At 42.8% G+C, this 72,089-nt stretch overlaps 1 protein-coding gene across 1 annotated transcript; it reads right to left on the bottom strand.

The window, feature by feature from the left end:
* Positions 1-11,700: 11,700 nt before the first annotated feature.
* LOC145403386 (transmembrane protein 135-like) lies at positions 11,701-61,471 on the bottom strand. The gene is made up of 11 exons (XM_080275169.1): positions 61,401-61,471; positions 54,363-54,537; positions 44,554-44,684; positions 32,088-32,214; positions 31,531-31,685; positions 25,152-25,290; positions 22,825-22,905; positions 22,329-22,496; positions 17,485-17,625; positions 14,084-14,250; positions 11,701-11,848 (listed from the first exon to the last, which is right to left on the bottom strand). The coding sequence occupies exons 2-11, from the start codon at positions 54,501-54,503 to the stop codon at positions 11,701-11,703; spliced, it is 1,398 nt and encodes a 465-aa protein (XP_080131295.1). The 5' UTR covers positions 54,504-54,537; positions 61,401-61,471.
* Between the last annotated feature and the right edge of the window lie 10,618 nt (positions 61,472-72,089).

Here is a 72,089-nt window from a genome sequence, read left to right as displayed (position 1 = left end):
CACACTGCTTGATATCTGGCAGCCTCCCTACTCAGTCCCTTATCCTTGAGGTCACACTCTGTGACCTCATCCCAGGTCTTTTTTAGTCTGCCTCGCGCACCCCTATCCTCGACATTCACACCTGTCACCTTCCACACCCAACTGTCATCCTCCATCCTCCCAGCATGCCTAAACCATCTCAATCTACCCCTCCTCATCACAACGACCAATACTGCACCTTCAAGTCACATCTTTCCTCTTAACTCTTCAACTACAATCCTAACCTCCCAGGCCTCGCATTCAGGGGCACACTACATTTCCATCTAAACATTGTCATCTCTGTACATCTGAGCTACAAATACCCTCTCCCTTTAATACCCATGTTTCACTACCATACAGCATTACACTCCTAAAGCATGCTGCATACAAGGATCCTTTAGTATGAAGGAGGAGCCCTCTCTATATTGGGAGAGACTACAGCTTCCCAAACTTCCTCCAACCACTCCTTACCATAGCCACAGAGCTATTTCCAGCCCCACCTCCAGCACACATGTCCCCCAAATAACAAAACTCCCCCACATACTTAAGAGACTCTTCAGCAAAATTAATCCTTTCTCACCTGTCAATCTCTACATGCTCTCCTTGACACACTGCACACATGAAATCAGCATTATTTCACAGCCTGCCTCTAATACCACTACATCTCTTATTCACCCACTTATCACAAACACTGCATAGGATAGAGTTACTTCCCACGCCTTTGTGACAAGCTGCACATGGTCACGCTCCCTCTGCTTTGATAGTACTGCCACCTGTCCTAATCATCACTTGTTTTATCTGCAGTTACTCTCAAACCTTCGTGCCCCATTCCGTCTCCCCACTTCCTAAACCTTTCCTTGGCCTCCTTTTCATTTTCGGCAATCAACGCCAACTCACCAGTATACATCTCCCACGGAAGTCTATTTCTGAAGTCATGTGAGAGACTGATGAAGAGAGTGTATGTGAGTGAGGTGGAGGGGGGAAGAGGGAGGGGGAGACCGAGGATGAGATGGAGGGATGGGGTGGAGAGATATATGAGAGAGGGGGGTGTGAGTTGGGAGCAGGGCAGTGAAATGGCGGGGGACAGGGCGACTTGGAGGTGATTTGTTTGTGGCCACCCCAAACGGGATTGAGGCGTCTGGCAATAGATAGATAGATAGATGTGAGAGAGAGCTTCGGGCACCATGACAAACAATTAGGGGCTCAAGACTGACCTCTGATGCATGCCAAAATTCACTGAAAACACATCATTAAAATATCCATTCACTCTCACTCAGGTGCGAACACATGCATACATGGCCATAACCACTTTAACCAGCCACTCCTCAATCCCAAGCTTTCTCATTGCCCACTTCACCACCTCCCTAGGGACACTGTCAAAGGCCTTCACTAAATTTACAAAAAAGTACAGCTCCCTTTTCTTTGTTATACATTTTTCTTGTAGCTGTCAGACAATCAGTATGGCATCAGTGGTGCCTCTGCCTGGCAGAAGTCCAAACTGCATCTCATCATTATTCACTCTTTTCCCTATCATAACTTCTATGACTCTCTCCATTACCTCCATTATCTGGTCCAAAAGTTTTATGCCTCTATAATTTCCTCTTTCTAGGACATCACCCTTCCCCTTAACACATTTGCAATCACACTCTTCAGACAATCATCTGGGACACTGCACTCATATATCATCCAATTTATCAAATCAATAAAGAAACCTACTCCTGTACCTATAAGACCTTCAGCATTTCAGCAGTTAGCCCAGATACACCTATCATCTTTCCCAACTGCATTCTGCCTATTGCTCTGCTAACAGTAGCAGCATCAAACAAAGGCCAAGGGCCAAAAAGTGGATCTACTCACCCCAAACCTTTCCTGTTCCAGTCAAACTCCTCATTCAGCAGCCAGTTATAATTTTCTCTTCCAGGCATCTTTAACTCGCCGCGTGCCAGTGCCGTTTTGAAATGGTCTGACATAATGCCACAGCCAGTGCCAGTGCCGTTTTAAAATGGTCTAAAATAAAAAACTTCACTGTGACCGCATTTTTCAAGATTCGCGGGTAAAAATTGGCAGGCACGTAAGGTAATTGTTCCTCTACCATCCCTCAGGCTGTCAAGGCCATACACCCACTCGCTCCTCCCCTCACGCTCGCTCTGCCTCACTCTGCCTGTATGCCTCACCCAGTGCTGTACATAGTGATGGCATTTTGTAAATATTTTCACATAAGTTGTAAATATTTTCTTGTAAGGACTATATAGTGAATTCAAGTTATAAATACCTTCTTGTAAGTGCCAGGACTGTACATAATGAAGTCAGGTTGTACCTATCTTCAAGTAAGTGTAAGATAATGCATTCACGGTGAAAAGGACATGCAAATTGTGATAGATGCTGAGGTAATAAGTATTCAGAAAAGTGTACTGAACATTGCTATACCTTCCCAGCATAAATACCTGAGTATACCTTACATAGAAAATGGCTTTCTCTCACGTACGTGGTGAGCATGAGAGAGTGGCTATACCTGTTCACGAGTATGCAGGACTCAATAAAACTCATTTCTGAGCCTCGGTGAGCATTTTAATGGTGAAATTCATTGTTTCCACATCAAAATCCATCATTTTAGCCAAAAAAAATTAAGGTTGAAAAATGGCCAGCACTGGGGTGACCTATAGGCCTAAAAATACCCGGCACGCGGCAGGTTAATATCCTCACTGTCCATCATTACCTTTCCTTCATCATACTTCACACAGTGCTCACCTATGACATCCTTGTTTTTCCTCCTCACCTGATTTGCCACCTTAAATACCACATTCATCTTTTTGGCACTATTTAGGTTATATCGTAAGAGTCTCTCAGACTCAGATTTTGGCCACTATACTTGGCAGCCAAGTATTCCTCTCTGTTACAACATCTTTTCCATTCCTGGAAAAGACTTCTTTTCTCCTTAATTGCAGCTTCTACACCCTCATCCCACCACCAGGTTACCTTATGTCTTGGAGGGTTCCTTGTCCATCCACAAACTGAATCAATAACTCTCAGAGATTGTTCATGAGAGCTCTGTACTACTTACTAACACTTTCGTCTACAGCTTCCTGTTCAACCACAATTCTACTCAGCTCTGCTTGGTTTTTCAACTTCCATATTTTTCTTTTAGGTGCAAAGGTCCTCTTCTTCACTACCCATTCCTTAAGCATCACATAATTATTATTAAAGGCCTTGTAAGTGTGCATAACCAATAAGGAAGGCACTTGACAAACATTCCCTCAGCCTATGATACACAACCATCACTTTACAAATCCTGGCCCCAATTTCAGTACTAGGTGCAAACAGATTGGGGTAAGGAGATCCTGCCCATATGTCTCATTATCAGCCCAGCTATCAAACCCGAGACTTCTTGGTTGCTGGCTGAATGTGCTTTCAATAACATGACAGTGCCATTAGCTCTCAGGCCTAGTGAGTTTAAGTACAGCATATAGAGTAGTTCATATCTGGATGAAAACTGTCAGCTTTCAAGAACTACTACTAAGGAAGTACCTGTGGCACTCAAATGGCTAAGCATGACCCTGTTTTTTACCTCTTCATCTGTGGGGAAGACTTGAGTTTATTCTTGTTATCTTTAAATTATTTTACTCACAACCGGACAGATCTCAAGCACTGGAAGTGTAAATGATGGTTGTATCTCGTCTTTTCAGTTTGAATACTCTACCCTCAGCTGAATAAATTTATCTGGAGATTGCAAGAACAATATAAAAGATATATTTCAGATAGAGGCTGAGTGGTTAGCATTACTATTTCTATTCCTTTGCTTATGACATCAACTTTAACTGCAATGCATTAACTGATTCTGTTGTAACCTTTTGTTTGCAATGCTGGAAGTTCATTCATTCCCAACAGACCAAAGGAGTAAGGCACATTAACAAATAACTCTGAATGGACACCTTGACTGAGATACAGTAAACTTCATTATGTCAGGGACACTTTTCAAAACATCACAACTCTTTCCATACTATTGGTATTGTAAATTTAGGGAATGGCAAATCAGCTTTAGAGGAAAAATGGCCCTTCAACAAGCAAGTTTGTTGTGGACTTAAACTGCAAAGAAGGCCATTAAGGAGGGCAACATTTAACAAGGACTAACTGTATTCGTATATAACATCTTATAATAAATCCCTGAAAGTATTATTGCACATCACTGAAGACTTTAACAACCCAGGCCATGCTCAACAAGGTTAAAGAGCAGATACAAATATCCCAGTACTGCAGTGGTTTCCAACCTTTTCTAATTCTCGTACCCTCTCACTGAATGACATGGTCCCTGTGCCCCCTTCCTCAAATACTGTATTTTACTGGCATAGTTGGCACATGTCAATAAATATCATAGATTCTTAATCTTTGAAATTGTTTATATATTCAGATAACTAGATTTCTTATTCATATCTGAAATATTTTCTCCATATTTAGAATTACTGAATTCCATCATAATTCATAGTTTTCAAATATAATTACCCTCTTTATCAAGCCTTCGCGCACCCCCAGGTAGCCCTTCGTGCCCCCCTAGGGGGACGCGCCCCACAGGTTGGAAACCACTGCAGTACTGTACTGTGATCCTCATAGCCCAACAAATTTCTCAAAATATTTTGCAAGTTCATCACTGTTAAATTAAAAAATGGATTGATATTGCTGTCTGCAATCATACAAGCTGATATTATCAGCTTCACACTAAGTCACATATTCTTGGTGATTAAGAAGTTTCCCTGGCACTGTTCCCTTGCAAGTTAATTTCTATAACATATGAGAAGTGTGTGGTAATCATAGGGGCATTTGTTTTCTTAGTATAATAGGAAAAGTGTATGGTAGGATACTTATTGACAGAGTTAGAGAGAGAACAGAGAAATTAGTTGGAGAAGAACAGGGAGGCTTTAGGAAGGGAAGAGGTTGTGTAGATCAGATATTCATTCTTAGATCTTTAGTGGAAAAGTTTCTAGAGAAGGGAAAGAAGTTGTATGCGGCTTTCATGGATTTGGAGAAAGCATATGACAGGGTGGATAGACAAGGATTGTGGAAAGTGTTAAGAATATATGGAGTAGATGGGAAGTTGATGAATGCTGTGAAGAGTATGTACGATGGTGTGAAGGCTGCAGTGCGTGTGGATGGTGAACTAAGTGAATTTTTCTCTTTGAAAGTTGGGTTGAAACAGAGATGTGTCATGTCTCCATGGCTGTTCAACCTGTACATGAATGGGGTAATAAAAGAGGTACAAGGTAAGGTAGTGGATGTTGGAGTGGCCCTGGTGAGAGAGGATAGTGTTTGGAAACTCCCTGCACTGTTGTTTGCAGATGATACTGTGTTGTTGAGTGAAGACAAAGGGGAGCTGCAAGGCTTGGTGGATGAGTTTGGGTGAGTGTGTAAGAAACGAAGTCTAAAGGTGAATGTAGGGAAGAGTAAAGTGATGGTCTTTGAGAGAGGTGAAGTCAGTGAATGTACGCGAGGTTGGATGGTGAGGAATTGGAAAATGAGAGTATGTTTAAGTACTTGGGTAGTATGATGAGTAAGGATGAAGGTTTGGATGGTGAAGTGCTTGAAAGGGTACAGCAGGGAAGAAAGGTTGCTGGTTCTTTGAAAGCACAGATAAGAAACAGGGCAGTGAGCATGGAAGTGAAAAAGTTACTACATGACAGTATTGTGATACCAACTCTAACGTATGGAAGAGAAGCTTGGACATTGTTGGAATGACACAAGTCAAGAGTGAGAGCAGTGAAAATGAGTTATTTAAGAGGAGCCTGTGGAGTCACATGGAGAGACAGGCTGACGAATGAGGATATAAAGGAGCGTTGTGGTGTGGATGTGGATGTGATAGGAAGCGTTATGAGGAACACACTGAGGTGGTTTGGCCATGTGGAGAGGATAGAGAGTGAAAGACTGACGAAGAGAGTGTATGTGAGTGCGGTGGAGGGAAGAAGAGGGAGGGGGAGGCCGAGGATGAGATGGAGGGATGGGGTGGAGAGGTATATGAGAGAGGGGGGTGTGAGTTGGGAGCAGGGCAGTCAAATGGCGGGGGACAGGGCAACTTGGAGGCGATTTGTTTGTGGTCACCCCAAACAGGATTGAGGCGTCTGGCAATAGACAGATAGATAGATTTTCCCTAAATATCAGAAAGTATCCTCCCTTCTCACATTTCTGTCGCATACTTCATATTCCTGTGTGTCTAACATAAATAAATTTTCATGCAACGCCTTACTTTACCCAAGCTGGCAAGGATGTGTCAGCAAATTTAAAAAAATCACGATGGTGTAACGTTGGGTCTGGTTAGTACTTGGATGGGTGACTGCCTGGGAACACCAGATGCTGTTGGCATCCCTTCGTGTCAAGTGGGGTTGGTGGAGGATTAGTGCCCCTCCCTGTAAAACAATTAACTCTAAGCCCTTGGCCACCCTGTCTGGGATACATGGCATCTGGCAATGAATGAATGATGGTGTAGTTTATGACGACAATAAATACCATATAGTACAAACAAGTGCTCATGGGCCCTTCAGGCCCCTCGCACTTGCTCCTGCAGTGGGCTCTTGTGCTGCTATGACATATTTTAGTTATAGCTGTGGGCAAAAAATTCTATGGAGATCCTATGCCGGGCGCCTGGAGCAGCATTTTTTGGTCAAAATATGATCGCTCATTAAATATAGTAAAAGTTTTTCAACTGAGATGGGACCAATTTTTTTTTACATCAGTGAATTTTTGTGATTTTTGTGCCAATTTTGGCGCGATTTGAATGTGTAGTTTCAGCTGCCCAAAACACACACACACACACACACACTCACACAGCTAGTGCTATAGTATATTAGATGCGGAAATTGTGGAAGACTAAACAAGAATAATGACATGAATACATCACTGAGTTTTTAAGTGCTATTATCACAGTTTCCCAATGTAATTCCATCTGTATAGTCTGTCTGCAATGGAACTACTGGCATAACCGTAATCAGATATTAAAGCACCTAGTTAATGTATTATTGTACTAATTAACAATGAAAACAGATTGAGCTACACAGTAGTCATGCTAGTCAATGAAGTTATAGTATTGTATCATTGTAATAATTAACAAATGAGTCATGATTAACAATGAAAACAGACTGAGCTACACAGCAGTCACACTGGGTCATATCTATTTTTTTAATATTAGGTGTGCTGGAAACCACAGTATTTAAAAAGTAATAAAATACATGTATGGCAGATTAACTAGCACATTTCAAAAACTCCCATACCTTGTGTTATATTTTTGTCTCAATATTTTCAGAAATACTTGTACTTAGTAAAGACATATTATGCCAGCACAGTACTGGAAACATTAAGATGGCAACCAGTCCTGTATCAGTAACTTGGTAAAAGTTATGGAAATATTACTTTAGTAATGCTTTCAAGAAAGACATACAAACTATACCTGCTAAGCAATTTACAGTAAATAAATGCTCCAGACAATCTTGATACTATCTACTATATTGTGTACTGAACACATCTTTACAGCTTTATACATCAATGAGCTGAGACTGCATTAATACAATCATACATAACAAAACAGTTTCAGAAAAACTCTCAAGAATATTCAGCATTGTTTTTACAACCCTCTTTATAAAACATAAAACTACAGTAGCTATACTAATAATCTTTCAGTTCATCTATATTTTACATTCCTCTATATACTGTACATGGAAATGGTAGCACCCTTCATCATCATCATCTCATCCTGAGCTCTTTTTCCTTCCTGAAGACTGGGTGAGGTGGATCCAGAAAGAATGAAAAAAATGACAGGGGGAGAATTAATTAGCAGCATGCCCAGTGAAACATGCCACACACTCATTCCCTCACCATTATGTCCCAGGAATTCTAACTTATGAACTATATTACACCTTTGATCCTGATATGAGAGGAAGATATATTGATGACTGAGTGAAAAAAAATATACATAGGCATGTTACAAATCTACAAGGGTCACATGCAACTCTTAGCATAAATACTGATACCGTACACTTCATACTGGAAATAATAAGTAAGAAGATAGCAAGCAAAGACTTTCAAAACCCATGGTCCAATCTCTGGACTCTAACTTTTCAGAATATTATGTAATTTTCAAAATTGTTCAACAAAAAATTGAAGTGATATTCCTAATCACAAAAGTACACATCTCAACACATTTTCACATACAGTACCTGTACAGTACTGAACTAGGAGACTAATATACAGTATGAAGAATACAGCTCGTCTGTCTTAAACTAAAAATCCTTTCAATGTGACCGCTGCTTCCAATTTCAGTGTACAGGCTGTCCTCAACTTACAAAAATAATTGGTTCTTAAAGGTCTTTCGTAAGTCGTTTTTTTCGTAAGTCCATCTCTTATTCTCATACTCTCTCCTCTCCAACCCAACCCTAATCCCATAATTACTGAGGACACAAAGTTCTTTCCCTCCACCCCATCTCCTTTCTATTCCATACCTAGTTCTGTGCTATCCTCTCTCTCTCTCTCTCTCCAACCCAACCCTAATCCCATAATTACTGAGGTCACAAAGTTCTTTCCCTCTACCCCATTACCTTTCTACTCCATACCTGCTTCTGTGCTATTCCCTCTCTCCCTCCCTCTCTCTCTCTCTCTCTCCAACCCAACCCTAATCCCATAATTACTGAGGCCACAAAGTTCTTTCCTTCTACCCCATCCTCTTTCTACTCCATACCTGCTTCTGTGCTATTCCCTCTCTCTCTCTCTCCCTCACTCAGATTAAAGTCCATTATTGTCTCCACTCCTCCACTTATCCCCTGCCCTTCCCTGAACTGCAATTATCACCTGACCTCCTTGTCAGTGTTTTCTCTTAACCCCATCCTTCCTTGCTATGACTGACCCTCCATAAACACACACACACACAATTTTTTTCATATCTACAGATTTTTTGTAAGTCGATGCTTTGTAGGTAGGGGTCTGACTGTAGTGCAATGGGCAGAATATACAGTATTACTAGATTGAAGGGGTAAAAAATCATCCACCATCCAATCCTATGTCACCCCATAAAAAGCAAAGGAGCCTGGGGCTCGGCAACTTGGTCCTGATGTTTAAGATGAAAGTGACCAGCCTCAGTCATTCCTGAGAGGCAAATAATAAACCTATGTTCCTCATCTCCTATGTTCCTCATGGGGCAACACTGCATTAGAATGGTGAATGAATGAATAATAATAATAATAATAATAATAATAATAATAATAATAATGATGATCATAACAATAATCTATCTATCTATCTATTGTCAGATGCCTCAATCCTGTACAAAGTGGCCACAAACAAATTGCCTCCACGTCGCCCTGTCCCCCGCCATTTCACTGCCCTGCTCCCGACTCACGATAATAATAATACAGTAATAATAATAATAATAATAATCCATCCATCCATCATCCAATCCTAAGTTGCCCCCTGAGGAGCGTAGGGGCCTGGGGCTAGGAAAGTTGGTCCTGGCATTTAAGATGAAAGTGACCAGCCTCACTCATCCTTGAGTGGCATTACGTGAGCAATAAACCCCAACTACCCCTTGGATATAAACCTTCACCGGCTCAATCCGATTGGAGCACCTTTATTACCCACTAAACCACCAGGAGCCAAAATTTGGTTATATGGTTACCACCCAGCGTAGTAAATGGTTTCCTGATGTACAGGAAACTATTTGGCTTGTCACTTGGTGTAGAGTCACCCACAGGCAGAAGGAAGAGGAAAGAATGAAGGAAAGAAAGACACAAGAGGGAGTGCAAAATCACCCGCAGGCAGAAGAAAGAGGAAAAAATGGAGGAAAGAAAGACTGAAGAGGATGGATGGAAAGAAGGATGGAGGAGAGGAAAGAGCAGACACCCGAGAGCAGCACTACATCAAGTGAGTGGATGGTGAGTGCCCCCACCTACCACAAATAATAATAATAATAATAATAATAATAATAATAATGATGATGATGATAATAATAATAATATCTGTGGTAGGTGGGTGCATTCACCATCTACTCACTCAATGTACTGCTGCTCTTGGGTGACTGCCCTTTCCCTCTTCCTTCCTTCCTCTTCTGTCTTTCTTTCCTTCATTCTTTCCTCTTCCTTCTATCTATGGGTGACTCTACACTGAGTGACATGCCAAATGGTTTCCTGTACACCAGGAAACCATTTACTATGCTGGGTGGTAACCATGTAACCAAATTATCGTGCCTGGTGCTTTTGTGGATAATTACGATGCTCTAACCAGATTGAGTCGGTGAAGGTTTATATCCAAGGGATGATTGGGGTTTACTGCTCACATAAGGCCACTCAGGGATGAGTGAGGCTAGTCATTCACATCCTAAATGTCAGGACCAACTTGCCTAGCCCTGGGCTTCTATGCTCCTCATGGGGCAACACATGATTAGATGATGACTGAATGAATAATAATAATAACAAGAATAATAAAAATTATAATAATAATCATAATAATATTATTGTCCTTCAATATGTCCATACCACTGAAGAGGATAAAATGACCTGATGTAACCAAGCCCAGTATTATAGCTCAGGTGCTCAAACATTTTTCAAATTGCAGGAGTGTGATTTAGCTTTCATTAACCCTTTGAGATGTGTTCTAAATTGACAAAAATCATTTGGTGGTGCCTAGGATAAAATATAAAATTATGCCTAGACTGAAGGGTTAAACTGGTTTTATGTGACCCTGGGCTGTATTCACACTGACTCATGGGGCTTGTAGCACCTCTTCCTTTGTGATTTATCCACTCACTCGATGTAGTGCTGCTCTCGGGTGTCTGCCCTTTCCTCTCCTCCCTCCATTCCTTCCTTCCTCTTGTCTTTCTTTATTTCATTCTTTCCACATCCTTCTCCCTACAGGTGACTCTACACTCCCTCTTCTGTTTATTCTGTCCTTCACTCTTTCCTCTTCCTTCTGCTTGTGGGTGACTTAACACTGAGTGACAAGCCAAATGGTTTTCTGTACACCAGGAAACCATTTACTATGCTGGGTGGTAACCATATAATCAAATTAAGGCGCCTGGTGGTTTAGTGGATACTTATGGCACTTCAATCAGACTGAGCCGGTGAAGGTTTATATCCAAGGGGTGGTTGTGGTGACTGCTCACGTAATGCCACTCAGGGATGAGTGAGGCTGGTCACTTTCATCTTAAATGTCAGGACCAACTTGCCTAGCCCCGGGCTCCTACGCTTCTCATGGGGCAACGAAGGACTGGATGATGGATGGATGGATGACATATTAATATCTATTTGTACAATATTTATATCATTTTAGTACTAACACAGCTTGCCTAACTAACACAGACGAGCTTACCTCGCTATGTGCAGAAACAATCTGGTCAGGATGAAGTGCCAGAAAGCCTCCTAAGCTGATATGAATACCACTCCCTGCTTCGGGCTACAGCCTCTCCTTGGTAAATCATTGCAGGGCACATAATAATATGTTTAAACTGAAAGGATTATTCTGTTCTCACATAACTGAACCTTGTGCTATTGCCCATGTTGTACAGTACAGAAAATATGTCTGGATTGATGGGGTATATCTCTCTTCGCATAACCAAGCCTTGTGCTAGAGCCCAGCCTGAGCCTGACTGAAGACATATGGTATTGAAAAATATGTCCAGACTGAAAGGGCTGACCTGTCCTCACATAACCAAACCTTGTGCTAGAGCTGCTCCTTGGCCCAATGTTGAAGGGTCAAGTGTCGCACCTCCTCACTAATGTAGTTCAGGTCGTAGGGTGGCCACCAGCCTTGGAAGTCCTGTGCACTGCCCAATCCATAGGGCAGCAAGTGGCGGTTGTATTCATGAAGTCTGCAGATGCAAATTACAGCAAGTCCTCATTATATCTCACTAACCATAACTTTTTCTTTTATGCTACTAAGTTCACCAAAAAATAGGAAAACTACACTGTTTATTTAGGTAATTTGCATGAACTCAGTGGACTGCAGAAAATCAGTTACCAGGTACTTCAATCAGATGTTTCCAGAAACCTTTTGTTGAAGTTACGCTGAGAGATTGTACGTGTTGTGATAGTGAGATTAATGAGGTGAGTAAGCATACTGTGATGGGGACTGCACTACAAAGAGGGCATAATTTATTGTTTCTGCATTAGTTTGTGCTATGAGAATGAGGTGCATGAGGTGAGCATGTTGTGGTGTGGGGAATAGCATTACAATGAGGGCAGAGGGGACTGTTCATCAGTTGCACTTTGTGCTGTGAGGATGAGATGCATAAGGTAAATGTGCTGATGTGTGATGGGCTGTTACAGTAATAGCATAATAAACTGTTTGTGAGCTGTATTCTGTATTTGTAGTTAAGCAGGGAAGGAAAGGATTGCAATATAAAGTTGATTATACAGTACACTCTCATTATGCAGTACAGTAGTGCACCAACTTTCGCTACAGCAGGATTCGCGGAATCCACTTTCTCGGCATGCACCAAATATTCCCCAACTTCCACTTTCGCTTGAAAAAAAATCGATTTTCGCGCACAAATTTTGGGTTTGGGACAATATTTTGAACTTTGAATTTCCTGCACCGCCCGCCCACAAGCCACCGCCATCTTGAATGACGTCATGTCAACACTCTGTCCACCCATTCCCGCCATTGTGTACGAGCGTGCTAGCTCCAGTGTGTTGGATTCTCACGGTTCAATGGCCTCTACTATACCTGGTAGTGTGGGGAAAGGGCCTGGTGGTGTGGGGGGAGAGCCTGGTGGTGTGGGGGGAGGGCCGGGAGGCAGTGGTGGTGATAAAAAGTGGCCGGGACATTCAAAGTCGGGAGGAAAGGCCAAGGCCAAGGCCAAGGCCATAGAGGAGCTTAACAAGGATGAAGATTTCGATGGATCTGTTCAAGAGAACCTAGCACAAAGGGAAATTCAGCACAGAGTGGAAGTGTTGCATCAAGTTGCATCTGAGGAGGCAGAGAGAGAGTGGTAGCGAGGCAGCAAGAGGTGGCGCCAATACGTCTGGCGTGGCTAAATAAGCCCGCCACGCGCCTCGTATACTTACCCCCAACATCCATTAAACACCTCAACCTGGTCTCTGTGGTATGTTTCTCCTCATATAATGTGTACTGTACAGTTTTTATTGTTTGTATCTCACAATGCAATGTACAATAGTGATTTGCTGTACTGTATTGCAAGTGAAAATGAAAATCTGATGTTACTTTAGGATAACCGGGAACCAATTAGCCTTTCTGCCATAAAGACAATGCCCCAACTTTCGCTAATTCCACTTCCGCGCATTATTTTTGGACCCAATTAGGCGCGAAAATTGGTGCCCCACTGTACCTTCATAACTGCCAATTAAATTTCCACTGCTACCTATAAAGCTGATTACCCAGCTTCTCCCAATTTCTTGTACTGGTTGCACATAATGAAAAAATGAAACTTTTGGAATACATCTGTGGCATATAACAAACTCTTACTGCAGATATGACTTGTATTTACTGTGATTTTTCATTAAGCACAAGGATAATACTGGATACTAAATTTTGTTATTCCCTTCAGTAAAAGGTCTTTTTGTATCTTCTTGCTATTTCCAGACAATTTTCAACTCAGGAAAGCCCCCGCAGAGTGAACTAAGTAATGAAGCCCATGTCTAATCCTTCTTCAGAAAGTCTCTCACAGGTTAATTACAGCTGTCTGGAGAAAAAATACCAAATTTTAAAAAGTATATCATCATCCTGCACAACTAAAGGTGGAAAGTGGGGGGGGGAAGGAAGGGAAGAAAGGACACAGAGAGAAGAGGAGGGAGGGATGAAGAGAGAGAGCATGCTAACTACTGTATACATGTGTAATGGAATTTGACATTTATTTTCCAACTCTTTAGTGCATTTATGACTTTTTAAATGACAACAATTATAAGCTGTGTCAAAATTCAGACTGCTTTTTTCAACAGTCCATGTTTCCTTTTCTTTTTTCTTTCTTTTTTTTCTCTTCTTATACTAAATCTAATGACATGTCAGATAAAGTTAACTTTAAGAGATACGACAGAAAATTACAGGGGAGGGGAGGGGAGGACAGAGTTCAAGAAAGCAAACTGACCTGCCCCATGTAAGTCTACTGAGGAAGCGCCAGTAGGAACCCTTTAAGTAATGCTTCTCCATCACTGCTATGTGGAAGAGGTAACCAACTGCCAGGCTGTACAGCAGTTCTATGGAGTATGGTATACGAGGCAGGTAACCTTGATTACACCCCTTCTCATACATGCTCTGGAGGGAAGCAGGAGGATACATTCTAGGTTGTATTCTACAATCTGTATTATCACTGGCTTTGCAGCATTCTAACATCCTTTTCCTTAATGGTTTACTTTAGTTTTTATTACACTGATATATTTTTCCATGTTATTTTTGCAAAGTATGTCATCATTGTAGAATCTGTATATGTAAACAGCAGTGTACAATATAATAAGTATAGTGTAGAAAATGAACAACTCAGAAAGAGGCACTAGGAAGTCTCTTTAGCCAACAAGAATACAATTCAAAGTGGTGCTGAAGATTCTGTAATGTCTCTTCCTTACCAATTTACTCTAAACAACATGCTTATATGTTATTAATGTAAGCTATGTCCATATCAGAATCATATAAATAACACATGAGAATCTTCAGGTTTATCCTTCAAATAAATCTATTAAGGAAAATATGCTACAAAACCTCCTATGCCACCTGGAATACAGCCCTCTAATCCACTAAAATCTATACTTAATGCTAAATATCATCACCATCCTGACCTTTTTCCCTACCTAAAGAAGATGTGAGGCAAGACTTAGCACACATAAAAGTAAGAAAACTATCAACTGCAGGCCCTGTGAAATGGTCCAGATTCATTTACATTACAAATACAGGCACAGTAAAACCTCACTATAACAGACTAATTGGGGCCCAAGCCATACTGAAAAATGCAAAATTTAGTTAAAGCAACATCCAGACTTCCCCCTGCTAACCAGGACTTTTTCCGGTATATCAGACATTAGTCTGGACTGCACCAACAGTTTTTAAGCTGTTTTCACTACCATTGCACTACTGTACTGTATTACACCTTCGCTACAATAATCAAATGGTGTAATATATATAATAATACTGTACTGTAAATTGATAAACATATCTTTTATTTCTTCTGGTGAACATTGCTGCAGTGGTCAGGCAGTCCAGACTGCTTCTAGCTTTATCAGACTTTTTCCAATATGCAGGTATACTCCGGTGTAACGATGCAATTGGTTAAGTAAAAACCCATCGTTAGGTAAGGGTATCTTATCTCAGGGTAGATTTAACATGTAAAGTATAGGGATGCATTTTTAAGCCTTGCGTTCCCCCCCCAACCATGTCCTAAACCCACCCAAATGACCAAAAACAAGTTTAAAGCCAATCTACTTGTAAATGGCCTAACAGCTGTAAAAAGGCCTAACCTAAGCCTAATCCCTGTAAATAACACTAAAACCAATAAATAAAATCCGAAAATCATCAAATATAAGTCTGGAAAAAATCAAGGCTAGTAAACTGTACCCCAAAATGACAATGTTCACCCCACCTACGGCTAAAATACATTAATCTAAGTGTAAAAACAGTTTATAAATCAACCTAAACACACAATTTTAGTCTAAAATACCATCAAAGTCAGTAAAAATAAAAATAAAAACCCATCATTAAACCAGGGTTTAGCCATCGTTAGGTGGGATATGGTTGTATTTCTACACCTATCACTAAGCTGGGGCATCACATCTAGGGGTATCGTATATCGAGGTACACCTGTATAAGAATTTAGTCTGGTAGCTCCTCGATTCCGATAAAAGTGAATTCCGGTCTACTGAAGTCCATTATATCAAGGTTTTACTGTAAAATGCAAATTACAGTAGGATCTCGCCGATAATGGCTTCGACAATAACGTTTTCGGCAATAACTGTAAGTTAAAATGAATATCCAGTTTATAATAACATTTGGATTCACTCAAATAACGGTTATTTCGCGAATACCAAGTTGTTATACTACAAAAATGTTCATAACAAGACCAGGAATAAAACAGACAAACAAGAGATGAAGGAATTTGCCGAAAATGTGACCAGCACCGAGGAGGAGATGGAGGATCCTCCCCTCAACACCTCCCCTGACTCACCCACTGCAGTCCCCTCCACCTCCACTGCCCCACCTGACTCACCAGCTGCCTTCCCCTCCACCTCCACAGCCCCACCTGACTCACCTGCTCTACCTGGCATACCTGCAACCCCTGCCATAATGACTGTTGCTGCATTCTGGAAGAAATATGATATTCAACAGGCTGTAAATTTCCCTCATCAAAGCCTGGAATAATGCAACACTGGCAACTGTTAAACATATCTGGTTGGCACTCCTGCCACAATTCAAGTCTACAGAGACAGAGAGAGAGTGTCCATCAGAATTAATGACTTATGAATGGACCTGTAAATCAAATTTCAAGAAAATACCAGAAACAATATCACAACCGAGTAAATGCCCACAATGTCACTCATCACTATCTCTCACAACGACAGCCAGCTGAGGAAGGACAACAGAGAGGGGCTGAAGTAGATGAAAACATTGATGACATTGGGGACTTGCCTGAAGATTTTTACTCTGTGGGGTTTAATGAAGTGTTGATGGAAGTGGGTGACCCTGGCGTGAGAGGCAAGAGTGGGGACGAGGCTAGCGAGGGGTTAGGGGGTATGCTGCAGTAGCCTCCATGTGCAAGCCTCAGAACAATCATCACACCAAACACCTCATTAACTCCTTTAAGTTGAGTTTTATATTGCTCATGATGATTTAATAACTAATCTTATTATTTCAGCTAAAAAAAGTAGTAATAGGAAGGCTTCAAATGGGAAAAATGGGTAAAAGCCTTGGGGAGGCAGCAAAAATAAATAGTTCATACATGTACTTTAATGTCAAGCAAATAACATTTTCATTAACAACAGCGTTTTTCTGGCACAAATTAGACACTATTGGTGAGATTCTACTGTAAAAGAAGAAAAGCAATATAATGTGTGTGTTAATACATCCTCAATGTAACCATATTTTTCAACTAACATTCTACATAAAATTCTAAGCATTACACGAAAAGCAGTACGATGTGTCTGCTAAACTACCATTATCATCAAACTAAAATTCTACATAAAATGCTATGTAAAATAATGGAAGCAGTGTGATGTTAGAATTATATCCATCATCATCATCATCTATGCTCCTCATGGGGCAACATAGGACTGGATGATGGATGGATGGATCATCATCCTGACCTCTTTTTTCTACTCAAAAATGGAGTGAGGTAGGGTCCAGAATGCAAGAAATTAGAAAAACAAGATCAGGGGAGAAATAATCAACATGCCCAATGAAATGGGCCACACACTCATTTACTCACCATTCAAGATCCTGGAAACCTGACTCCTCACTGCATAAGGAAGAGTTATCTATTCAGAGGACATAAAGTGTATGCCTTACCTCCAGCACCTTCCACATGATGTACAGGGCCATGGAGTGTGCTGGATACCAGTACATGGAGAACCCTGCTAGGGCCCCGGCTAGGGCCCCATGACTCGCTTCCTCTCGCCCCGTCCACCACCGCCCTACACAGCACGTACCCTGAACCAGGGATGTAAAGCTGGCTTATTTCTACCTGGCTGAACTGACCCATTTCCACAACCTGAATACTGTACTTAGTTGTGCTTGTATTAAACATGATGAACCTTGGTTGTGAAGTAAGACTGAGTCTCCCCTGTTTATTACACTGATCCCTTGGTTATAGTGGTTTTTGTTATCACTGGGAGATGAAAATCTGCACTCCTGCCGTTAATGCACATTTTTCAGCTCAAAAACTTCGTTATTGTGTGCCTGTGCTGGCCACCGCCAACAACGATGATGATGCAGAGTTTGTGGTTTCTGATGACTTTGGGGGAATCAAAGATGAGGTCCTACTCAAGGAGTTAATCCCAGGTGGTGGAAATCATTAACTCTCCACTCCCTAGCCTCAGAACTCTTTATCTCAAGCCCATCTCAGGTTTCTCTGTGGTACATGATTCTTCCTTAATGTGCCCTTTTCATTACTTTCTATTAACCTAACCATGCCTGTGTGTGTTTCTGGTACTTGCCATAAGAGTATTTATGTATTAACGGTAGTGGATCTAAATTATTGTAAAAGAGAAAATTTGGGCTTACATGTGTTGCTTGGCATCAATTGGGATAAATCTCAAAGGTTCTGTGTACTGTATTCATTCTCGCACAAATCCCTTATCAGATGCCATGTTCAGTACCATTTTTTTCTTTTTTTTTTAAATAACAGAACGGAGGAAGGAAAATATCCATCCATCCATCATCCAATCCTACACTGCCCAAAGAGGAACGTAGGAGCCCAGGGCTAGGCAGTTGGTCTCGACATTTAAGATGAGAGTGACCAGCCTCACTCATCCCTGAGTGGCATTACATGAGCAATCAACCTCAACCATCCCTTGGATATAAACCTTCACCGGCTCACTCCGACTGGAGCGCAATAATTACCCACTAAACCACTAGGTGCCAAAATTTGGTTATATGGTTACCACCCAGCATAGTAAATGGTTTCCTGGGGTACAGGAAACCATTTGGCTTGTCATTCAGTGTAGAGTCACCCACAGGCAGAAGGAAAAGGAAAGAATGAAGGAAAGAAAGACAGAAGAGGGAATGTAAAGTCACCCATAGGCAGAAGGACACGGAAAGAATGAAGGATAGAAAGAAAATGAAATAAAAAAAACAATAATTATGAGCAATAACCAAGGAATCAATGTATACTTGTTTTGTTTTAACCTGGCCTGAGACTCCCACCTCTTCATCTTGAGTCCTTATTTGTAAAAACAGATTAAGACTAGAATATGGTGCAAGTCATTAAGCTACATCAAATTACTGTAGTATTAAAAAAAAAAAGAAACAAAGACTAAAGGAAAAAAGAAAGAAAGAAGGGCCAAGGTGAAAAAAGTATAGGTAGGATGGGACTGGAGTGTATTGGTGTTGAGATGAGGAGAGGTAGATTGAGGTGGTTTGGACATGTGGAGAGGATGGGGGATGATAGTTGGGTGAGGAAGGTGAGAAGTGTTAATATTGGGGGTGGGGTTATGAGGGGTAGACCGAGAAAGACATGGGACGAGGTCATTAAGTGTGACCTTAGGGTTAAGGGACTGAACAGGGAGGCTGCAATGGATCGTGCAGCATGGAGAGCCGCCATTAGGTGATCAAGGCCGACACATGCAAGCATGTTGGAGCCTTTAAAAACGAAAACGAGTAGTTACAACAACCCCAGGTTCATCTGAACCTGAACCCAGAGGACCAAAGAAATCTAGCCACTTCAACCATGTGCTCCCAGGGCATCTTCTGAGGTTTATGTTGAAGGACTGTGTGCTGTGATAGTGAGTGTGCATGAGGTAAGTGGTCATGTAGTTAGAGAAACAGTTTGCCTTCTAAAGTCTGATCTTAGGTCTGAGAAGGGAACTGCCTGATGGTCAGAATTTTGTTAAAATAGCCTTTATATGTCAATCAGAAGACCCAACAACTTGTCATAAAAACATCTACTAATTCGATCATCTATCTATCTATCTATCTATCTATTGCCAGATGCCTCAATCCCGTTTGGGGTGGCCACAAACAAATCGCCTCCAAGTCGCCCTGTCCCCCGCCATTTCACTGCCCTGCTCCCAACTCACACCCCCCTCTCTCATATACCTCCCCTCCCCATCCCTCCATCTCATCCTCGGCCTCCCCCTCCCTCTTCCCCCCTCCACCTCACTCACATACACTCTCTTCGTCAGTCTTTCACCCTCCATCCTCTCCACATTGCCAAACCACCTCAGTGTGTTCCTCATAACGTTTCCTATCACATCCACATCCACACCACAACGCTCCTTTATATCCTCATTCGTCAGCCTGTCTCTCCACGTGACTCCACAGGCTCCTCTTAAATAACTCATCTCCACTGCTCTCACTCTTGACTTGTGTCATTCCAACAATGTCCAAGCTTCACTTCCATACGTTAGAGTTGGTATCATAATACTGTCATGTAGTAACTTTTTCACTTCCATGCTCACTTCCCTGTTTCTTATCACTGCTTTCAAAGAACCAGCAACCTTTCTTCCCTGCTGTACCCTTTCAAGTTCTTCACCCTCCAAACCTCCATCCTTACTCATCACACTACCCAAGTACTTAAACGTACTCACATTTTCCAATTCCTCACCATCCAACCTCGCTGTACATTCACTAACTTCACCTCTCTCAAAGACCATCACTTTACTCTTCCCTACATTCACCTTTAGATTCCGTTTCTTACACACTCTCTCAAACTCATCCACCAAGCCCTGCAGCTCCCCTTCGTCTTCACTCAACAACACAGTATCATCTGCAAACAACAGTACAGGGAGTTTCCAAACACTGTGCTCTCTCACCAGGGCCACTCCAACATCCACTACCCTACCTTGTACCTCTTTTATTACCCCATCCATGTACAGATTGAACAACCATGGAGACATGACACATCCCTGTTTCAAACCAACTTTCAAAGAGAAAAATTCACTTAGTTCACCATCCACACGCACTGCAGCCTTCGCACCATCGTACATACTCTTCACAGCATTCAACAACTTCCCATCTACTCCATATATTCTTAACACTTTCCACAATCCTTGTCTATCCACCCTGTCATATGCTTTCTCCAAATCCATGAAAGCCGCATACAACTTCTTTCCCTTCTCTAGAAACTTTTCCACTAAAGATCTAAGAACGAATATCCGATCTACACAACCTCTTCCCTTCCTAAAGCCTCCCTGTTCTTCTCCAACTAATTTCTCTGTTCTTTCTCTAACTCTGTCTATAAGTATCCTACCATACACTTTTCCTATTATACTAAGAAGACAAATGCCCCTATGATTACCACACACTTCTTTTTCCCCTTTTCCTTTGTACAAGGGAATAATTATACCTGACTTCCAATCCTCCGGGACTCTACCTTCCTCCCAGGCCAATCTGCACATCTTCCACATCCATTCTACTACTATCTCTCCCCCATGCTTCAGCATTTCACCACACACTCCATCAATTCCTGGGACTTTCCCCGATTTAACTTTCTTCATTGCTTCCACAACTTCTATCCTACTGATTTCTTCCTGTCTTCTCACCTCCCTCCTTCTCCCAGCCATTCCCCAGCCACTTATACTCGCATTACTTCCATCCTCTATGTTCAACAATTCCTTAAAGTGTTCTCTCCATCTGCTCACTTTTTCTCCCTTCTCCACTAGTAATCTACCATTTTTATCTTTCACTCCCCTGCTAATTTCACTTCCACCCTGTCTTACTCTTTTCACTTCTCTCCAGAACATTTTCTTACAGTCCCTCCACTTTACACTCAAATTCCTTCCAAATTCCTCATCCACTCTCTTCTTACTCTCTCTTACTAATCTTTTCACCTCTCTCTTTCTTTCCACATATAACTCTCTCTTCCGCCTCTCAACTTCTTCCATGCCCCTATTTCTCATCCATTCATTGTATGCTTTCTTCTTTTGTGCCACAGCCTGCTTCACCTCATATCAATTCTAAATGAGACAGAAGAAACATAAACACTATTCAAATATGGACAGTGGATATTAGTGCCCTAGTGGTGACATGTAAAGGTGTTTGACAGAAGGGAACTGTCTGATGGTCAGAAGTTTATTAAAACAGCCTTTATTAGTCAATCAGAAGACCCAACATGTCATAAAAACACCTACTAATTCCGTTGCATCAGTTCTAAATGAGACAGCACTAACATAAACAGTATGGGCAGTGGATATTAGTGCCCTAGTGGTGACATGTAAAGGTGTTTGACAGGCAGCAGAACAGCAGTGCCTCATGGACTGACCTATCAAGTCTATGGCCAATGTGAAGAAGCATGTGATGACAGAACATATCTGACATTGCCTTATCTACAATGTGCAGTGCAGGCTGAATACAGCTAACAAGTACAGATGTTCTATAACTGACTATTTAAAACTGTGAGCTTGTTTATACCTTTAAGCACTCTGGTAAAATAATATAACCGTCAATTCCTTCAATCCAATGGCATATTTTCCCCTTAATTACTGTTACCTACCAATAATTTTATTCAGTTCTGGGGAGATCTCATATACTGACAGGATAAGTAAAGGCTGTATGTAACCTCTCCAATTTGAAGAGTCTCTCCAAAGCTGAATAACAAAGTCAGTGGAGCGCAAAAATAAAATTAAAAATAGTGTACACCAGACTGCACAGGCAAATGATGCAAAAGAACAAAAGCATTCCACCAGTAATGGTACCTTGAAGACTGCAGTGAACCAAGCGAGAAAGATGCCTGCCTTAGTGTTGTTCGGGTGAACAAAAAGTGGTACTAGTTTACTGGGGTGGCGTAGCAGGGAGAAGATGGAGGGTAGTATCCGAACCCCTAACTGGATCAAGTACCCCTCCACAAACCCTCGCCCGGCTGTCTGCGGGGCGATCATGCATTAGTTAACCACCACCACCATCTAGACCTTTAATCCCACCTAAGACTGGAGTGATTATTCTCCTTAGTCCATCTTCAGGAGGGGAAAAGTTCAGTAATGATAAAGCAGCATATTATCAACATCATCATCATCAACCTAAACCATAAGAGGGATGAATATAGAATGAAGAAACAGATTCCAAGAGACTACATTACACTATACATCATTAAGAGCTCTGAGAACCATCAAATAATAATATACCCACAATAAATTATAAAAACCTGTTATGTGAATCAATTGGAGAAATTAGGAAGCCATATGACCAGCTTACCGCCAGGAAATTAGGGATGCAACCACCTCGGTGTGGACATAACCGGTGTTTTCCAATGAACGGAGAAAACAACCACTTGGTCTGAGGAGAGGAGTCAGGGTATAGAAGTGTATGTATATTAATTTTCAGTATGAATAATGAAACTGCACATCCAATGTGGTAGAAAAAAAAATAAAACTACTTCAATTTCATCAGAGTATATTCTAGAGACAATAGTAACTGTATCAGATACTTGTGGAAATAAATAAATAAATAAATATATATATATATATATATATATATATATATATATATATATCACCATCCACTCACTCAATGTAGTGCTAATTTGGGTGTCTGCCCTTTCCTCTCTTCCTTCCTTCCTCTACTGTCTTTCTTTCCTTCATTCTTTCCTCTTCCTTCTGTCTATGGGTGACTCTACACTGAGTGACAAGTCAAATGGTTTCCTGTACACCAGGAAACCATTTACTATGCTGGGTGGTAATCATAAAACCAAATTGTGGCATCTGGTGATTTAATGGGTAATTAAGGCACTTCAATTGGATTGAGCCTACGTAGGTTTATATCCAAGGGGTGGTTGGGGTTTATTGATCATGTAATGCCACTCAGGGATGAGTGAGGCTGGTAACTCATCTTAAATGTCAGGACCAACTCGTCTAGCCCCAGGCTCCAACACTCCTCATGGGGCAACACAGGACTGGATGATGGATGGATAAATATATATATACCATTCATTCATCATCTAATCCACTGTTGCCCCATAAGGAGCATAGAAGCCTGGGGCTAGGCAAGTTGGTCGTGACATTGAAGATGAAAGTGACCAGCCTCACTCATCCCTGAGTGGCATTACATGAGCAATAAACACCAACTATCCCTTGGATACAAACCTGCACTGGCTCAATCAGATTAGAGCACCTTAATTACCCACTAAACCACCAGGTACCATAATTTGGCTATATGACACCCAGCGCAGTAAATGGTTTCCTGGTGTACAGGAATCCATTTGGCTTGTCATTCAGTGTAGAGTCACCCGTAGGCAGATGGAAGAGGAAAGAATGAAGGAATGAAAGACAAAAGAGGAAACAAGGAACGAAGGAAGGAAGAGAGGAAAGGGCAGGTACCCGAGAGCACCACTACATCGAGTAAGTGGATGGTGAGTGCCACCACCTACCATGTGTGTGTGTGTGTGTGTGTGTGTGTGTGTATATATATATATATATATATATATATATATATATATATATATACCTCTGTGGTACAGTGGTAGAGTGTGCTGGAAAGTGTGGGTTCGCCTCCCGGCAGAGTTGTAAAAACTTCAGGATGCATTCACCAAGCCACTTGCTGCTTTGGCGGACACAAGGGGTGCTGTAGTTGAACCAGTGTCACATACTAGTATGCTTGCACCCAATTGGCTTAAGGTGGGCCGATTACACTTGGTTCACAGACTACATACACATCCAAAGCCACTACAACACTACAATCACACTCACAAGCACTTCTCACCCTACATACAGTCTCTACCATACAGCCTAAGTCACTGGGTAGAGATACATTGGCTGTATAGTCCCTGCTTCGGTAGGGATAGGCTGGTCCTGCAGTGGACCTCAACGGCTCATGATGATGATATACATGACTAGATGATGGATGGATGGATAAAAATATATATATATATATATATCTATATCTATATATATATATATATATATATATATATATATATATATATATATATATATATATATCTCTGTCTATATCTCTCTCTCTCTATATATATATATATCTATCTCTCTCTCTCTCGCTCTCTCTCTATGTATATATATATATATATATATATATATATATATATATATATATATATATATATATATATATATTTTCATATATTTTCTATCTGATTTATGATATGGCAAAGTTTGTGATGTTGGACTACTTCAGCCACTTTAATCTGCTAGCGATGATGCAAGCTTCAATACCTGCACTTAAAATATTTAATACTGGTAATACAATATTTAACTATCATGTATTTACCAAACAAGGCTCTCTGCTATACTGTAGGTTACTTTGAACATGGCTAATTATTTGACCCTAGTGCTAACTGATCATGAATCACACAACACCAAAGGAAAAACTTGGTAACAAGAAGGGCAATGACAAATGCAGACAATACTTACTAGTTATAATGAGACCAAATAGATCAACAAACAAATAAACTTGGTAAAAAGCGATTTGCTTGTACCTAGTAACGGCCACAACAATAGTGATGATCATCATTGACATAAAACATTATCTCTATTCTGCACTTAATATTAAAGCACATCACAACCCACAACTAACACAGTAATACACAAATGATGTCTGACCCATGACTGTGGGTGTGAGTGTGGAGGTGCGGGTGGAAGGCTGTTGCTGGTGGCTGCTGCTCTCTCACTGATCATGGCACCACATTCACCACGACCCAGGAACAGTCTGGTGGGGAGAAAGGATGAAATGACAGTGGAAAAAGACTGTCCATCACCATCACTGTTGGAAGAAATCTGTCTTTCATGATTATCAATATCACCAGCTGCAGCAGCAGCAGCCCCAGCAACAACAGCCTGACTTTTTTTTTTTTTTTTTTTTTTTTTTTTTTTTTGTCTCACTCAACCAATTATGTAATCCTCATGGCCAATGCCTACTCTTCCATTCATATCGCCCATTACCATCACTTTAAAGCTCCTGGGCATTTCTCCCACTACTTCATACAGTCCATCCCAAAACTGTCTTTCTCTCTCTCACTCCTGTCATCACACGGTGCATGGCAGATGAATACACGACCAAAGTAGAGGAGGAGTTGGAATCTGTGAATTGTAATTAAATGGATCTGGATAGCCTGTAGAATGCATATAGGGACTGCTTAGTTAGGAACGCTAAAGCAGTGTGTTGTATGGCATAAGCAACAACAAAGAAGAAAGGTACGGCAAGGTGGAATGACGAGGTTAAGAGAGCACTGGAGGAAATGAGGAAGTGGCTAGAATGGCTACAGAACGGGTTCAATTGAAATAAGAACGGATTATACTGAGAGCAAAAAGCACATAAAGAGACTGGTGAAGAGGAAACAGGAGGTAAATGATGATCTAGGAAGAAAAATGAATGTAAACTACAGTGAGTCCTTGATATACGAAAGGGATAGGGACCAAAAAAAACTTTTGTAATTTGAAATTTCGTATATCAGAACGATTTTCCCCATTGCAATAAAAATGGGGGGATGCATCCCAGGACCCCCTCGAACCCCCACCTAAACTTTCCCCCTCCCCTATTAAGAAGTAAGCAATACCTGTATACAATTGTTGAGTAGGTGGCCATATTCTTCTCCATCCATCCAGCCATCATCCAATCCTACACTGCCCCATGAGGAGCGTAGGAGCCTGGGGCTAGGCAGTTGGTCTTGACATTTAAGATGAGAGTGACCAGCCTCACTCATCCCTGAGTGGCATTACATGAGCAATCAACCTCAACCATCCCTTGGATATAAACCTTCACCAGCTCAATCCGACTGGAGCGCAATCCACCAGGTGCCAAAATTTGGCTATATGGTTACCACCCAGCATAGTAAATGGTTTCCTGGTGTACAGGAAACCATTTGGCTTGTCACTCAGTGTAGAGTCACCCACAGGCAGAAGGAAAAGGAAAGAATGAAGGAAATAAAGCCAGAAGAGGGAGTGTAAAGTCACCCGTAGGCAGAAGGACAAGGAAAGAAAGAAGGAAAGACAGAAGAGGATGGAAGGAAAGAAGGATGGAAGAGAGGAAAGGGCAGACACCCGAGAGCAGCACTACATCGAGTGAGTGGATGGTGAGCGCCCCCACCTACCACAACATATTCGTCTACATCTCCTTTTTCTTCATCACAGTCCCAATGGTGGAAACAGCAAGATCTAAAGCACGCCCAATCTCCGAGACTCCCTGCCTCTCCTCATGGGGTCTTATAATTTCCAATTTCCTTTCCAGAAATAGAGTACGGTGCTGCTGCTTCTTTGCAGTGGGCTCCCCCAATGCTGGAGATGATGCAGGGCACTTGGGAGGCATGGCGAAACAATACGAAAAGGTGAAGGGCTGCGAAAATATCCTCACGTAAAGTGAGGCTGTGAGGAGAGGAGGGATGTACAGTAGACTCAACTGAGAAGTGCGCGAAAATTTGGTTACCAGAGAGGGGTTACTTCGTTTTCTCTTGGCAAGCGAGTGCAGCGCTATGCACCGCGCCCATTTTGAATTTTTCATACAGTATTTCATTAACCCCTTCATAGCTGCCGGCCTTGAACAACACTTCATTGTTTTGGTGTCAATGATGTTGAGTTAGGGCATTATAAAAAACTGCGAACAATTACGGGAAGGGAACGAGGGTCACTGGTGTGTGTACATGACCCTACTCTACCATCCGATCAGTCAGGCGTTCTCTTCACTCCAGATGTATTCGCCAATGTTTACATGCTTATGTTACATGCGCCCTAATTTCGAGTAAGTTTCTTTCAGCAAGAGAACATAAATTACCACCCTCAAAATAGTCAGAAAAAGAGTCAGACAAACTAGAGGAATATGAACTGTATTGGTAAGGTCTTTAGGCTGTATGCTTACACGAAAGATTATGGGTTTTACAATTTTAAGAGACGACGTGGAACAAAAATATTTCCTAATCAGAAAAAAATTACTCTTTCGTCCCACATGTTCTCACAGGTTAGCATTCAGTTCCACATTCTTCGTTCGGTATCGCTCTTCCCAATATATTTCGGACCAATTGAGCACAGTTATTTCTGCTCCTTAGAGTTAGTGTACATTTACTGCTCATTCTTTTGTTTGTTCTTATGTGTATGTGTGAAAGAGAGAGGACTGATACAAACAATAATGTATTCCATTATTGTTTTCATAGCTGCTGGCCCTGAACGCCTTACTGTACTGGTGTCAGTGACGTTGAGTTAGGGCGAGCTATAAAAAAATGTGAGCAATTATGGGAAGGGAACGAGGGTCACTGGTGTGTTTACACGACCCTACTCTACCACCTCAAGCAGTCTGGCATTCACAGTTCACTTTGTCCCAGATGTTTTCGCCGATGTTTACATGCTGATGTAACACGCATCCTAATTTTATTAATTCTTACGTGAAATAATAGCAAATCAGAGGATGGGTTTAGGGGAAAAAATAATTGAAAGAAAAAAGCCAGGTGTGCCAGATGAGTCTTTCCACATATGTAAGAAAAAGAAACTGATTTTAGAACTTTGAAAAAATGGTCCCAAGGCCGACCACGGGAGCATGCAAATATATGAACCCAAGCCACGGAGGGGGCTAAATGTACGTTTTACTTTAAGCAGTAAAAGCACCTTACCAAATCAGTTCTTCCTGATAGTCTGTTATATTTTTCAGATTATTTCTGGGTTGGTAAATACAGTAAACGTTTCTTATTAAATCTGTTTCCCCATCATTTTTAGCTGTTCTGATGCGACAACTCTTGTTTATTTCGTTAACATAATGGCGGAAAGGATTGTTCTTCCCTAAGTGTTTAACTAAACCTGGCCTAACCGAGCTTATCTGTACCTAATAATTTTAACCTAACCTAACCTCCAGCTGGGAAACTGGGAAACGATATCCACCTTTGAGCACACTGAGTTTCTTTCACTGCGCTGGAAACGATCGTAGGGGAAAGTGATGATAATAACTGGAAGGTAATTTTTCAGCAAGAAAAAGTAATTTGCCAAACTGAAAATTGTCAGAAAATTACAGAAACAAGCTGGAGGATTATGAATTGAATTGGTAAGGTCTTTCTGCTGCTTCAAGTGTACAATGAAAGACACAAGTATCTTCCCAAAGTTTAATGAATATAGCGTGGAAAAATCGAATCATTTGCAACATGCACTAGTAGAAACAGAGTTTTCATTGTATTTCGCCTGGTGTAAATTTTCTTCAGACTGAACTGGGAAGATAGTTGTGTCTTTCACTGAACATCTACCGGTAAATAAATCAATCTAACAGTACTTGTGTTTTGCTTCCGCCAGATTAATCATGATTTGAGACTATTCAGGCACCTCTTCACACCATATAGTGTGGATAATTGGGCCATTTCTGTATTTCCTTTTGTATCGAGTATCGATTTTCGTATAATTGAGACTGATATTTTCGTATTGTGGAATTTGTCCTATAATAATCGATTTCGTACCATCGAAAATTCGTACTTCAGGTTCTCGTATTTCGAGGACTCACCGTACTCTGAAAATAAGTTATTCTGAAAAGAGGTGTGGAAATGTAAAACTGACAGCATAAAGAAATGGGAAAGTGTGAAGGATGTAAGTGGCAGATTATAAATCCATCGGGATGAAGTAAAGACCAGATGGAAAGAATATTTTGCAAGCCTGATGAACGGGAATAGAGAGAGCAGAGCCACTGTCAACATGACTAGTTTTGGTGGTGTGCTGAGAAAGAACGCAGTGATAGGAAACGTGACACTCACACTGGTGAAGAATGCTGTGAAATTACTGAAAAACAGAAAAACAGCTGGGGTTTATGCAGTGTATGCAGAGATGATTAAGTGTGGTGGAGAGAGTGGAATGAAGTGCTTGTTGGAGATCTGTAAGAAGGCATGGATGAGTGAAACTGTGCCAGCAGAATGGAAAAAGACTGTGATTGTATCCCTGTACAAAAATAAGGGTGAACGAAGTACGTGCAAGAATTCTCATAGCATAAGTTTATTGCGTGCTGTAGGGAAGGTATAGTATATGGAGGAATTGTTACAGTATAAAGAAAGTAAGAGAGATATCACAAGTCCTAGTGAATGATGAACAGGGTGGCTTTAGAAGTGGCAGAGGATGTGTGGATCAAATATTTGCAGTGAGACGAATAATGGAGAAGGCTTGTGAGAAGGACTATAAGGTGTTTATGGCATTTCTGGATCTGGAAAAAGCATATGACAAAGCAGATAGAGAAGGACCGTGGAAGGTTTTGTGCATGTACGGTGTAGATGGTAAGCTGCTAGGTGCCATCAAGAGTTTTTATGATGGTAGTGAGACATGTGTAAGGGTAAATGGGCATCTAAGTGAATGGTTTACAATCAGTGTGGGTGTGCGACATGGTTGTGCAATGTCTCCATGGTTGTTCAATATATATATATATATGGATGGTGTGACAAGAAAAGTAAAAACATGAGTAATGGAGAGACAGATGGCAATAGTAATGAATGGAATATCTCAAATTTGTTGTATGCTGATGATGCAGTGCCACTCGCAAATACTGGACAAGAGCTTGGTAGACCGGTGAAGAGTTTTGCTGGTGTATATGAGCATCATGCCTTGAGAGTAACTGTAAAAAAAGAGTAAAGTGATGGTAATCGAGAGAGAAGGTGACTTCCAGTGTGATATTACAGTGCATGGCGAGAGACTGGAATTGGTGAGAGAGTTCAAATACCTGGGTACAGTGATAGAAAAGAGAGGAAAATGTGCAAAAGAAGTGGAAAGTAGAGTGACACAAGGAAGGAAGGCCTTGATAAGAAACAGAGGCTTGAGTATTGCAGCTGCACGAGGCTTACCTGAGCAAGTGTTAGTGCCAACTTTAACATATGGATGTGAAACTACGGTTTGGCATGAAAATGAAAAGTCAAAAGTCAGAGCGGTGGAGATGGGACTGCTGAGGAATGTATGTGGAGTACAGAGAGTGGAATGGATACGAAACAATGTGATTCGTGAAAGATGTAGAATGAGAAATTCTGTGGACACCAGAATTGACGAAAGTGTACTGAGATGGTATGGTCATGTAGAGAGAATGGATAACAATAGAGTGGTGAAAAAGGTATATCTGGGCAAATCTGAAGGGGAGAGGAGGCGAGGTAGGCCAAGGAGATGGCAGAGGGATATGGTGGATGAGTGTGTGAGGAAGAGAGGTATGGAAGTCAGTGAGGCTGGGGGACTGGCAACAGATTGAGCTGAATGGATGAATGTTGTGAGAAGAAGTGCATGATCTGATCTGGCATGCCTTTTTAATGTGTGTTCGGACTGACTCTATCAGATAAGTATATGTGATGCTACAGAATGGGGTGAAAGTTTTTGGCGTATCAGGTGGAGCCAGGATTCCAGGGGCTTGAATGATGATTGAATGGAAGCGTGGCCCATTGGAGTGGGCAAACTTGGATGCCTGGATTTTGCTACTCCTCACCCTGCCCTAGGGTGGGAAATGAGGTCTGGATGATGATGACTTATTTAACCCTTAAACCTTGGGTGGAAAAATGGGTACTTATGCGGTTTATCTTCAGGTGGGTCTGGGTGGACTACTGACTGTGTGGACCTCTGACTGTTTTGTGGTATTGTCTGGATTACGGCACCTTGCTGAAGAAGTTAGTGGTGGCACATTAAATCAGACTGTTTTGAGCCTTCTACCAGTGCTCCTGCCTCCCTGCTGGTTCAGTTCTCATTACGGGAATATGTGTTACATTAATTTTCTAATACAGCTCAGTCACTGTAGCTTAGCCCACATACCTGTATTCATTTTTTTGAAGCTCATTATCACATCGCTCAATGGTACATAAAAGACCATGTTATGACTCTATATTGTTTCTACTGAAGCTCTCTGTAAATAACTGTTAATCTGTTATTATAAATGAGTACTCAAGTTAGTGAGATGGTAATTTCATGCCAAATTAAAGTAAAAATAGTATAACTGAGATTAAACTCCTGCAGTCTGTCAACTATAACTCACAGAAGGAGGGAGTGAATGAGCCGACCGGCTGGCCTGGGGGAGCGGAAGAAATATCCCATCATGGCCATGGATAGGGAGAATATGATTATCTCACCGCGAGGAATCGACCGCACATACCCATGTCCAACCAGGCTGTTCCAGAGACACTCGGTTGCCTGGTGAGGATTAGAATGTTGGGTTAGACAGGGTCAGATTGAGTTAAATTGGGCTGGGATGCACAGAACTGGGTTGGTTTGGGTAGGGTAAGGTAATGTTAAGTAAGGTTGGGTATAGGCTTAGATTTAGATTTAAGTGAAAGAGCTGTAAAGAATCCACAAATACTGAAAGGAGATATGTCAGGATAGCTTACAAAACATGCATAGTCAAGAAAGAGAAACCATAATTTCAAACATTATCATCATCATCATCACCATCATGTATCATTATAATCAGCAGAAATACAAAAAAAAAATCATCATCATCATTCTGATGATGATGACAACAATGATGACACCAAATAAAGTGATAATTTCATGCAGCATTATCAGTACTGCTACAGTCTAATCTGAGGAACCTACCACATTAAGACAATATATGGCCAGTAGTGCCCTCCTCTCTGGCCGCTCCACCATGATGGCTGTTGCACTAGCCATAAAGCCCGGCACAAATGAGGCTGTCAGGATATTGATGTGGCCCAGCAGGTGTCTGGTGGGGGGAGACAACAAAAAGTATTATGAGAACTATATGGTAGGTGGGGGCACCCATCATCCACTCACTCAAAGTAAAGATGCCTAATGGTCTCTACACTGAATGACAAGCCAAATGGCTTCCTGTACCCAAGAAACCACTTACTATGCTGGGTGGTAATTGTATAACCAGGGTTTTTGGCGGAGTTAAGTGTCCCCCAGATTCCCCTATCCAAAATCACTTAATCATGGCAGACATTTCGGAGAGCCTCGGAGGGCCCAATACCTGCCCAGGGCCCTAACCAAATGGGCAGATTCGCATGGTCATGTGGAATGTGAGAGGCGTGAATGAGGACAGCAAGAGGATGGAAGTGGTGAATGTGTTCGAGAGTGCAAGATATGCCATGATGGCACTGTGTGAAACAAAGATGAAAGGGTGTGAACTGGAGGAGTGGGAGGGTGTGATATACATAAGACTGGGCATGAATGGGAGAGGAAGGAGCAAAGAAGAAGTTGTTTTTGCTGAATGAGGTGTGGTATAGTGGACTGAGAGATTGCAAATGTGTCAGCTTGAGATGTATGAATGTCAAGTTCAAATTTGAGAAGGTGAAAGTGGGAGTGATTGTTGCAAATGCACTGTGTGATGACAGGAGTGAAAGGGAAAAAGACAGGCTTTGGGATGAGCTGGACGAAGCAGAGGGAGAAATGCTCAGGAGCTATAAAGTTATCGTAATGGGCGACATGAATGGAAGAGTTGGCACTGGTCCTGAGGATGATATAATGAGCTGTAATGAGTACTGGGAGAAAATGATAATGGGAAACGACTGAAGGATATGTGTTTGGAAAGGAGATTGTGCATTCGTAACCCATATTTCAAACACAAAGATGCACATAAATATACGAGGTATAGAGGGAACAGGGATCGTGCTGAAAGGAGCCTGATTGATTATGTGCCTGTAGAGAGGTCAATGCTGGAAATGGTTCCCAATACGAGGGCCATGAGAGGACGATGTGGAGGTTTGTCAGATCATATGATTGTGGTATGCAAGATCAAGCTGAAAGGGGTGAGGTGGACCAGAAGAGAGAGGAGCGGTCAGGGAGAAACAAAGAAGGTTAAGAAGCTAGGGATCAAAGAAATGGCAGATGAATACAGGATAAATGAGGGGAGGAGTTGGCAGCAGTGACTTGGAATGAAATGGATCTGGACAGCCTGTGAAATACATATAGCGACTGCTTAGTTAGGAATGCTAAACCGGTGTGTGGTGTGGCAAGAGTAACAACGAAGAAGCATTGTACGGCAAGGTGGGATAAAGAGGTTAAAAGAGCAGTGGAGGAAAAGAGGATGAAGTGGCTAGAGTGGTTACAGAACAAAGGTTCAAATGAAATAAGAACTGAATATGTGGAGAGCAAGAAGCTCGTAAAGAGACTAGTGAAGAGGAAAAAGATGGAGGTAAATGATGATCTAAGAAGGAAAATGAATGCAAACTACTCTGAAAATAGGAAGTTATCCTGGAAAGAGGTGCAGATATGTAGAAGTGACAGTGGATAAAAAATGTGATAGTGTGATGGATGTAAGTGGTATATTAACCCATGAGGATGAAGTAAGGACCTGATTGAAAGAATATTTTGAAAGCCTGATGAATGGGAATAGAGAGCAGAGCCGCTGTAACCATGATTGATTTGGGGGATGTGCAGAGAAGGAATGCAATGCCAGGAAACATGACACTTGCACAGGTGAAGAACACAAAGAAGCGGCTGAAAAATGGGAAAGTAACTAGGACTGATGAGGTGTATGCAGAGATGATTAAGTGTGGTGCAGAAAGCAGAATGAAGTGCTTGTTGGAGGTTGGTAAAAAGGCATGGATGAGTGAAACTGTGCCAGCAGAGTGAAAAAAAGGCTGCGATTGTATCTATCTATCTATCTATTGCCAGACGCCTCAATCCCGTTTGGGGTGGCCACAAACAAATCGCCTCCAAGTCGCCCTGTCCCCCGCCATTTCACTCCCCTGCTCCCAGCTCACACCCCCCTCTCTCATATACCTCTCCACCCCATCCCTCCATCTCATCCTTGGCCTCCCCCTCCCTCTTTCCCCCTCCACCTCACTCACATACACTCTCTTCGTCAGTCTTTCACCCTCCATCCTCTCCACATGGCCAAACCACCTCAGTGTGTTCCTCATAACGCTTCCTATCACATCCACATCCACACCACAACGCTCCTTTATATCCTCATTCGTCAGCCTGTCTCTCCATGTGACTCCACAGGCTCCTCTTAAATAACTCATTTCCACTGCTCTCACTCTTGACTTGTGTCCTTCCAACAACGTCCAAGCTTCACTTCCGTACGTTAGAGTTGGTATCACAATACTGTCATGTAGTAACTTTTTCACTTCCATGCTCACTTCCCTGTTTCTTATCACTGCTTTCAAGGAACCAGCAACCTTTCTTCCCTGCTGTACCCTTTCAAGCACTTCACCCTCCAAACCTCCATCCTTACTCATCACACTACCCAAGTACTTAAACGTACTCACATTTTCCAATTCCTCACCATCCAACCTCGCTGTACATTCACTGACTTCACCTCTCTCAAAGACCATCACTTTACTCTTCCCTACATTCACCTTTAGATTCCGTTTCTTACACACTCTCCCAAACTCATCCACCAAGCCTTGCAGCTCTCCTTCGTCTTCACTCAACAACACAGTATCATCTGCAAACAACAATAATAAAGGTGAACAAAGTGAGTGCAAGAATTATCATGGGATAAGTTTACTGACAGTTGTAGGGAAGTATCATTATAATGAAAGTAAGGAAGATATCAGAAGTCTTTGTGAGAGATGAAGAGGGTGGCTTTGGAAGTGGCAGAGGATGTGTGGATCAAATATTTGGAGTGAGACAGATGGTGGAGAAAGGCTTGTAAGAAGGACAAAAAGGTCTTTAGGGAATTTAAGGATCTGGAAAAAGCTTATGACAAAGTAGAAAGAGTAGGATTGTGGAAGGTTCTGCACATGTACGGTGTAGATGGTAAACTGCTAGGTGCCATCAAGAGCTTTTATGATGGCATTGAGGCATGTGTAGGGGTAAATGGGCATGCAAGTGAATGGTTCAAGATCATTGTGGACGTGCAACAAAGCTGTGTGATGGCCCTATGGTTATTCAATATATAAATGGATGAGGCGATGAGAAAAGTAAAAAACGAGTAATAGAGAGAGGGATGGCATTGGTAATGAATGATGAAGAATGGAATATCTAAAATTTGCTGTTTGCTGATGATGCAGTGCTACTTGCAAATACCAGACGACAGTTTTGTAGACTTGCGAAGAGTTTTGCTGATGTATGTGAGCGTCATGCCATGACAGTAAACATAGAAAAAAGTAAAGTGATGGTAATCGAGAGAGAAGGTGACTTCCAGTGTGATGTTACAGTGAATGAGACAGACTGGAATTGGTGAGAGAGTTCAATTACCTGGGTACAGTGATGGAAAAAAAAAAAAAAAGGAAAACGTGCAAAAGAAATGGAAAGTAGAGTGACACAAAGAAGGAAGGTAGCAGGTGCTATGAAGGCCTTGATAAGAAACAGATGCTAGAGTGTTGCAGCTGCACGAGGCTTGCACGAGGGAGTGTTAGTGCCGACTTTAACATACGAATATGAGACTATGGTGTGGCATAAAAATGAAAAATCAAGTGTGAGAGCAGTGGAGATGGAAGTGCTGAGGAATGTACGGGTACACCTTGATATACGATACCCCTAGATGCGATACCCTGGCTTAATGATAGGAGTAGAAATACCACAATACTCCGCCTAAGAATGACCAAAGCCCGGTTTAACGATGGGCTTATATTTTTATTTTTTTTACCAATTTTGATGATACTTTAGACTCAAATTGGTGCTTAGGTTGATTTATAAACTGTTTTTAGACTTAGATTAATGTATTTTAGCCATTTTTGGGTACAGTTTACTAAAACTTGTTTTTTTTCCAGACATACTTGACAATTTTAATTGTATTTGTTGGTTTCAGTGAATTATTTGCTGGTGTTAGAATTAGGTTAGGTTCTTTTACAGCTGTTAGGTCATTTAGATTGGATTAAACTTGTTTTTGGGCTCATCTGGGTGGGTTTTGGACTTGGTTGGGAGGGAAACCCAAGGCTGAAAAACACATCCCATTACTTTACGTGTTAAATCTACCACGATAAACAATACCCCGCCTAACAATGGGTTTAACCTAACCAACTGCATCATTAAACCGGGGTATACCTGTATGTGGAGTACAGAGAGTGGATAGGATACAAAATAATGTGATTCGTGAAAGATGCGGAGTGAGGAAGTCTGTGGACACCAGAATCGAAAAGAGTGTACTGAGATGGTATGGTCGTGTGGAGGGAAGAGATAACAATAGAGTGCTGAAAAAGGTATATCTGAGCAAATATGAAGGAGGGAGGAAGCGAGGTAGGCCAAGGAGAAGGTGGAGGGATATAATGGATGAGTGTGTGAGGAAGAGGTGTGGAAGTCGGTGAGGCCAGGGGACTGACAAGAGATCAAGCTAACTGGATGAATATTGTGAGAAGAAGTGCATGATCAGGGATTTGGCACCCTTTTAATGTGACAGCATCCAGACTGACTCTATTGGATATGTTTATGTGAAGCTACAGAGTGTGGCGAAAGTTTTTGGCATATCAGATAGAGCCAGGATTCCAAGGGCTTGAACGATAAGTGAACAGAGGCAATGCCCATTACAGTGGGCAAATTTGGCCTGTCTGGACATTGCTACTTCTCACCCTGCCCTAGGGTGGGAAAGGAGGTCCAGATCATGATGATCATTCTGTGAGAGAAAAAAAAGCATACATGCATGTCATTGAAGGCCAGCACTACCCCTCTCCCCTCCATCTACACTATCATTGCTCAGAGATTAAGGCATGCCAATCAGTCCCATAATATTACATGATGCTTAGTTACAGCATAATGTCATGAATGAGAGATATTTTAATATTTAGACATTTCTCACTAATGCCAAGAAGCATAATGCTGTAATGAATGAGAGAGACTTTAATGTTCAAGCATTTCTCACTAAAGCCAAGAATGTCCATCTAACTAACTACTGCCAGATGTCTCAATCCCGCAAGGGGTGGCCACAAACATATCACCTCAATGTTGTCTTGTCCAATGCCATATCACTGCCTTGCTCCCAGCTCACCCCCCTTCTCTTCCATATACCTCTCCACTCCATCACTCCATCTCAACCTTGGCCTCCCCCTCACTCTCCACCTCTCCACCTCGCTCGCATACACTCTCCTCATTAGTCTCTCTCTCTCCGTCCTCTTCACATGGCCAAATCACCTCAATGTATTTCACCTAATGCTCTCTATCACATCCACATCCACACCACAAGGCTCTTTCACTTCCTTATTTGTCAGTCTGTCTCTCCACATAACTCCACATGCTCCTCTCAAATAGCTCATTTCCACTGCTCTCATATTTGACGTGTGTCCTTCCAACAAGGCCCAAGTTTCACTTCCATACGTAAGGGCTGGTATCACACTACTGTCATGCAGCGACTTTTTTACTTCCATACTCACTTCTCTATTTCTTATCACTGCTTTCAAAGAGCCAGCAACCTTTCTTTCCTATTGTACCCTTTCAACTTCCATCCTTACTCATCACACTACCCAAGTACTTAAATGCACTCACACTTTCCATTTCCTCGTCATTCAAACTCACTGTACATTCAGTGTCTTCATTTTTATCGAAGACCATAACTTTACTCTTCCTTACAGTCACCATTAGATTCTGTTTCTTACACACTCTCCCAAACTTTACTCTTCTCTATATTCATCATTAGATTCTGTTTCTTACATTACACACTCTCCCAAACTCATTCACCAAGCCTTGCAGTTTCCCTTCATTTTTTCTTAACAATACAGTATCATCTGCAAACTACAGTACAGGGAGTTTCCAAATACTGCCCTCGCTCATTAGGGTCACTCCCAACATCCACTGCTCTACCTTGTACCTCTTTCATAACCCCATCCACATACAGATTGATCAACCATGGGGACATGACACATCCCTGTTTCAATATAACATTCATACAGAAAAATTCACTCAGTTCATTATCCACACACAGAGCAGCCTTAGCACCCTAATACATACTCTTCACGGCATTCAACAACTTTCCATTTACTCATTTACTCCATATATTCTTAATACTTTCCACATTACTTGTCTATCCACCAAGTCATATGATTTCTCCAAATCCATGAAGGCCACATACAACTTCTTTCCTTTCTCTAAAAACTTTTCTTAAGACCTAAGAATGAATATCTGATCTACACAACCTCTTCCTTTCCTAAAACCACCCTCTTCTTCTTCTTCACCAACTAATTCCTCTGTTATTTCCCTTGCTCTGTCAATAAGTATCCTACCATATACTTTTCCTATTACACTACGAAAACAAATGCCCCTGTGATAACCATACACTTCCTTTTCCCTTTTTCCTTTGTACAGGGAAATAATTATACCTAACTTATCCTCCGGGACACTACCTTTCTTTCATGCCAACTACACATCTTCCATATCCAATCTACTACCATTTCTCCCCCATGCATCAGCATGTAACCACACACTCCATCAGTTCCTGAGGCTTTCCCCATTTTAACTTTCTTCACTGTTTCCAATACTTCCATCCTACTAACTTCTTTTCCTCTCTTCTCCCCTCCATCTTTCTCCCAGCCATTCCCCAGCCACTCATTTTCGCATTACTTTCATTCTCTATGTTCAACAATTCCTTAAAGTGTTCTCTCCATCTGCTCACTTTTCCTCCCTTCTCCACTAGCAATCTACCATTTTTATCTTTCAATCCCTGACTAACTTCTGTATCACCTTGTATAACTCTCTTTACCTTTTTCCAAAACATTTTCTTATATTCCCTCCACTATATACTCCAATTCCTTCCAAATTCATCATCTACTCTCTTCTTACTCTCTCTTACTAATCTTTTCACTTCTCTCTTCCTCTCTGCATATAACTCTCTCTTACATCACTCAACTTCCTCCACGCCTGTTTCTCATCCACTCATTTTATGCTTTCTTCTTTTGCATCACAGCCTGTCTTACCTCTTCATTCCACCATGCTGTTCCTTGCACTTCCTTTCGTCTTCTCCTCACCCCACACACCACCTCACGTGCTGCACAGATTTCTTCTGTGAATGTCTTGCACACACTTTCCATGTCCCCCATCTGCTTCACATCATATTTACCCAATCACTCCTCCACTTCTCTCTTACATTCTGACTTTTTACCATCCTCTTGCAACCTTTCTACCCTCCTTTTATATACAGTACTACTTCCTCCTGTCTTATATTCTGACATTTTACCATCCTCTTGCAACCTTTCTACCCTCCATGTATATACTACTTCCTCCTGTCCTTCCCTTCTCCTACCCCTCCATTTCATTTGAACCTTGACTTTCACCACCACCATGTGGTAGTCAGAAAGTCCACTTTCCCAACCTCTGTATGCTCTTGCATCCATTACACACCTTCTCATTCTATCATCCATACATACATAATCAATCACTGCCTTCTGTTCATCCAGTTCACCACGCACCTTTCTTCCACATTTGCCCAGAATTCTTCTTTCACTCTACTTGCACGATCTTGTATTGGCGCATGCACACACACAATTGCCTAAATTTGCAGTCCAACTTTCAATTTTACCCACACAATCCTTGTGCCAACGGATCCATACTCTCTTATATTCTCCTTCCATCTATTGCACCCAACAATACAAACTTCTTTTGCCCTCTCATTCTCACCTACTCCTGCACATATACCCCATCCCTACTCCCATTCTCTGACAGTCTCATCTCTCCGTTTTGTCTCCTTTATTCCACATACATCCACTTTTGCATCCTCAAGCACCTAGACAATATCTCTCTCTCTCATCATTTGCATCCCGTAGATTCCATGTCACAATCCGTAACATGTCTTCTGTTTGGTCCTTAGTCGTCACCTATTGGTTAGTCCTGGTCCGTGGCTTCTTGTATTTTTAGTTAGTTGTTTTCCAGGGAAGGGCACTAATGCTCCACCAACCCGCTTGTTGTCACAAAGGGAACACGTGCTGGTTGGTTTTAAGGTTACCACCCAGGGTTGCAAATGATTTCTTGGTTTAACCCCTAAAACGCGGCTGTGTACGGCCGATCCCCCCACTGTGGCGGGGTTGTAGCGGGGTCTGAGTACCTGTGGGAAAATATTTGCCAAAAATCATAGATTAACCCTAGAGCATTAAAATTTTTATGGCATATAGTACTTACATTCAGCTTTCTCCTGAGCCACATGTTGAGCCTTCGTTGACTACCAAAGGACTTGTGAAGACTTGCAAAGTTGGGTAACAAAGTCTTCACTCTCACACCTCCAGAAACCCGGTTTTCTTTCTACCACAGCCTCAATCTGTCACAGTACACTTTATACAACAACGTACAGGTTGTTTGGAATCCGTATTTGTAAATAAGCACTGAAAATAAGGCTAAAATGAACGAAGCGCACGGCCGACATGCAGCGCGGTGGCGATCTTCCCGTCACTATTGTCACATTTGCCCTTTTCTCGGCAAAAAACACGTATACTACATTTTTTTTCATCATAGGACTTCGCAAACGTTTGCCTGTCACTATTACGGCCATAAAAATCACTGTCACTGCCAGTATTGTGGATTGGGACTGAGGAAGACCACCGCGGCGCGAGTTTATTCAGCCTTACGTCAGGCACTTTATTCTCGCTCCTGTCGGCCACTCGCACTTCATTTCTATCGCTCACTTTCACTGTATCTGTTCTTTTTTTTGCCTTATTCATCAGTGTCACTGTCTAGTGTTATAAAAATAATATTTTCTACACAACAAACTGTCACTGTCAGAACATAGAATAGGAAAATATGCTTTCATCTTCTTAGACTGGAGTGAGTGTCACTCGCAATACTTATATTATTACTATGTACAATTATTTACACCAAAAAACACTGTCACTGTCAGTGCTTTTACAAGTACATACACTAATTTACACTCATCAGGCTGTCACTGTCAGCACGTAAAAGAAAACTAAACAATATTATCACTGTCACTCTCAGTAATATTTCAAAGAGTCTTACCCTTATTTTCAAAATCTACTTAGGCTGTGGTAGTCAAAGAAACACGGGTAAGCACAGAGGGGAACTTTGCACTCTTTGCACTGCAAGGAGGTGTGCCTAAAGGTTCTGTCCTGCCTGGTAGTGTGGCTGCACACATGACACCTCCTCAGTGCTTTCCCCCTCTTTGCAGTGGCTCCAGGCGGTGTCGCTGAAGGTAGGCCATACATTGTAGGCGGTCTGGAGGTGTGTGAGGGTGGCGTTTGGGACCTGTTGAAAGAACCTGGACCGTAACGCTGAAGCAGCTGGTAGACACAAGTCTTGGAAAATCGTCTGAGAGAGTAGTTGGCTGGCTTCCTGTTCTTGATTTTATACAGGATGAAGGCGTTCAACATGCACATATCAATCAAGTGCAAGAACACCTTCCTGTACCAACGACAATTTTTCCTCAGGCAGTCAATCTCTCCAATCATCATATCAGACTTGTCCACCAGCCGCATATTGACGTTATAGTCAATGACAGCATCAGGCTTCATCACAGGCTCGCCAGTCCTTCTGTCGACCTTCCCTGTTGCCAGCATTTCCCCCTTGTGTACTGTGGTGAGCATGTTCACGACTCTCTTATCATGCCACCTGATCGCAAGCATCTTGTCAGATTTCTTCAGGTGCATGTCTCCCCGCTTTGAGTTTTCAGCCTCGGGGAAGGCAGGGTAATGTGCCCTTTTGCTTCTGACAGTGCCACAGGAGCCGACGCCGTGTTCAGAAAGGTACTTAGCGAGTTTAGGAGCGGTATAGTAATTGTCCGTATACAGGACATGATTCTCGCCAAAGTACTTTTCCAAAAGCACTTTCACAACAGAACCAGAGAATCCAAGGGGGTCAGTCTTATCCAAATCGACACTGCTGGCGGTGTAAATGACGAAGTCTAGGATGAACCCCGTCTTGCAGTCGCACAGCACGAAAAACTTGATTCCAAAGCGGTGCCGTTTGCTTGGAATGTACTGGACGAACCGAAGATGGCCCCTGAACAAAACCAAGGACTCGTCAATCACGACTTTCTTGAAAGGGGGCAGGAACCTCATAAACTTATCCTTGATCATGTTCAGGATTCCCCTCACTTTCCATAATGGGTTAGTTTGGGAAGGCTCATCATTGTTTGCGAAGTGAAGGTAAGTCATCAGCTGCCTAAAACGATCGCGGCTCATGTATTTATTGAAAATGGGTGTTGGGCACAGCTCGTCGGAAGTCCAGTATTCTTCTAGCTTGTGTTTCCAGTTGTGGGGCATTAGCAACATCAATCCAATAAATACAAAAAGTTCTTGGATCGTAAGAGGCACCCATGCTGCCAACCGCGACGTGGATGGCGTGGCCGCCTCACCTTCTCCTTCGCGAACTGGAGCACATTGCCCCTCGTACCTGTTTCTCTTGGTACAGATGTGCTCCATAACCTCGTCGTCAAGGAAGGCCAACAGGTAGTCAAGGCATTCACCATCCTCGTCGACAGGGAAGTCAGCCTGAAGTCCACACCCACTGTCGTCAAAGGGCAGATCCTCCGGCACAAAATCTGATCTCTCTGACCACACGAAGGCATCCAGCGTTCCCTGCCTAGGCTGGGAGGTGCTTGGGGCGGCGGGGGGTGAGGCAGGTCGTGTGGGAGTGGGTGAGGCAGGCGGCGCGACAGTATGTGAGGCTGAGGCTATCCCAGGTCGTGTTGGTGTTGTGGTGGTGGTGGTGGTGGGGACATTATCACTGGGCTCAAGGTCACTCGCGGTGGCGTGACTGCCGAGTTGCCTAGTGCGAGTTTCCTTACTACGAGCTAGCCTTATACTAGGGGACAAAGTTTTTGCTCTACCAACACGAACACTAGGCCTACGGAAACCTCTAGAACGTAATGTTGCACGTCTACTTCCCTTTCGAGGTGGTGAAGGCGACTCCGACGACTCAGGAGACAGGGCAGCAGAGGAGGAGGACGAGAGAATAGGGCTGGGAGTACGTGGCGGGCTGGCGGTGGCGTGACGTGGCGTAGGGGACAATGGCGGTGAGCTGGGGTCACCGCTCCTTTTCCGTTTTGCCCCCTTCCCATACTCAAGGCCCCTTCTCACAGGAGCCTTCCCTGCTGAGGTGCTAGGCACTGACACACTCTCTTCAGGCACAGAAACAATCACTTCTGGCCCGGACTCTGCACTGGATTGTGTGTCAGACTCAGCCAGGCTCAACCACACACTGACGTCACTGCCATAGTCCATTGAGGCTTTCAATAGTTCAGAGGCTATTGCAGAGTCACTTAGGCCCTTAGTAGTTCCTGGTAAGGTTTTGAAGGGGGTTGAGGTAACAAAACCCTTTTTCGGAGGGCTAGAAGGCACAGACTCGGAAGAGCTCGAGTTGGACATGGTGTCACCGTGGAAGATTCGCGTGGACTGACGCTATTCTGGGGCAAACCGCGCGAAAAAATGACAGTGTGACAACTGGGGAAACAAGCGTTTCCCAATAGCAAAAAGTGCTTGCGAGATGACGGCGCAGATTGACACGTATCAGCCGTCCGCGCGTTGCCATATCGCACGACGAGGGAGGGCCGCGCATCGGTGCGTCGGTGGGTAAAAAAAATGATACTTGGCAACAACCGAGGTCAGTAGTACAAAGGTCAAGTGTGCTAAACGTAGCTCACGGGTGGCGGGACTGATAGACAATACCAGCTGGAGCCTGCTTGCCCGCGGTTATTCAAAATTAACTCAAATCGCAAACGCGACGATCCGCCGTTCTGCCCTTTGGGCCGACCGTCGCAAATGCGACGATCCGCGTTTTAGGGGTTAAATAAAAGCATTTGGCTTGCCATTCACTGTAGAGCTACCCTAAAATACAGTACCGCTACACTAAGTGGGTGGATGATGGGCACCCCCACCTACCACCAAGAATGTGCTGAATAATATCACAAATATTATCATACAAATGGTAGGTACTTTTAAATTTTGAGGAGCTGGTAAATCAGTTTCATGGGTAGCAATGGAACTTCAATGGTCCATTGTTAAGGAATTTACTTTGGGCTTAATAGGAGAAAAGTGTAAAAAGGGCAACTTGCAATGAGGACCTCCTGCATAGGGTATACTGTATTTCTGGGCCAATGAACTCTCAAAGTCTTTTAATCCATGCCACACTCATATCACACAGTTTTCAACCCAACATATTATCCACTCTCCCTATCCATCCATACCACCTTACCAAGTGGGATAACCTCTAGGCTCATCCCCACCTGATGATGCAGAACAAGCCAATATAGCCAAATCCATTGACTGTGAGGAAGCACACTGAAGTCAGGTAGTTCCGCAGCACCTTTCTTGCATACTTCAGGCTCAGCTTCCGTGCATTTACCAAAGTTGTCAGCTGCAAAATCAAGGATTATGTTAACACTTTCACTAACAAGAGCATATGTTATTAACTTCACTAACCCCTTCACTAAGACGATATATTACAGTATGCAGGCTACCACTACACAATTTTATTTGAACTAAGAAGGATCTCTGATGGTGACGGGTATAATGGGGCTGTAATCTAAAGCAAGACTGTTTCTGACCATTACAATATGAGAGAGAGTTTTTTAAAACTGGGAGGTGAGGGTCCAGCATTTGCCCGCCCCCCAGTCTTTCTTCTGTAATGGTACAGTAAAAGATAGGCAACTTCACTTTCCACAACATGTAATATATTTCCAGCAGCCTCCTACCTCTTAAAATGTAGGCAGAGGAGTAGACTGTACCTGGATATTCCTTTCTTTTTTTACTACTTTGCTTTGGCAACATACTTTTACATTTTGTTCCTATCAGCACCAGACGAAGTTATTAAGTTTTGCAAAGACCTCTCTTATGAAAGAGGTTAAGGAAGTATATATAGAATCCCTCTAGTTTGAAAAGTTTGTCCAAAGTTCAGTATTGTAGTCTTGTGGTAACATGAAACTATGCCAATCAACTGAAGAGGTTAAGGATAAATATGATAAGGTCACACACACACACACACACACACACACACACACACACACACGCACACACACACACACACACACACACACAGTCTATCTATCTATCTATTGCCAGATGCCTTAATCCCATACAGGGTGGCCACAAACAAATCACCTCCACGTCACCCTGTCCCCCGCCATTTCACTGCCCTGCTACCGACTCACACTCTCCTCTCTCATATTCCTCTCCACTCCATCCCTCCATCTCATCCTTGGCCTCCCCCTCCCCCTCTCCCCTTCCACCTCACTCACATACACTCTCCTCATGAGTCTCTCACTCTCCATCCTCTCCACATGGCCAAACCACCTCAATGTGTTTCTCCTAAAACTTCCTATCACATCCACATCCACACCACAATGCTCCTTCACATCCTTATTTGTCAATCTGTCTCTCCATGTGACTCCACAGGCTCCTCTCAAATAACTCATTCCCACAGCTCTCACTCTTGACTTGTATCCCTCCGACAACATCCAAGCTTCCCTTCCATACGTTAGAGTTGGTATCACAATACTGTCATGTACAGTATTAACTTTTTAACTTCCATGCTCACTTCCCTGTTTCTTATCACTGCTTTCAAGGAACCAGCAACCTTTCTTCCTTATTGTACCCTTTCAAGCACTTCATCCCCCAAACTTCCATCCTTACTCATCACACTACCCAAGTACTTAAATGTACTCACATTTTCCATTTCCTCATCATCCAACCTTACTGTACATTCACTGCTTCACTTCTCTCGAAGACCATAACTTTACTCTTCCCTGCATCTACCTTTAGATTCCATTTCTTACACACTCTCCCAAACTCATCCACCAAGCCTTGCAGCTCCCCTTTCGTCTTCACTTAACAACACAATTTTTTTTTTTTTTTTTTTTTTTTTTTTTGGTAATGAATGAACAAAAAACAAAGGGAAAAAAAATAAATCCATGTGCCTAAAGGCATCCTCCATTCATAAAATATTTATAACAACTGGATTTAAATTGAAGTGGATTAAATGTTTGTGGGAAACAACTCGCAGGAAGTGAATTTCAGAGAGTAGTAGTTCTGGGGATAAATGAATTTTGATAAGCAGAGGTTCTGCATTGTGGGGGAGAGAGTGTGAGTTCATGGGCGCTCGCAGCTGCCTGAGTATTTCAGAAGAAAATGTGAAGGGGAGGCACAATTGAAGCCAGTTCGTCTGAGCACTTATGGTGAAAGTATCGATAAAATAATGCTAAAGAAGCAACATCTCTATGTACTGATAATGGAGGAAGGTCCTGTGTAATGGCAGGATTATTGATTAATAAAATGGCTTTATTTTGAATTTTGTCCAACTGTCTCAATGCAACCGCTCAGCATCCACTCCACAGTGGCGAACAGTATTCAATCTGAGAACGCACATGACTTTTGTATATTGTGGCCATCTGCTTGTCAGTGAAGAACTCACAAACTCTGTACATAAGTCCCAATTTTTTGGAAGCATTTTTTGCGAAGGAATTTAACATAAGCTGTCCAGCTTAGGTTGGGGTTGAAAGTAACACCTAGGATATCAATTGCAGTGGATATGGCAATATTGACATCATTTAAAATTATGTGAGAGTCTGAGGGATTCTTTCTGTTGGAGAAATTAACGTATTTAGTTTTTTGAGCATTAAATGAGACCAGATTTGTTTGTCCCCACTGATTAATTTTAGAAAGGTCCCGGTTCAGAGAAATTGCTGCGTTTATTTGGAAATTTATAATATCAAGTTGTGTAAAGGAGGTACTAACTGTGAAAAAACTATGAAGGGTTGAGTCATCAGCATAAGGGTGTATTGGGTTGCGAGTGACAGATAGGAGGTCATTTATATGAATGAGAGAGAGGGTTGGTACCAAAACAAATCCCTGAGGTACACCAGCATTTATGGAATGAAACTGAGAATAAATTCCAGCTACCATGATCCGTATTTTTCTATTATGAAGGTAAGAAGAAATTAGAGGAACCAGTGATGCAAGGCCATAGTGTGACATCTTAGACAATTAGGCCCGGTGCCATACTCTGTCAAATGCTTTTGATATATCAAGTGCTGTTGTGTGTGTTTCACCGTGTTGGTCTATTGTTTTGTTAATCTGATGGGTAAGAAGGCAAAGAATGTCTACAGTTGAACATTCTTGTCTAAATCCATGCTGCTGATCACTGATTAATTTATTGATTTCTAGATGCTTGATTATGTGTTTGTTAATTAATGTCCTTCCGTCCTCTTCTGTCTTTCTTTCCTTCATTCTTTCCTTGTCCTTCTGCCTATGGGTGACTTTACACTCCCTCTTCGGTCTTTCTTTCCTTCATTCTTTTCTTTTCCTTCTGCCTGTGGGTGACTCTACACTAAGTGACAAGCCAAATGGTTTCCTGTACACCAGGAAACCATTTACTATGCTGGGTGGTAACCATACAACCAAATTTTGGCACCTGGTGGCTTAGTGGGTAATTATTGCACTCCAGTCGGATTGAGCCGATGAAGGTTTAAATCCAAGGGATGGTTGGGGTTGATTGCTCATGTAATGCCACTCAGGGATGAGTGAGGCTGGTCACTCTCATCTTAAATGTCGAGACCAACTGCCTAGCCCCGGGCTCCTACGCTCCTTGTGGGGCAATGTAGGATTGGATGATGGATGGATAATTAATGTCTCAAAAACTTTACCAAGAATGGAAGTTATTGCAATTGGTCTATAGTCTGATGGATCAGAAGCTGCCCCCTTCTAAGAATGGGATGGATTTTTGCTTCTTTCCAAGAGGCTGGAAAACTTGAGGTATGAATGCATAAACGGAAAAATTTTGCCATTACAGGAGCCAACACTGAGGAGCAATTTTTAAGTACTATTGAAGGAATTTCATCTGGACCAGTAGCTTTGTCTGCTGAGACATTCTGTAATACAGCTTGTACGTATCTGGTGTGAATCTGCAAACACAAGTACAGAGAGTTTCCAAACATTGCCCTCTCTCATTAGGGCCACTCCAACATCCACTGTCCTACCTTGTATCTCTTTTATAACCCCATCCATGTACAGACTGAACAACCATGGAGACTTGACACAAAAAGTACAGTAACTGAATATGAAACTGTTGAACAACAGACAGGTCATAAAATACTTTGGCAATTATTAAGTGCAACTGTGCAGATTCACTTATCAATATGATACAAACCAAAACCAACTAGATGGAACCCAACCATGAATATCACATACAGTACTTTGGTCTTAATCTTAGGAACTTTCTGCTGTATCCTTAACAAGGGATTTTTTAAAAATGGAATCTATAATTAAGTTAGTTGTTAAGATCCTAGACAATTTATCTACCAACAAAGCTCCAGGCCCAGATGGAATTCTGCCAACTGTTTTGAAAAAATGTTCCCCAGAACCTGCCTCTGTTCTTGCTAAATCATTCAGACTATGCATACGTACTTCTTCATTCCCTAATTTATGGAAAGAAGCCAATATCCACCCAATTCCAAAGAATGGAAGTTCTTCTGACCCCTTTGATTACAGATCAATAGCTGTCACATCTTCTCTTGGTAAGGTTTTTGAAACTGTAATTAATAAGCACATAGTTAAACATCTTGAATCCAACAACTTAATTAGTGATAGACAATATGGTTTTTGCCAAGAAAGATCCACCACTGACATGCTCAATCTCCTGACTCATACCATCCATCAATCAGTTGACCTACATGGAGAAACTCACGCAGTGGCCCTGGATATTTCTAAAGCTTTCGACAGAGTGTGGCACTGTTCCCTGTTGTCCAAACTCCCTTGCTAGGGACTAAACGCTTTTGTTCCTTTGATTTCCTCATATCTCAGCAACAGAAAAATAAGAGTAAAAGTAGATGATATATATTCCAATTTCCACTCAATTAATGCTGGCATGCCGCAGGGATCAGTTCTGGCACCAACCCTGTTCTTCGTTCATATTAATGATCTCTTATCTGTCACCCACAATCCCATCCATTCATATGCACATGACTCAAAGCTTCATAGTTCATTCACACTCAGACATCCATTTACAAAGTCTGATATCTCTAACTCTCAACTCAGTACAGCCATCTCTTTAAATCAAGACTTATCCACGATCAGTGAATAGGGACAAAATAACCTTGTCTCATTTAATGCTAGTAAAACTAAAAACACAGTACATACAATTTACTAACAGACAGGTATTGCCAGAATCGTATATTACCTTCAATGCTACAAATATTCCCATTTCCAAAAATACTGAAATTTTCGGCGTCTCGCTTAACAATGCTCTCAGCTGGACCTCTCATGTCGGATCACTTGCTAAAACCGCCTCTAAGAAACTTGCATTATTGTACAGAGTCCGTAACTTCTTCACTGACGAGCAGTCATTGTGCTCTCAGCTTGAATACTGCTCACCCTTGTGGAATGGATGTGGAGAGGTTGCATTAAAACAACTAGACAAAATTCAGAACAAAGCTGATAGAATTATTAATAACCCTGCTATTACCAATAAACTACCTCCCCTACAAGTAAGAAGGAATGTTGCCTCCCTTGAGTTATTTTACAGATTATTTTTAAACCAAATGCTCAGACGAAGTTGCATCCACTGTGCCACCTCTCCGTGCCTTCCATCGTGCTACACGGGCATCTGGCAGTGCTCATGACTGGAATGTCACTCAGCCATACTGCAGAACTTCTGCCTATCAGAATTCTTTCATTGCCTGAACTGCATCTCTCTGGAAATCGCTTCCCCTGAGTTGTTTCCCCCCAAACTTCAACCTACAGCTGTTCAAGTCTAACCGTTACAGATATTTTATGAACAGAGGACACCAGTAATCTGGTGCATGGAGAAGGCTGTAGCACGGGCCGAACAAGGTGGTACTCCCAGGGGGAATGGGAATGCTGGTGATAGGGAGAGCTGGAGCTCCTGTATCACTAGCTATCTAACCATCCCCTTTGCTGACCTTTTCAGTGTGACAGTAACATGGAGAGTAGACCAGCATACTCTCCCAAACATTTCCTCTAACTATCTCATGCACTACACCACATGCACTTTACATTAGACACAACGTATCCCACTAAGTTACAGGGGTTGGCACCAGCAAGGGCATGCAGCCAGAAAACTTTGCCCCCACTACCTACAGGCGGACTTCTGGGGGAAGGCATGATGGGGGTTCTGCCAGCATAGATCATGGGTCCAGGGAGAGATGGGGCTCGAGCCTGTACTAAAGGGTACAGGGCACTGCGGTTCCCAGGCTGCTGCTTCCACCCAATAGAGAGGGGCCCGAACCTGGGAGTAGCACCCCAGGAGGCTGCCCCATCAGTGGGTGTATACTGGCGGGATAGTTGCAGTGCCAAGGCACGCTTGGAGGGTGTCCCTGCGCTCTCCTGGCAGGGTGCTCCGAGGCCACTACCACAGCGACTGCCAGGGTGCTCTGAGGCCACTACCACAGTCACTGGTAAGCTGGTGGGCTAGGGGTCCCAGATCCATTGCCTGGACCTGGGACTGAGCAGTGAGTGGAGCCTGTGGTATGCCTGTCCCCCTTTATTAATAATGACTACGACAAAACACGAGAATAAGTTTCAAAGCAAGCCTGAGGACAGTAAATCACCCAGGGAGATGAGGATGGGTTCATGAAATGTGAGATGTTTGAGGGGAAGAGTGGGGGAAGTCGCTGAGGCATTCAGTAGGAGGTGGGTGGATGTGGCATGTTTGCAGGAAGTCCGGTGGATGTGGCATGTTTGCAGGAAGTCCAGGACAGGGGGGTATCAGCCAGAAAGATTGTTGGGAAGGACTGTTATTATAAGTTGTTTTGGCAGGGGGGGACAGACAGGATATGGGGGTGTTGGTGTGATGGTTGCGGAGAAATGGGTGGAATATGTTATGAATATTATGAGAGCAAGCGATAGGATACTGGTAGTGAAAATTCTGTTCGGTAGAAAGATAGCTGCAATTATATCAGCATATGCTCCACAGGCAGGATTGGATGAAGCAGAGAAAGATAGATTTTGGGATGATTTAATATGAGTAGTAGGTGGTATGCGGGATGATGAGATAGTGGTTATGGGAGGGGACTTAAATGGTCATGTAGGTGAAGCAGCACAAGGTTATGAAGGAGGATGTGCGTACGGTATAAGGAATGCGGAAGGGGAAAGGATACTCAAGTTTGGGGAGGCAACAGACATGATTGTGTGCAACACATATTTTAGGAAAAGAGAGAGTAGGTTAATTACGTATGAGTCTGGGGGAAACAGCAGTCAGATACAGTAGATTATTTTCTGGTTAGGAGGGCTGATAGGAGGTTAGTGAGGGATGTTAAAGTTATAGAAAGTGAGGAGTGTGTGCAGCAGCACAAACTATTGATTTGTGATATGATGCTTAAAGAATGAGTGATGAAAAAGACGACTTATGTACCTAGGAGGAATCTATGGAAGCTGAATATCCAAGTACTAAGGGATGCCTCCTACAGCAAGATGAGGAGAGTGGTGGCTGAACAGAGAGCTGTAGACAGAGGCGTTAATGAACAGCACAATCTCTTGAGAGTTACTGATGTAACATGCAGTTGGACAAGAGGCCCACAAAGACATAAAGTAACTTGGTGGTGGGATGAGGGTATAGAAGCTGCAGTAAAGGAGAAAAGAAGGCTTTTCCGGGAATGGAAGAAGGGTGGTAGCAAGGAGGAATACTTGGTTGCCAAGTGTAAGCCTAGAAGAGAGGTATACAGGGCGAAGTCTGAGTCACAGAGACTTTTACTTGATAACCTAAATCATGGGGAAAGGAAAAACATGATATTTAAGGTGACGAATCAGATGAAGAGGGATAATCGGGATATTATAGGTGAGCAGTGTGTGAGGAATGATGAAGAAAGGGTAATGGTGAACAGTGAGGATATTAAAGATGCATGGAGAAAGCATTATAGCTGCTTGTTGAATGAGGAGTTTGACTGGGACCGGGATGTTTTGGAGCCAGCAGATCCAGTGTTTGGCCCTTGGCCTTTGATTGATGCTGCTACTATGAGTGAGGCAATAGGCAGGATGAAGGTGGGGAAGGCAGCAGGTGTGTCTGGGTTGACTGCCGAAATGTTGAAGGCCTCAGGAGATATAGGAGTAAGGTTAGTCACTGACCTGATAAATATGATTATTTATGAGTGTGTTGTCCCAGATGATTGGCTGAAAAGTGTAATTGTAAATGTGTATAACGGGAAGGGTGATGCCCTGGAAAGAGGACATTATAGAGGTATAAAGCTTCTAGATCAGATAATGAAGGTAATGCTGAGAGTTTTAGAAGGTATGATTAGAGAAAGTGAATATTGATGAGATGCAGTTTGGGTTTATGCCAGGTACGGCGGCCACTGATGCCATATTCATAGTTCGACACCTTCAGGAAAAATATATTGGTAAGAAAAGGGCTCTGTATTTTGTTTTAGTTGATTTGGAAAAGGCCTTTGACAGAGTCCCTACAGAGGTGGTGAAGTGGGCAATGAGAAGGCTTGGCTTGGAGGAGTGGCTGGTTAGGGTGCTTATGGCTATGTATGTGGGTGCTTGCACCCAGGTAAGAGTGAATGGAGATTTGAGTAATGACTTTTCCGTGAATGTTGGTGTGCATCGAGTCAGTTTTGAGTCCCATGTTGTTTATCATGGTACTTGAAGCCCTCTCATGTGACTTCAGAAAAGGATTCCCATGGGAGATGTTGTATGCTGATGATTTGGTGATGATTGCAGAGAACGAAAGGGAGGCAGAGGAAAGGTTTAGGAAGTGGAGAGATGGTATGGGGCACAAGGGCTTAAGGGTAAATGGAGATAAAACAAAAGTGATGATATTTAGAGTTGGTGACGGTACTGTCAAAGATGAGGGAGAGTGGCCATGTGCAGTTTGCCAAAAGGGTGTGGGAAGTAATTCCATCTTGTGCGGTGTTTGTGATAAATGGGTGCATAAAAGATGTAGTGGTATCAGAGGCAGACTGAGAGAAAATGCTGATTTTATGTGTACGGCGTGTCGGGAAGAGCAGGTGGAGATTGTCAGGCATGAAAGGATTGAACTTGCTGGTGAATCTCTTGAGTGTGTGGAAGAGTTTTGTTATTTGGAAGACATGTTGTGTGCTGGAGGTGGGGCTGGAGCTGGCTCTGTGGCTAGGGTGAGAAGTGGTTGGAAGAAGTTCAGGGAGCTCTTGCCTCTCCTGACATTGAGAGTACTCTCCCTATATGCTAAGGGGTCTTTGTATGCAGCATGTGTTAGGAGTGTAATGCTGTATGGTAGTGAGACCTGGGCAGTAAAGAAGGAGGATATTCGCCTGCTCAGACGTACAGAAATGACAATGATTAGGTGGATGTGTAGTGCGTTCCTGTGTGCAAGGTCTGGGGGAGCTGGGTTTACAATGGATGAGTTGAGAGGTAGGATGGGACTGGAGTGTATTGGTGTTGTGATAAGGAGAGGTAGCTTGAGATGGCTTGGACATGTGGAGAGGATGGGGGGATGATAATTGGGTGAGGAAAGCGAGATGTGTCAATATTGGGGGTGGGGTTATAAGGGGTAGACCGAGAAAGACATGGGACGAGGTCATTAAGTGTGAACTCTGGGTTAACAGACTGAACAGGGAGGCTGCAATGGATCGTACAGCATGAAGAGCCGCCATTAGGTGACCAAGGCCAACACTTGCAAGCATATTGGAGCCTTTAAAAACTAAACAATATGTTTTTCCTTCGTCTGTTCTGTTAAAAAAAAAAAAAAAAAAAAAAAAAAAAAAAAATGACTATCAGATACGTTTATGTGAAGCTACAGAACGTGGTGAATGTTTCTGAGTATCCGATTGAGTCAGGATTCCGGAGGCTTGAATCATGAGCGAATGGAAGCGTAGCCTATTTGACTGGGCAAATATGTAGTCTGTCTGGACATCGCTACTCCTCACCTTGTCCTAGGGAGGGAAAGGAGGTCCGAATGATGTCCTAGGGAGGGAAAAGAGGTCCGAATGATGATGATGACGATGATGATGGGTTTGGTTTGTGTAATATCCATAAATAATGGTCAACAACAAAACTTTATAATTACCAATCAAACACTACTATTAGAGTGGTATAAGCTACTTACAAAGTACACTACCCCATATATCTTGCAGCTTTCAATAAATGCAACAATACATATTTCTAAAGATGCAGTTGAACAGCTATGATGCCAACAGTGGCCCAGCTCATAGCAGGAGTAAGGCATTAATTTGCTGTAGTTCCCCATTTTGTTTGCATCTGCTGCCCTCCACAGTTAGAATCTGGAAAAGAAGATGACTCTATAGTACACATTATACAATCCTGTATTTTCAACTGAGGCTCATTTGAACTTTATTCCAGTGAATTGCAGGCCACAGCTGCCATTCTCCTTCAGTTCACATCCTCCTTTAATGGAAGAGAGAGAGAAAGAGGTGAGAAATGCTTGTGTAACTGAGCAGCAAAGCCACCTTGTAATATCAGTGCCACCGTGGGAGAGTATCTTTCTCCAGCACTTGTGCTTCAGTAAACACAATAAAGAACTCTCTTCTGGTTAGCTCTTCAGGATAAATCATCTTCGATCATGCTCAACTCAATTTCCAGGTCTGGACTTCATTATTTACAGAGGTTGGACTTGACAGTGGAAAGGAAAGTATGAAATGTGATAAAAACATTCATTACCTGAACCAAATTAATCTAACCTAGGACATGAAAGTCCTCCTCTGTGATGCTGATGCAATAAAAAAAAAAAAGTGAAGAAACTGGAAAAATTTGTAAACTACAGTACAGGACACTACTTCCCTTTCTAATGATCATATGATTAAACATTAAACTACTAAGTGGAAAGCAAAACACTCGGTGGTAACATTATAACCAACTAACATGTGTTCCCTACATGACAACAAGTGGGTTGGTGGAGGGTTAGTGCCCCTCCCTGGTAAACAACTAACTAAAAATACAAACAAGAAGCCTCGGACCAGGATTGACCAACAGGTGACAGCTTAGGACCAAACTGTAGACTGTAGCACCAGTCGAGCAGGGCAGTACTCCCAAGGTGGATGGAAAGCTGATGACAGGGAGTGCTGGAGCTCCCGTTTCATCAGCCCTCAGGACTAGTTCCTGACCATCCCCCTTTGCTGAACTTTTTCAGTGTCTCAGTTACACAGAGAGTAGGTCAGCATGCTCTCCAGTACAAATTTCTCTAACTATCTTCACCAAACTACATGCACAGTACACACTACACTTCTTATTCATAATTCACCAAAAATGGTGAAGTCAATGGACACAAGTCAAGAGTGAGGGCCGTGGAAATGAGTTATTTAAGAGGAGCCTGTGGAGTCACATGGAGAGACAGGCTGACGAATGAGGATATAAAGAAGCGTTGTGGTGTTGATGTGGATGTGATAGGAAGCGTTATGAGGAACACACTGAGGTGGTTTGGCCATGTGGAGAGGATGGAGGGTGAAAGACTGACGAAGAGAGTGAATGTGAGTGAGGTGGAGAGGGAAAGAGGGAGGGGGAGGCCGAGGATGAGATGGAGAGATGGGGTGGAGAGGTATATGAGAGAGGGGGGTGTGAGTTGGGAGCAGGGGAGTGAAATGGCGGGGGACAGGGCGACTTGGAGGCGATTTGTTTGTGGCCACCCCAAACGGGATTGAGGCGTCTGGCAATAGATAGATAGATAGACAGACCAAAAATGGCATCAATTCACCCAGCCTCGGAGTCCCCAGGGGAGGGGACCATAAATGCCCCCGCCATCTGCCCCTCTCCCGGTGACGACTCGAGGTGCCTGGAACCACTGTCTGACTCTCTTCTTCTTCATTTCTGCAACATTCGCGGCCTTTCATCTAACTTTTGCTCTGTTGAGCACCACCTCTCCTCCTCTAAACCTCACCTTCTTTTTCTAACAGAGACTCAGCTGTCTGAGGCAACTGACAGCAAACCCTTTTCTGTATCCTCCTACTTTCTCTATACTCATTTCAAAGCCAAAGGTGGCTGTTGTGTATACATACGCAATGACTTATCTTGCTCTCGTGTTCCTGAACTTGATTCTTCTGAATTCTCCACACTCTGGCTTCGGCTTTCCTGTCATTCTCTGACTAAATATATCTGTGCTGTTTACTTATCCCCTAATTCTACTGACTATCAAAAATTCTTCGACTATCTTACTTCTACGATGAAACACATTCTGTCCATTTCTCCTTTCTCTGAAATCTCCATTCTTGGAGATTTCAATGTTCACCACCACCTTTGGCTCTCCTCTCCTTTCACGGATCCACCTGGTGAGCAAGCCTACATCTTTTCTATCCTTAATGACCTAGAGCAGCTTGTACAGCACCCTACCCGTATCCCTGACCGCCTTGGAGAGAGCTCCAACATACTTGACCTCTTCCTCACAACTAATCCTTCTGCTTACTCTGTTAATCTTTTCTCTCCGTTGGGCTCCTCCGATCACAACCTTATTACCTTAACCTGTCCTATCACTCCGGTACGGCCTGTGGACCCTCCAGGGAAACGTCGTCTGTGGCATTTTGGAGCCGCGGACTGGGAGGCCCTCAGGCAGTACTTCTTTGATTTTCCCTGGAATGATTATTGCTTCCATGGCTGTGAGCCATCTGAGTGTGCCTTGCGCATTACAGAGGTTATTCTCTCGGGCATGGAAGCATACATTCCTTTCTCATATCCTTTGACTAACGCAAGACAGCCTTGGTTTAATCACGCTTGTTCTAATGCTGTCCGCAACAAGGAGAAGGCCTACAAAAGGTACCGGAGCCAACCCACCCCTGAATCACATAATCTTTACGTTTCTGCCCGGAATCGTGCTAAGTCTGTTCTTCGCTCTACTAAAAATAATTTCATCCATACTAAATGCTCTCAACTCTCCAACTCGAATTCTTCCCGCTCCTTCTGGCACCTTGCCAAAAATCTTTCTAACAACTTTACCTCATCATCCTTCCCTCCTCTTTTCTACTCTGATGGTTCTGTAGCTATTTCTTCTACTGATAAAGCAGATCACTTCGCACAGACTTTCTCCTCCAATTCCACCTTAGACGATTCCGGTGCTGTTCCTCCATCACTTCCCCCCTCTGACTTCCTCATGGCTGACATTAAAATTTCTTCAGTTGATATATTTTCTGCCATCACTGGCCTCAGTACTAACAAGGCATATGGGCCTGATGGGGTCCCTCCTGTTGTTCTCAAGAACTGTGCTTCTGTGCTTACACCCTGCCTAGGCAAACTATTTCGCCTTTGTCTGTCAACTTGTACCTATCCTTCTTGCTGGAAGTTTGCTCTCATTCAGCCAGTCCCAAAGAAGGGTGACCACTCCCAACCCTCCAACTATCGTCCAATTGCTTTAACGTCCTGTATTTCAAAAGTTTTTGAGTCAATTCTTAATAGAAAAATTTTAAGACATCTTTCCTATCACAACCTTCTTTCCGATCGTCAGTATGGGTTCCGTCAGGGACGCTCCACTGGCGATCTTCTCACCTACCTTTCAGACTCCTGGTCATCCTCCTTTCGGGACTTTGGCGAAAGCTTTGCCATTGCACTTGACATCTCAAAGGCTTTCGATCGAGTCTGGCATAAATCTTTAATTTCCAAACTGCCCTCCTACGGTTTCTATCCTGCTATCTGTGCCTTCATCGCTAGCTTCCTTTCTGGTCGTTCTATAGCCGCTGTTGTAGACGGCCATCGTTCTTCTCCTAGAACTATCAACAATGGTGTTCCTCAGGGCTCTGTCCTATCACCAACTCTCTTCCTTTTATTCATCAATGATCTTCTAAGCTGTACATCTAACCCTATCCACTCATACGCTGATGACTCCACCCTTCACCTTTCCATTCAGTTCCCACAACGCCCATCTCAACAGTTACTTCAAGAAACAAGGGATGAGGCTATGGCACACCTAATGTCTGACTTGGCTCATATCTCTGACTGGGGTAAAAATAATATGGTTGTCTTTAATGCATCTAAGACTCAGTTCTTACACTTATCAACCCGACAAAATCTTCCACAGGTATACCCACTAATGTTCAATAATATTCAGCTTAATCCTGCATCATCCTTGAACATGCTTGAGGTTTCATTTACTCGGGACTTATCTTGGAAAGATCATATTACATAAAAATATTATATCATATTACATCTCTTGTAAAATCTGCTTCCAAGAGATTGGGTGTGCTAAGCCGACTCCGCTCTTTCTTTACCCCTGCACAATTGTTGACTCTATACAGGGGTTTTATCCGCCCCTGTGTGGAGTACAACTCTCATGTGTGGGGAGGCTCCCCACATACAGCTCTTCTCAATAGGGTGGAGTCAAAGGCATTTTGTCTCATTAACTCTCCTCCTCTTACTGACTCCCTTCAACTTCTGTCTCTTCGCCGCACTGTTGCATCTTTATCTCTTTTCTATCGCTACTTTAATGGTCACTGCTCCTCTGAACTGTCTGCTTGCATTCCTCCACCTCTACGATGGGCGCGTAGCACCCGTCTGGCAGCTAACTCTCATCCCTTTTCTGTCCAGCTCACTAATGCAAGAGTTAACCGTTACTCCCAGTCTTTCATTTATGCAACAGGTCAGCTCTGGAACTGTCTCCCTCTGTCTGTATTTCCTGCTGCCTATGATCTCCAGTCTTTCAAACGTAGTGTGTCCAGGCATCTCAAAATGATCGGATCTTGAATTTGGCTCTCTATTGTATTTTGTTTTTCTCTTGGAGGGAACTGTTACTGCGGGCTCATGGCCTTTGGTTCCTTCTTCCTCGCATTAAAAACAAACAAACAAACAAAGGACATGGTACAGACTGCGACATGGAATGTACGGGGTGCGAATGATGAGGTGAGAGAAAGATTGTCTAGGTGCTTGAGGATGCAAAAGTGAATGTATGTGGAATAACTGACAAATTGGAGTGGTGAGACTGTAAGAGAATGGCAGTACGGATGGGGTATATGTGCAGGAGTAGGTAAGAATGAGACGGCAAAATTAGGAGTCTGTATTGTTGTGTACAAGAGATGGAAGGACAAAATAAGAGAGTATGGATCCATCAGCTCAAAGATTGTGTGGGTAAGACTGAAAGTTGGACTACAAATGTGGGGCATTGTGTGTGTGTATGTGCCAACACATGATCGTGAAGGCAGAATGAAAGAAGAGTTCTGGACAAATGTGGAAGGGTTCATGGAAAAGACTAAAAGGAATGAGTGTTTTTAACTGGAGATAAGTACAGAAAAGTAGGGAATGTGAAGGTGGATGAAGTAGTTGGTGAGTGGGGTGTGCCTGCAGAGGTGGATGAGAATGGCAGTGCTCTAGTGGACATTTGTGCAGGGAGAGGGTTGGTGATAGCCAATACCCTCTTTAGACACAAAATGAATCACAGGTATACATGGTGAGTGATAAGAAGGGTGGGTGGTGATTGAATGAATGGAAGGCAATGAACGATAATGAGTGTGTGGATGACAGAATGAGAAGGTGTGTAATGGATGCAAGCACATACAGAGGTTGGGGGGAGTGGGCTTTCTGACCACCACATGGTGGTACTGAAAATCAAGGTTCAAATGAAAATGAGGAGAGAAGGGAAGGGCAAGAGGAAGTACCTGTAGTCCACACAAGAAGGGTAGAAAGGCTTCAAGAGGATGGAAAAAAGGCAGAATATAAGAGAGTAGTGGAGGATAGCTTGGGTAAATATGATCTGGAGCAGATGGGGGACGTGGAAGGTATGTGCAAGATAATCAGAGAGGAAATCTATGCAGCACATATAATATTATACCATGTACTGGCTCATAAAATCATAATTTTTCTTTATTTATTCACTCACTTCTCTTGTAACAAAACTAATTCACTTTGAACATTTGTCTGTTCATGCTGGGTGGTAACCATATAACTAAATAATGAGGTGACATGGAGTTTACTATGGTGTCCCTGTTACTGGGGGAGAGGGAAGGGGGAAGTAAACACAGCATCCACCCAGCAACCAAATCTCTGCATTTTTCCTCAGGCTTCACTGTGGTGAGGCACTGTCTACCACAAGGAAATGATGGTGTACACTGCATGGGGTGGCCTTGCAGGGGTGGCTGCTTGCCTGTAGTTCATGGCTCTGCTCAGCAAGACAGACTGGGGTTACTCAACATCAGAAACGGCATCATACAAGGGTATTGACACCGTGCTGCGATTTTTGCGATACTACCAGCCATTTGTGCATATACTACATTATGCTAAATTAGAGTTGGTCTGGTTAGGTTGGATTATGTTAGCTTAGAACTTGGCATCTCTGTTATTAATGACCATCTTCAGAAACGTGTGGTGTAAAAACTTCAACTGTGTTATAGGTGCATCAGTTGTTAAAAATTAAATCCACCTGCAAACAGTCTTACAGGTTTACCAGATAACCACGTAGCTATCTACTGGTGTTGGATGCACCAAGTTCTCCCACGCAGAATGTTCTCCTTCACAACAGTGGACAACTGGAAGCTAGGTTATGTTGGTTAGATTAAATTATTTGGTACAGTTAAGCTAGGTTAGACTTGAATTAGTTAAACATTTAGGTTAGGACAGTCCCTTCCACTGCATCCGCCATTACAACTGACGAGTCAAACAACTTCACACAGCGGAACATAGCTAAAAATAATGGGGAAATAGATTTTGCATGAAACATATTTATCACCCCAGAAGTAATCAGAAAAATAAAAGAGACCATAAGAACTGATTTGGCAAGTTGCTTCTACTGGTTCAAATAAAGTATACCTTTACCAAGTTCCCCTATTGGAAACCTAATGATCCTGCCTAACTTATCCTAACTGGGGTTTTGCCCCCCCCCCTCCCAAATTTTAACCACTTGCTAGACCTTCTATATAGGGGAACTTTCTGCATGACAGTGGTACCTGTGCAATGGAAATAATATTACAGGCCACTGTACCCACCTTGGCTGTCTAACTAGATTCAATTAGCCTTCTGACCAAACTGGAAAGTTAGGTTCAGACTATACCATCTGGCAGTTCTGCATGTAAACACAATTTACTGTATTTATAAAATTAATATCAGTGGTTACAGGCCACTGTACCTACCTTGGTTCTCTCACTAGATTCAATTAGCTTTCTGATCTAAAAGACACTGCCGACAAATACTCGTAAAGTACGACATTACGAAAGGCACTCACCTCTGCATCATGCCATCGTCTAATTGATAAGCCTTGGGTGTGATGATTCGATACGATGAACAAAAACCTTCAGGATGTGGTTACCGTAACAACACTCATTAGGCGAGCAAATTAGGGCTTAAGCATCAATTTGTAATTTGTAACACCGTGTCTTCTATGTAAACACAATGTTCGAATACCATATTAAAACGTTCGACTCTAATGTTTTAGAATTTTCTTTCAAACCTGTAAATAACATTATTTGGATACAGTATGATAGTGGTATATAATTCTCCATACTCATTTACAATATAAAGTCATGTAATATTCCGCTGTCCAACTTTCTCCTCTGGCGCAATTCATAAAAAAAAAAAAAAAAAAAAAAAAAAAGCTGGCTACAGTACTGCCACTGACTATCACGGGGATAATGTGTGGATTTCACGTGATTAACTGATAAGAAGTCTTTTACAATACTTCAATTCAATAACCTACAATGATGTTAATGCTTGTGTCACTTTCTTTCACGTGATTAACCGATTAAAACTCATAACCTTGTAGTGAGATGTTTGATAATCTTCCCTTTGTTAAGCCAACGTTATATAAAGGCACCTGTGGGTGCGGTCTTCGAGCCGCAGAATTGTGTTGACTGGCAGAGGGTGAATTCCATAAGCTAGAGCCAAATTGGTCCGACCAATGAACCTATTATGCTCGCGACTCTGAGGTTGTTATTATCGTGCCCTGGCAACCTACCTCTAAGCAGTGAGTCTGATTTCGTGTATGAGACGCATGTGATTCGTGTATAATATTCGTGTATAATGATACGAAATCGGACGCAGTTTTGAATGGTAGGTTGCCAGGGTACGATAATGACAATCTCAGAGTCGTGCGCCGCGACTACAGCTACTGAGCGGGGTTCTCTTTCAAGACTGGTACTAGAATACACTACAAGAGGAACAGAGCATAAAAACTCGGCAGACCAACCTTACACATACATTGACTTATGTACAATCCTTTACAACATGCAACAATAATATACAAGTACAGGTAAATATGGACACTGTCAGGCTTGTCTTGGGCTGCTGGGGCCTGGGGTAGTTACAGGTGATGCCCGGGCATGGGAGGTAACTCGTCAGGTGTGCCTTCCCATAGGGGGCATGGAACTACTGCCGGGGGTGATGTCGTCCAGATGGGGCTGTGGGTTGGCATACAGGGAGGCCCTTTCCTGGTGGGGCCTCGACCTGGGAGGTGGCCCTCTGGGCTGGGGCAGAACAGGGCCAACAGGAGTGCCTGCCTTCGCCTGCTCCTGGCAGAGGGTCATCTGCGGGTGGGGCTTGGGAGGCCCTGCCCTGGGGTCCTGGGGATGTCCCTGGGTGACTGAGGGCTGCGGTCTCCACAGGGTTGGACCGCCATTGGGAGCTGCCTGCGGCGTCCCTTCCTCACGGCGTCTGTCAGCAGTGGGCACTGTCCAGGGGCGGCCTGTAGGGCGTGGATCCCCAGGCTTGGAATAGGTTCTCATCACCACTACTCGAACTGCAACTCCTCTGGGGGGGCTGCACATGTGAGGAGAAAGAGAGAGAGACATCCCACTCAGCCTCTGGATGGGTGGTGGGTTTAGCCAGGGACTTCCTCCAAAGGGGTAGTTTCAGGGACTGTGGATGAAGGGCATACAGTGGCTGTCCCTTCCCCGGTGCGTACAGTGGTTGTCACCACGGTTCCACGAGCCCTAGAGACAACAGCTGAAGGGCATACAGTGGCCGTCCCTTCCCCGGTGTGTACAGTGGCCGTCACAGCAGTTCTGCCTCTGCCTGGTTTACTAGCAAATGTGCGTATAGTGGCCGTCACACCCTGCCCAGTGCATACAATGGCCGTAACCGCGGTGCTGGTTCCAGGGGTGGCTGCAGCCGACATGCGTACAGTGGCCATCATGTCCTGCCCGATGCATACAGTGGCCATCACCACGGGGATGCAGGGGGCAACAGCTGAAAGGCGTACAGTGGCCATTCCTTCCCGGTGCATACAGTGGCCGTCACCACGGTGCTGTTTGGGACTATGCAGAGACAAGTACCACCCCCATCCTAGCGAGGGCTGGCCCGGCTGTGATGTAGTTGGCCGGGACTGCTTTCCTGTTGGTGGCCGTGTTGAGAGGAAGAGGGGCACAGGGTCGTGGTGCACCTAGGCCCGTCTCACTCGGGCCTGTTGCTCTCTCCATACGCCTCCCCGGGGTTTCCTCCTGGGGTGGGTGTTGGGCATTGGGTCCTTCCTGGGGTGGGTGTTGTGACACCCCTCCCTGGGTTTACTGTGAGGGCGGGCATCTCAGAACCATATCACTTGCAGACTGTGCAAAGCAGAGAGATCCTACAGGCGCGTCCACACATACCCTCAAACATACATTGGCAACACAACTGGCAACATGTTTGGGTACATGTATGTGGCAGTATTTAGACAGATATATGCAAACATGTTTCAGTGCAGCTTCGAACACTGGCAGCTGAGGCGATGTGATAAGTGTGTCCATACCAGCCAGCTGAGACTTCATCATGATGCTGCCAACATGATCAGGACGCTGCTGTTCCCAACATGCTTGCAGCTTGTTCGTAACTGTGTTGCTTACATGTTGCCAGCACTTGTTCAAGCACGTGTGTGGATGCGCCCCTAGAGAGACTGGTACATCTCACAGATATATGGTGCATTACCAAATCGACAATCATTTACTGAATCGGCACTTTTATCTGGAAAATATTACAATTTTTATCACCATGTAGATTCATACATACCTATTTATCTGAAATCCAGCCTCAAAAAAATTAACTTAAAAAAAAAAAATCATGATTCAGAATGGAAACGTGCTAAAGTTACAGGGTTTCGCCTTGTAACTTTAGATCGCCAATTAACTTGCCTTGATGCTTGTACCATATCATGCATAAATATTGAATTCAAATGCAAATAACTGTATTGACAAGCATACTTTAACCTATTTACGGATAATATGCTAATTATCCTTACTTATTTTTCAATACAAATTTCTAAGGGTGTTGTTTTGGGCTATATTTAGAACAGCAGTGCAACCACTGGACTATTTCTTGGTGTCTGGACATTTAAGTCTTTGTACTATTTAGAGTTTATGCTACTAAAACTTTGCTTAGAACAGGTATAGAGGGGCGCACTTAGTGGCATGAGTGATAGTTGTATATGATCGAAAAACTCAAAATTTGCCCGGGAGGGGCTCGACAGACTTGGCTCATCACACCTCATGTCTTATCTCTTGTTTCGGTTTGGGGGCAGGGTGGCCCAGTGGTAGAGCGTCGGACTCGGGACCGGGGAGTCAGAGTTCGAGCCATGTCCAGTAGTTGTCATGCTGGGAAGGGTAGTGTCCACTTGTCACCTAGCAGGGCTATATGAGCTAATATGGTCTAGCTCGGCGGAACATTTTTTTTTCTCATGTCGGACAAAGCTCAGTAAGACTAAATCCCCTCTACAAGCGAGTATATACGTTATGTATCTCATACGAGCTCTGGCCAGGAAGCATCTTTGCCGGAAATAGCGCCAGCGAGAACCTGCTCCAGTAGCGGCCGCCCAGGCCCCAGCCACCATCCCTGGACTCCATCCATGGCCCCAGTAGCAGCTGCTTGGGCCCAAGCCCCAGCCCTGGTCAAGGCAGTGGCTATCCCAAACCCCCAGCCCTAGCAGCTGCTGTCTCAGGCCCCAGCAATGGCCCCAGTAGCAACCACCCCAGGCCCCAGCCCCGACCCTGCCAGCGGCTATCCCAAGCACCCAGCCCCGGTCCTAGTAGCAGCCGTCTCAGTCCCCAGTAGCGGCTGTCCCAGGCCCCAGACCTGGCCCTGCCAGCGGCTATCCCGAGCCCCCGGACCCGGTCCTACTAGCAGCCATCTCAGGCCCCAGTAGTGGCCACCCCAGGCCCCAGCCCTAGCAGAGGCTGTCCTAGGCCCCAGATGCAGCCATCCCCATCCCCATCCCCAGCCACAGCCCCAGTAGCGGCCACCCCCAACCCCAACCTGTCCCATCGGCGCCTGCCCCCAGGACCTGGCACCAGCAGCAACCATCCACTGTCTCCCCAGTCAGCCACTCCTCTCTGATGGCCACTAAACAGGACGACGAAGAGCTACACCAACTGCTACAGGGCACCATGTACCTGCATCTCTGGCAGTTGGACATCCCATCACTCACCTTACCTACATACCCTCCCACCTGACCCTTCCATATCCCTCACACCCTGCTCCAAGTGCAGGGCCACATCTGGCCCTCTCACACAAAAATCACCACCACCCCAACATGCGCTGCACCTCCTTCCCCTAACACCTCACCCCTTTCACATTCCTCAAACTCTATGCTAGACACCACATCTCACCCTCTCCAACACACCATCATCACCCCCACCCCGCTGTCTGTCATGCCTGAACCCCCCACAGCCACCACCTTGGAAACTGCCTCATCCAAATGACCAAACAACACTACATGCTGCGTGCACCAATACATTCACACGATCAGGCCGCCAGGTCATGCACCCTGAATTCCTACAGCAGTACATTACAGAATGTTAAGATGTAAAAATGTAAATGGATATACCTCCTGTGTCTTGAATTTTGCCTTATATAGAAGTCAGCTCTGGATCTCTCTCTCTCTCTCTCTCTCTCTCTCTCTCTATCATTACTGATCATATGTGTATCTATATATATATCATTACTGATCATATGTGTATCTATATATATATCATTACTGATCATATGTGTATCTATATATGAGTAAGGATGGAGATTTGGAGGGTGAAGTGCTTGAAAGGGTACAGCAGGGAAGAAAGGTTGCTAGTTCCTTGACAGTAGTGATAAGAAACAGAGAAGTGAGCATGGAAGTGAAAAAGTTACTACATGACAGTATTGTGATACCAACTCTAACATATGGTAGTGACGCTTGGACGTTGTTGGAAGGGCACAAGTCAAGAGTGAGAGCAGTGGAAGTGAGTTATTTAAGAGGAGCCTGTGGAGTCACATGGAGAGACAGGCTGACAAATGAGGATATTAAAGGAGCGTTGTGGTGTGGATGTGGATGTGATAGGAAGCGTTAGGAGGAATACACTGAGGTGGTTTGGCCATGTGGAGAGGATGGAGGGTGAAAGACTGATGAAGAAAGTGTATGTGAGTGAGGTGGAGGGAGGGGGAGGCCAAGGATGAGATGGAGGGATGGGGTGGAGAGGCATATGAGAGAGGGGAGTGTAAGCTGGGAGCAGGGCAACGAAATGGTGGGGGACAGGGCGACATGGAGGCGATTTGCTTATGGCCACCCCTTACGGGATTGAGGTATCTGGCAACAGATGGATAGATAGATAGTAAATAACTATATATATTTTATTTGGGCAAACTTACTGTCAAATGGTTGCTATAACTCTTGTAATAAAAATATTTTTAAATACATCATTAATAATGAATGCACTCAGACAGCCAATCAACTACCAGCTTTCAAAAGCTAAAACCCACATTTTCATGAGGCTTCCAGACCAGTCAAGACTAATCCCAAGGCTGTTCTGGCAATACAGTTTCAGAAATATCAGACCGGTCAAGGTTTGTCATAAGCAGTCCTGCCCCAGAGCCAGGACTGGGTTTATCTAGTCCTGCGAACAAAGTTTGCGAGGTAGCACTGGGCAACAAGAACAGCAAGTAGTGTTCCATGCCCGGGGTAAATAGCTGCTACGGCAAAGATCACCAACAGAAGTGAAAGTTAAATATCATTTTAAAAATGGAATATCGCACAAATAACAGTCAACAGTGACACAGGACGGTGGTATAAGTGTAGATGCTGCTTAAAATGAATACTGTACTTGTTTAAACCTGAACTGAAAAAGATGAACAGTAATGGCTGAAGCAGTAAAAGAATAATGTCCGAAGAGAAATTCCAAATTCGTGTCTCAATGGAATATTAAAAGGTAATGATGGCACTCATAACTATTTCCCAGTAATAATTCTTTAAGGACGAGTACTGCATCCTTTGCCTCTGGTCATTAATTGTGTTTTACCTGGGTAAGCAGCACAGTTATTTCACTTCATGGTGTAATGAGAACTCATTATCAAGATTCTGGCAGGCTGTCATATTTTCTTTTATATGACAGAAATGCCTACTGCGTACATTAATAACAACAGGATTTATAGCTAAACTGATTTATTACCATCTTATTCTTTCTGTTTACATAACTAAGATTCCATCATGACTCCCCCCACTCCATCCTCCAGCAAACAGGAGCACATTAGCTAAATTGATTTATTACCATCTTATTCTTTCTGTTTACATAATTAAGATTCCATCATGACTCCCCCTACTCCATCCTCCAGCCAACAGGAGCACATTAAGGATGAAACTGGTCTAAAATCCATTCTTGTGGGCATCAAGTAGGTGCAGAAAACTCTGACTGGTCTTGACTGGTCTGAAATGGCCTCACAAAAACACAACATAAGGCTCATCTCTTCGCAGAGCAGATTAAATAAACTATAGTAAATAAATATTTCACCAGCAGAGGACATGACAGTAGAAAACAAGAGTAGATCTGTATCCTAACTTATGAAGGTAACTGTACACTCCTAGGTTTGTTTCTAATTCCCCTCCACCTCTGGCAAGAGGAAACTCACTGCTAGGGTTGTACATCAATCACAGCCTGTTGGCCAGGGATAAGATGGTAATTCGATGCTTTGCCACACAAGGAACAGTTCACAATGACAATATTACTTGTGCATTCTAGTTTACCTTCAAACTAGCAACAATTGGTTTTTCTACAGTATGAGACCCTACAAATGACTTGTTTTCAGCCAGGTATTAGAGTACAGGGTAAACAAGAGCTACACCTATCTGATGAATGTACAATACAGTTTTTCAACACCATTTACTATCATATTAAGAAGAAGAAGAAAAAAAAAGTTAAAGTATCACACAAACTACTTGCAATAACATTAACTAATTGCTTTCAAAAACACTAAGGCAAACTACTGTACTGTAACAGAATGTTACTGACAGGAGAACTGAAGTGAACTGAATACTAAACTTGCACCAGGCAACACTCAGAGAGAGAGAGAGAGAGAGAATGTGTGTGTGTGTGTGTGTGTGTGTGTGTGTGTGTGTGTGTGTGTGTGTGTGTGATGAAAAGGTAAAAGGGGATTGGTAATAAACTTGGAAAGAACTTAAAAAAAAAAAAAAAAAAAAAAAAAGCAGAAAGGAGCAACAAATATTAACACAAAGCCAATACCTTCACATAATATAAACATACAAAATAACACAGTAGAAAGCACAGCGTTCTGTACCACAAAATGTCTTTTTCTCTCTGAGAACTGGTACTCATCACACTGCTTCCTGTATGATAATATATCCATCATTTTTTGTTATGTACAGTGCTCGCTTAGGTCAAGCTTTCCAAAACTGAATTTCCTGTGAATGATTTGTTCACAATACAGTTTATGACTTCTGAATGATAAAACTGCACTACTGGAGAGAACTGTATTCCAAAAATGTGATTAATAGGCTGTAGTTAATTTGCATAACTCACACCCCTGCACACATACTGTATTTCTTTGTCAGTAACAATCGGTAAAAAAATAAATGCTTAAAAAACAAGAAAATTTTGGTATTCAAACTAGAGTAACTCGCTTGCTGTATTCCGTTTCTGTTTTCCAGCTTCATCCAAGGCATCTGCTGGATGACTATGATTATGTTTTTCTGTCTGACTCTGGGCATAGACTTGATAACCTGTTCCCCAAGGCTCTGCAGTTCTACAATGCCATGCATCTCCATATTACCACTTCAGTAATAATACCCATTATCTTCACTGGATAAACACTTGGGCTGTCTCACTGACAATTGGTGTGATGCTATTAGTAGGGTTGCTTTGACATGTTGTTGGGTCTTGTGGACTATTAGTAAAATATGCTTTAACAAAATTCAAATAATTAAACTGTTCCCTGCCCAACCTGGGCCTGAACTAATGTTTCCAACAACAAACACTTCATTAATCACTTGACCACCTCCCTACGTACAGGCATTATCCTTTACTATAAACAGATGGATAAAGTTTCTCTGATATATTCTGGAAGCATATTCTTTCCTCTTCAACCCAATTAAAAAAAAAAAAAAAGTTCTTGCTGCCTCCAGGTATTTTAATTCAGTATACACCTTGAGCCAATATTCTTGGGCCTTGAATAGTGAGTGAATGGGAGTGTGGTTCATTCAACTGGGTAGTCACTGGTTAATAGCTCATTCTATCAATCTTTTTTCTGGCTCTTAGGACTCTACCTCACCCAACCTGGGAGTAGCATATAAATTGCACACTGCATTATCAAATATAAAAACAAAACCATCAATACAGTACTTTTATGCATATTTACTTCATTCTCATCTTAAGTGTCAGGACCAACTTGCCTAGCCCCGGGCTCCTACGCTCCTCATGGGGCAACACAGGATTGGATGATGGATGGATGGATATAATCTAACAACAGCCACTTAACTGATTACAGTTTCATAACTGCATGAGTACACGGAACTGTCGTTTCATATTGTTCATAAATGCTCCAACATGCTTGCATGTGTCGGCCTTGGTCACCTAGTGACAGTTCTTCACACTGTTAGATCCCTGGAAGCCTTGTTATTCAGTCCCTTAGCACTGAGATCAAACTCTATGACCTCGTCTCAGGTCTTTTTCAGTCTGCCTCTCGCAACCCTGTCCCTGACATTCACACTTCTGACATTCTGAACCTAACTGTCATCCTCCATCCTCTCAACAAGCCCAAACCATCTCAATCTACCCCTCTTCATCACAACATCAGTACTCTCCGCTTCTATTCTTCCTCTCAACTCTTCACATTCTGACCTCAGATTCTGTGTACTGTTACCAATGATCCTCATATGGTCAGGTGTATTCTACTCCACTATAAGCTAGACGATTCTATTCCCATAAGAGTGAGTTACAAGAGCTCGAGTGTGTTAGTATTGTTACCGCTAACCCTCTGATGGCTGCGTGTATTCTACTTCAACCAACACAAGACGGTTTTGTACAGGTGAGTCAATCATGGAAGCCTAACACCAGACAATTTTGTATAGGTAAGTGAATCAAGGAAGCCTGCGACACATTACCGTTAACCCACTCATGGTTCAGTGTATGCTATTCCAGTTAATGACAAACAATTTTATTCAAGTGCGAGTGAGTCAGAGAGCCTGAGTGTTAAATGAGGAATTACTGTATTAAACTCTATTAAATGTTGGCATAAACACAGCACCAATGATCACCATGTTTTTAACCCCCCCCCCTTTTTTTTTTTTTAAGATTGTTCTTGTCACCTTCAGATGCATTTCATTTCGTTAGGAAAGATCTTTCACTTTGAACGGGTTAATGAAAGCTAGATCTAACTTATCCAGTTCAAAAATTTTTCCTAGGTGATGTAAAACCACCCAGTGATAGGAAGGAAAAACTAGAAAATAAATCCCTTCACTCAAAAGTATATTATTTATAAAAAAAAAATAATAATAAAAAAAATAAAAAGCTTCCATCTTAAACCTGGAATAGCAGATGCATATATAAATATTAGATGAATCATAACGAAGCAGTTTCACCACTTCAAAAATATCGGTTTCTCATCCAGCTACTACTAAAAGATATTACAATAAAACTTTTATACAGTATAATTTATCACCCAAAAAATAAATTTCACACATGGTACTATCTTGCTGTTTATCCAATACTGTACAGTCAAGGATAAGGTTCGCCTAGTACTCCATCTCTGTTACTAATTACTTTTCTCGGTTGAAAGGAGCCGGTATGGTTCTCTGTCCAGAGATGGTTCTCTACGATATTGTGTACCAGTGAGGTAAATGCTGGATATGTTCTAAGTGTGAACTAGACACAGACGAATGGTGTGCGAACTTTCATCCCTGAATATACTTCATACATACAATACAACATGGTACAAAACTCTCCAGTTTCTGTCATGAAAACATCCAACTCACAGGAATAGAATACAGGTACAACATATTACTGCTCATTCATTTGAAATGGAAGATACAGGAGGTCACTTATATCCCTCGGCCTCAGCCACATATGATTTCCATTTACATATTTTATATTCATTCATTCATCATCTAATCCAGTGTTGCCCCATGAGGAACTTAGGAGCTTGGGGCTAGGCAAGTTGGTCCTGACATTTACGATGGGAGTGACCAAGCTCACTCATTCCAGAGTGGCATTATGTGAGCAATAAACCCCAACCACCCCTTGGATATAAACTTGCACTGGCTAAATTCTATTGGACCACCTTAAATTTTTGCCCACTAAACCACCAGGCACAATAGTTTGGTTATATGGTTACCACCCAGTGTAGCAAATGGTTTCTTGGTGTACTGTACTGGAAACCATTTGGCTTGTCACTCAGCGTAGAGTCACCCGTAGACAGAAGAAAGAGGAAATAAAAAGTTAATGCACCTGCCAAGAAAACTGACTGAAAATACCTGACACTTCTGCTTGTGTCTATATTCTGCTTTGTACGGTGTGTCAGCTATCATGACCAACAAACAGTGTATCATCACCATCTGACAAGCACCTGGTTATAACACTGGCAATAAAACTGTTTACCCTCCACAAATGTTTGAAGCCACACTAATCATCAAATCAAGCAATGGGAGGCACAAGACTGGCTTTCATTGGTGACTCTTTAAAATGGACATTTCGTG

The sequence above is a fragment of the Coenobita brevimanus genome, chromosome 60, assembly GCF_032717465.1.
Source record: "Coenobita brevimanus isolate Jiangsu-jjx chromosome 60, ASM3271746v2, whole genome shotgun sequence".
NCBI lineage: Eukaryota > Metazoa > Arthropoda > Malacostraca > Decapoda > Coenobitidae > Coenobita > Coenobita brevimanus.
Note: the sequence above shows the minus strand (reverse complement) of the source record. Positions and strands in the feature narration are given on the sequence as shown.

What these genes read in the sequence shown, in the direction of transcription:
- LOC145403386 (XM_080275169.1), bottom strand. Translation starts at nt 54,503, where the DNA reads ATGGGGAACTACAGCAAATTAATGCCTTACTCCTGCTATGAGCTGGGC. An exon ending in CTCATTCACTCCCTCCTTCT is followed by an intron (nt 25,291 to 31,530) that starts GTGAGTTATAGT and finishes TCTCCCCACCAG; the next exon opens with ACTGTTCCTGGGTCGTGGTG. An exon ending in TGTGTATTACTGTGTTAGTT is followed by an intron (nt 22,906 to 25,151) that starts GTGGGTTGTGAT and finishes TCCTCTCCTCAG; the next exon opens with ACCAAGTGGTTGTTTTCTCC.